Here is a 72,089-nt window from a genome sequence, read left to right as displayed (position 1 = left end):
CTTGATCCAAAAAGCCATGGCGAGGGTAGAAAGACCACGTGGTGATTTGTATGCATGAAACTGTTTCAGAAGAGTGTTATTGGTGTCCCAGTTATTCCCCCAGGACTGGATAGGGAAATCACCCTGTGTGGTCTGGCCAATATGCTATCCTAATATAAATGCTACCTTATTCCACAAAAATTTACTGAGTGCATCTATTATGTTGCCTGAATTTTGCTAGCTCCTGGGAATATGGTGATAAATAGGTCAAAGTTCTTTCCTTATAAGAGTTCTCACTTTTGAGGTGGGAGATACACAAATTAAAATAAAAAAAATGATTCATCTTGAAATATTAGTGAACACTAGTGATAAGGTGCCCTGGAGACCCACAGGTCAGAATGCTTAAGGGAAGTGTTACTGAAATCATCACAGAGGGCAACAAAATAATTGGCCTTTAAGAAATAAATAGTCTTCACCAGGTGGAGAAGAGCATTTCAGGAGAAGGGAACAGAATGAGCATTAAGTTACACATGCAAAAGCATATGGTTGTTGGGGAACAAAGAGTATATCAGGGGAATACCTGTATACCAGTACAACAGGGATATAAAGTCATGGAGAGTGATGAAGAAAAGACCGTAATATAGTTCAGACTCCAAAAAATCTAGATTTTGTCTTGTAGCTGCAATCTTTTCCACTGGAAATAAATTATTTCTCTGAATCCCTTTGCAGATCATATGGTACTGGCTATATTGGAGGTATGAAGTCATTTACTGGTCTTATCTATTCTAAAGAATAAAAGGAAGAATCTATTGATTATTTTCTGTATCTTTATTGTATTTAGCACAGTGCTATAAATATAACAGATAGTAAAGAATTAGGTATGTCAAATAATTGTTTTTCTTGCTTTTGTATTATAGCGATAGTGTCTTGATAATTCCCCTAGATTACCTGTGACCGCAGCTGTTTATTCTAAGGAAAATAAGAAAGTTCCAACTTATTAGTTCAAGATGGCACTGCAGACAAAGGCCAAAGAGGAATGGAGCCATGTCTCAAAAATGCTGACCCATGGTTAGAGTTATCAAGCATTCTCCCCTTTTAATGAATCCTGTAAGAAATCTGAAGTTTCTAGCAGTTACAAATATCCATCTTACTGAGAGAAATATTTTTTTTTTTGCCTTAAAAGGTTACTGAGAAGAATAAGGTTAAATATAACCATAACGAAACCTAAATGTGGTTTGGCAATACACATGCAAAAATAGCACTAAGTCAACAATAGAATAATACCACCGCTGACTCTTACGTAATGCTGACAAACGCAGCAGCTGACATTGAATGTTAGAACTGATGGCAGCAGAAGATGCTGAACTTGTAAGCCCTACCACATCACAGGGGAAATGACTGTATGCTGGAGGTGTGCTCTTTTAGAGGAAGTATTTTCAAGTTTCAGTTCACCTAGGCCATTTGAGGTAATCAAGGTCTTGCCAATAAAGTGAAAAACATAGCCAAATTCAGAACAATGAGGAGTAAGTCATGAGGTGCTTCCTGGGTGACTGGATAACTCACCCCCAAGCTATTTTTTAATAAAAGGCAGATAAACCTTCAAATCTTTGTCTCCATGGTTCATTGAGATGCTTTTGGACATGCTCAATGACATGCTTTTGGAGCCTTCCTTCATCATCTACTTTTGGTATGTTTTTCCAGTTCTTGGCCAGTCATTCTAATGACAAGGAAAAAAGAAAGCATCTGAGTTTTTAATTAAGATTTTTCCATTTCTAGCTCAACACTTATGGCCATTATTTTAATCCAATTATGTTATCCTGGTAACGAAAAATTGACTTTACTCTGTTTTTCTTTACATATTTCCTTCCTTCCTTCCTTCCTTCCTTCCTTCCTTCCTTCCTTCCTTCCTTCCTTCCTTCCATCCTTCCTTCTTTCCCTTTCTTCCTTCCCTCCTTCCTTCCTTCTTTCTTTTCTTTCTTGTAACTTTTTCATTAACAGGTGTTCCAGCTGACCTTAAAACGACAACAACATCTGAAGATAAAACAAGAAACAAAAAAATAACATTCTTTGCCTTTATTATCATTTAATATTTAATTTGTGCCAGTAACAAATAAGGTTTGAGCACTGGTCTCACAAAGCAAAGCTATGCTGTGTATGACATCCTCTTATAATGGGCATGCTATCTTCTTGAAATATCAGATCAGCCCCCATGAACTAGTTTTACCTTTTAAACATCAGTGACCAGCATCTTACTTTACTTCCATGGCACCAAAAATGAGATCTGTTCCTTTTTCAAAATACTTTCTTCTTTTGACTTTTATTCTGTTCTTGGCTAAATCTACCTTTGGGGACTTGTCTTCTTCCATCAAACTCTAAATGCTGAAGTTCTCAGAAAGTGCTCTTTGACACTCTTTGAGTAAAATAGAGGATCTCACCTTACTCCTAAGATTTCGAATTATCATCATGTAATGTATACTTCTAAATTTTTATATCTAGATTAAGCCTTTCTTTTAGATATGTAAATGTAACTTTTATGTTTCTTGTTTCCTCATAGCTGTCTCACATATATTCCGATTTAACCTATCTGAGTCTAAATGTTCTGGACTTTTGTCTTCAGATCTGCTTCAGTTCCACCGGTTTCCTGTGTCCTTTTTTTTTTTTTTTTAATTTTTATTTACTTATGATAGTCACAGAGAGAGAGAGAGAGAGAGAGAGAGAGGCAGAGACACAGGCAGAGGGAGAAGCAGGCTCCATGCACCGGGAGCCCGACATGGGATTCGATCCCAGGTCTCCAGGATCGCGCCCTGGGCCAAAGGCAGGCGCCAAACCGCTGCACCACCCAGGGATCCCGGTTTTCTGTGTCCTTTAACAATACCTTCTGCCCTGCTGCTCCTGACGGATGTCAAGGTGTGACACCCACTCCACTCGGCCCAATATGATCAAGTACCAGGTTCCCAATTTACAAAGATTTCGAAAATGATCAGAGGTTATTTTTCTCACTTAAAACATCTGGTGATAGGCACTGTTGGCATCAATAGCTTGACAATATCAGAACCACTTTTTTGTTTTTTGTTACTTCTTTGTTGCAAGATAGTTATCCATAGGGTGAGCAGGAATAAGAGGGAAATACAAAATTTATAATATACAGTGTATAAAATATATTTGTTAAAAGCCAGAATAAAAGAGAATGACATCACTACCCTATCTGTAATTTTTATCAGGAAAGTGAAACCTTTCCCAGAACTTTCACCATAGCCTTCTGCTAACATTCTCCCAGCCAGAACTTATCACATCCCTCCTTCCTTGCAGTTGTAAGGGTGCCACAGATAAGCAGTAAAGGAAAAAGTATGGTCATCCAAACCTGATGCACAGATGAGGAAGCAATGGAGCAGATGTCAGGTTTGCACAATGAGGTAACAATTTGCAAATAATGTGTTTAATTTTCTTGGTTTTAGATATCTTTCAGCTGTGCAGGATATTCTCCATTTGCCTTCCAGATCCACTCTCCACCCTCCTCTGTTCTCAGCCCCCAGAGTCTGACCTTGGGGTTTTACAGGACAGGGAGATGGGAACCAGTAAGATTTCTTGGAGCAGCAGAAACAAGGGATTTAGCTTGATGTGGGAAGCCACAAGCCAGAAAGTGTGGCTGACCTGTTATTCCTTTCTAAAGAGCAAATAAACATCTTGAATGTGTGTGCATGGAGTGAGTATTCCTTTGGGAGCACACACTTTCAATATTTCCAAAGTCTTTATGACATTCCTTTTGACTCCTCCCTGTCCTGTCTCTACTAATGGGTTGTCTCCAAAATTTGGTTCCTTTCTTCTTCATACCTCCTGGGGGGACAAGGAGGGTGGAGGGTTGATTCTTGGAGTTCAGATATGAATGTGCTAGAAATAGGGGAGACTAGGAATACTGATCTATCTGCATAATATTATTTTTTTCTACACAGACTACTCTTGCCAGCTATTAATTATATCTAGATTTTCTGTTTTCTTTTTTTCCCCTCATGTTTGTATGTTATTGTTAATGCCTGCATTTAACAGGAATAAATAACAAGTACTTTTCTGGAACTTCAATGCCTCATCCTCTGGCTACTATAAACCAGCCCCTCCCATTTCTTATATGTTCCTCTTTCTCAGCCGCAGTTTTAGACTCTAGTGTAAAAGTCTGTGTCTCTGGATTATCCCCGATATAGTTGTAGATAAGGAGTTTTTGGAGAGAAAGAAAGGATAAAATAAATTCCTTGGGAATAATAGAAATGCTATGATGAGAATTTAAAAAGAAAACAAATATCATGAAAAATTTTCATAGTTTTCTCTGCCAATGAGTAAATAAATCATATTTCTTTAAGGCATTTATTAGTATGCTGATGAAAATTTTAGGGAACAATCCTGACAATCACAATAATGAAATACATGAGATCAATTATATTGTAACATGCTTCCAGTATCTGAGATTTAATTTAAATGACTTATAAAGTAGAAAAATTAATATACTGGTATGATAAGGCACAGTTTTTAAAAATGGAGGCACTTTAGTGGGGTAGTTTAACCTTTACTGGTGAATAAAGCAGGGCTATCTTTTAATTACTATAGTCCATGATCAGGGAAGAGTTGACTTTTCTGACCTATAACTTTCCCCATGATTTATTTGTCAGTGAGTATGACAGATAAGGAAGGCAAGAACTCTGTGGAAATGGAAGAAATAGTCAGGTACACCTAACCAACCCTCTCATTTATGATGAAGAAAGTAGGACTGGGGAGGTCAATGGCTTGACTCAGGTCACACATTTTGCTGGGACCAAAACCTGGGACAGTTTTGTTCAAAGTCTAGTCCAAAGCTTATTTATGTTAGGCAAGCTTTGTGTATTGGATAAAATGCAGATTCCTAGGACCTACGGCAGACCTACCTAATAATAAGAGCTTCTAGGATAGCATCCAGAAATCTGCAGTTTTTAAAAACTTCCCTAGGGTGAGTCTAATTTACATTGATGTTTCAGAATCAACTTCTTCAGTCAGGGGTTCTTCTCTTCCAGTTGTATTTCCCATGTACCTTAGGGATTAGGGTGGCGGTAGAGAGAAGTCACCCATGGGGTTAAGGGGTATGAGTCAAGGGGACAAAAGCCATAAAATGAACCAGGACCTCAACCCACAAGATCCGTATTTCTTGAATATTTGAGAGAAATTTTACTTTTATATTAAACGTTACAAAAGTGAAAGAAAAATCTACAGAAACTTTAAACCAAGACTTCCAAGAAATTTGGAGTTAAATTCATAGCTTCACCTTCCAGCCAGAACACAATGTTTTATCTGCCTCTGGCTTAGAAGTGTTTCAGTGTCATTTTTTTACATTGAATTTCTCAATCAGCTATTTCTCAGTCATTGTCATAATGTGATGTTTGTAGAGTATTTCCTGCATTAAAATTGACTTAATGAGGCAGCCCTGGTGGCTTAGCAGTTTAGCATCGCCTTCAGCCCGGGGTGTGATCCTGGAGACCCAGGATCAAGTCCCACATTGGGCTCCCTGCATGGAGCCTGCTTCTCCCTCTGCCTCTCTCTCTCTTTCTCTCTCTGTCTGTCTCTAATAAATATATAAAAAATCTTTTAAAAAATTGACTTAATGTTTTTCTTTAAAGTAAGTTACTCTTTCTATATAACCTGATACTAATAATCTTCTAATGTATATGCTCTGACACCAGTTCTCTGACACCAGCTGAGTGTCCTATGATTCATTTAAATTCTAACACTAATTACCCAAATTTAGTGCAGACCCTACAAATAAAGGAGCTAAATTCCACAAAACTTCAATGTCAGACAGAAGTCCTGGGTGTCCTTAAGCATCTGCATTTCTGCTCAACCAGCTAAAATTCAAGGCTTCTCACAAACCCCTCTAGTTTGATAATTGACTAAAACAGCTCAGACAACTCAGAAAAGTATAATACTTATGATTACAGTTTTATTATAAAGGATGTAGCTCAGGAATAGACACATGGAAGTAGATATATAGGGCAAGGTCTTGAGCGGGTGAGGTGCAAGAGCTCTGTCCCTATGGAATTGGGATGTGCTGTCTGCCCAGTACATCTACATGTTCACCAACAAGGAAACTTCCAAGCCTCATTCAAGGTATTTTTACTTAGGCATAATTGATGAAATTATTGGCTAGGAGATAAATTCAATCTTTAGCCCCTTCCCCCTTTTTAAAAGTTGGTGGAATGAGAGTTGAGAATCCCAACCTTCTAATCATGTGGTCGGTTTTTGTCATGACCAGGCTTCAACCTCAAACATTAGCATACTCGGGTATAGGGGTTCCTAATGAATGACAAAAGACACTCCTATTATTCAGGAAATTCCAAGGGTTTTTGAAACTCTGTGCCAGGGACCAAGGACAAAGAATAAATATATATATTTATTGCATAATATATACTTATATATCATATATGTTAATATTATATATTTGTTGTTATATTAAATATAATCATTATGTCACAATGTGGTAATTATATAGTTTTTCTTCTAATGAATCTTTAAGTATGAAAATATTGAAAATAGCACTGTGCCTCTGTCTGTGTCCTTTTTGGCTGAACAGTGGTAGATAAATCCACTACACATGGGCAAATCCTGCTTCATCAAATTGCCATAAATACTTGAAAGTAAAATTTGAAGTTTAATGAAATTGTTTTAAGGTTTTACAACCTAAATTTCTATGTCCTACCAGTATGGGGTCCAACCTCTATTGAAATGTTGATTGGGCTTAAGAATTGTATTAGTCAGAGTTCTCCAGAGAAACAGAGACTGAGGAGTCCCATGATGTATATAAGCTTGACTGTGTATACTCATTTATCTATCTATCTATCTATCTATCTATCTATCTATCTATCTATCTATCTAGACTATATATCTATAAACAGGACACCAAAGAAAGCCAATGGCATAGTTCAAAAGACTGAGAGCCAGAGAATAAATGTAAATTCCAGTCCAAGTCTGAAGGATGGAAAACCAGGGTGCTAAGGACAGAAGATAGATGTCAGCTCAAGTAGTCAGGCAGAGAGAGAATCCTACCTTCCACCTCCTTTTTGTTTGTGCCCAGTTAATTAGATGATGACCACCCACATTAGGAAGGACAATCCACTTTCCTCAGTCTACCCATTCAAATGCTAATCTCTTCCAGGAACTCCCTCACAGACACACCAGAATTCCAGCTAAATTGACACATAAAATTAATTAACACAAGAATCAAGGATCATTTTTTTATAAGTTAGGATATCAGTATTTCTTGAGCATGGACAATAACTAATCACTAAGATTTACACTTACAATTCTGAAATTAAATGTCCAGCACACCCACTAGCCTATGTGATATTTGAAAGTAAGGGCTATATTTTATTCTTAATTCTTCAGAATCTGAGTGAATGCCTGGCACATATTGAATGTATAATTACTATATTTTCTGAAAATATATATCAGTCTATTAATTTAGAAACTCAATATAAACAATTACTTTACTTGGGTACTTGGATATGTAGCTAAATCAAAACTACTAAAACAAAATGATAATTGGTCCTCACACGTACAGCACTTAGCTCTTCAAAGGTTAATTGAATTAAACTGGAATAACTAAGTGTTGAACTTTAGATTTTGAATAATAATAATTATTGTTATTACATCCACATTTGACAACAAATTAACAGGTGTTATGACATCTTAAATGATAATCACATTTTCAAATCTACCATTCAATAACTTGAACTTCTACTAGCGACCTGAACTATTAGGAAGATTTTTCTCTACCTTGGTTTCATTTATTATATAATATTATCTTGTTTTGGATATGTAAAATTATCGACCACACAGTTTAAATATTTTACAATAAATTTGAAAACACCTTGTTGACCATGCAAGGGAATGCCCATATTTCAATTTACTTAATGATTTGATTTTTCCAAGTATCTCTCTTCTAAAATAATTTTTGAAGAAGCTATGTGACATAAGCCAATTTGTTACAGTACTAAAAGGTCTCAAAGTATATCTTAAATTGATTTATTGTTTGAGATGGAAACTTGAATGGGACAGCAAACAACACAATTTTATTTATTTATTTATTTATTTATTTATTTATTTATATTTTTTTATTAAGATTTTTAAAATTTATTCATGAGAGGCACACAGAGAGAAAGACAGAGACACAGATAGAGGGAGAAGCAGGCTCCCCACAGGGAGCCTGATGTGGAACTGGATCCCACTATCCCACGATCATGCCCTAAGCGGAAGGTGGACACTCAACTGCTGAGAGCCACCCAGGCATTCCAAACAACACAATTTTAAATGAGAATGTTATCTGTTTTCCCACTTGAATGACATGATATATAACCAAAAAGTATGTAGTTAATATAAAATAATAACAACAGTAAAAACAAAATCATTGAATTTTAGTTACTATTTATTGAATGGTTACTATATGTCAGGCAATGGTGTAAGAGCTGTATGTGCATTATCTCATTCTGACAACTGAATTATATGAATTAGGGTACCAAGTTACCCTTATTTTGGCTGAGTCTTGAGAAGCCTAACAGCCCATCCAAGGTCATTCAGCCTTTAAATGATATAATCAGAAATATTAAATGGAATTTACAGGTTAAATAACCTCAGACAGAAGCACAGGGCTGCAGAAAGGAATGAAAAACATTTAAAATGGTAATTAGGCAGGTTCATCTAAGTGAATCTTGACTATAAAATAATAGCATTAGTTAAGTTTTATATACACAATATTAAAATGAGCAATAATAATGCTCAATAGAAAAAGGAGATAAATGGAGTTAAAGTGTTTTCAGAGCCTTGTATTGTCCAGGAAAATGTAAAATTATACATCTATGTGAAGTTTTAAATACCAAGCTTGGAGAGCCTTGGTGGTGGGATCAGTTCCAACTGTTGGTTTTGGCTCAGGTTATGATCATAGGTTGTTGGATTGAGCCTCGTGTTGGTCTCTGTGCTCAGAGTCGGCTTGGGGCTCTTTCTCCCTTTTCTTCTGCCCCTCCCCCCCAAAATATTTAAATAAATAAATCTTAAAACAAAGAAAAACAAAACCAAGCATGCATATTTTAATCTCATTGCAAGTAAAAAAAGAATAGATTGTGTAACTAGAACACTAACAGAGTAGTGAAATTACCTTATTAAGGAAAAAACAACATGTGAAACAAAAATAAAAGATAAGTGTTATATTTAATGCCCATATAGAAGTAATTACATTAAATATAAACTGACTAGTTTTTTTAGTTGATGATTGTCAGATGGAATTGAAAACAAAACAAAACTTTTATATTGCTTACAAGACATATCTTAACTATTAGAGCAGATAAAGGATGCAGGAGCACTGCATTCAGTGTGAGTCTGCTTGGAGAAGAACAAATAAAGTTATGTCATGCAAAAATGAATCAAATGAATCCTGCTATAGCTATACTAATACAAAAAAAAAAAAAACCAGACTTCTGGTCAATAAGTAGAAAATATAATAAAGTATGCAAATTTTTAATAATGAAAGGAAATTGTAAACAAAGAAAAAGAGGAAATTGTAATACTTTAAAATGTATATGCTATTATTTACATAATTCCAGAATATACTATAAAATTGTTGGCAGAATATAGAGGAAAAGACAAATTGAAAATTACAGTGGGCAATTTTGATAAATTTCTTTCCATAATTAAAAAGAACAAAGAAAATATTACTAAGGATGGAGAAGATTTAGACCATAATTGTCAAGTCTAATCTCAATTTATTTTTTATTTTTTTATTTTTTTTAAATTTTTATTTATTTATGATAGTCACAGAGAGAGAGAGAGAGAGAGAGAGGCAGAGACACAGGCAGAGGGAGAAGCAGGCTCCATGCACCGAGAGCCCGACGTGGGATTCGATCCCGGGTCTCCAGGATCGCGCCCTGGGCCAAAGGCAGGCGCCAAACCGCTGCGCCACCCAGGGATCCCTAATCTCAATTTATTTTGCATTCCCCACCTACAGATTTCATATTCATTTGGAGTACACGTCTAGTATTTAAAGAAATAAACCATAAGTTGGGCCCAAATCTCAAAACTTAAGTACTGAAATCATACAAAAAATCTTCTCTGAACCCACTGGAATTAAGTCAGAAACCAATTTATAAAGAGATTCTAAGTGGAAAACTAGTAAATGTTTCAAAATTAAGCAATTCATTTCTGAATGACTCATTCAGGTTCAAAGGAAAAAAAAATACTTTGACCTAAGTAGTACTGAAGATGCAGTGTAACAAAATTAGTGGGCTACATCTAAAGCCATACTTAGAGGAAATCTTATAGCCTCAAGTGTATCTATTAGAAAAGAAGACAAGTTGAAAATTCATGACCTAAGTGTCTACCATAAGATGTGAGAAAAAAGATGACAAATTAACTCAAAGAAAGTTGAGCAGTGAAATGAAGATAATGGCAACCATTAACAAATTAGAAGGAGGGCAGCCCCGGTGGCGTAGCGGTTTGGTGCCGCCTGCAGCCTGGGGCGTGATCCTGGAGACCGAGGATCGAGTCCCACATCGGGCTCCCTGCATGAAGCCTGCTTCTCCCTCTGCCTGTGTCTCTGCCTCTCTCTCTCTGTGTCTATGAATACATAAATAAAATCTTTAAAAAAATAAAATAAAAAAATAAAAAAACAAATTAGAAGGAAAATACAATAGTAATATTAATAACAATAATAAACAATGAAGCCAAGTCAATTTTTTAAAAAAAAATTAATAAAATAGGTTAATTTCTAGCAAGATTGAACAGGAAAAATAAAAAGAGGGCAAAATTTATCAATAATATGAATGAAAAGAGGTATATCAATAGAGATTGTGTATTCTTTGACAGAATAATAAAAGGGTACTATACAGAATTTTATGTCAACAAACTTGAAAATTTAAATGAAATAGACAAATTAATTGAAAAATACAATTAAGTAACCTGAATCAAGAAAAAAATTAAAATTTGAATAATTCTCTATTTGTCAAATAAATTGAATACTTAATTTAAAATCTTTACCTCCATCCCACCAAAACAAAATTTTTTAAGCTCTAGGCTTAGATAGTTTTACTGAGGAATTTTGCCAAATATTTAATGAAAAACAGTTCAAAATAACACAAATTTCTCCAAAGAATAAGGGGAAAGGAATATTTTTCAATCCATTATGCCAGCATAACCTTGATATCAAACTCATCAAAAAAATGTTCAAACTCATATCACTCATGAACAAAATTGCAAAAAATCTTGAATGAGCTAGATAACAGCAAATCAAATTCAATTTTATGTAAAAAGGAGGGGCACCTGGGTGCCCCTTGATTAAGTATCTGACTTGATTAAGTATCTGACTCTTGGTTTCAGCTCAGCCCCTCATCTCATGGGTCATGGGATTGAGCCCCAAGTCAGGTTCTGCATTCAATGTGAGTCTGCTTGGATATTCTCTTCCTGTGTCCCTTCCCCTACTTCCTTTCTCTATATCCCTCTCAAATAAATAAAATATATTTTTAGAAAGGATAATACATCATAATCTAGTAAGATTTATTCTAATAATGCAGTTGGCTTAATATTATAAAATAAATCAATATAATTCATTATATGATTGTACCAAATGAGAAAAATAAAATCATCTCAAATTATGGAGGTAAGTCGTTTGATAAAATTTAGTCCCTTTTCAATACAAAATCTTCCATCAAAGAACAGAGGATGAATTTCTTAATTTGATCAATGATATCTTAAAAAACCCTACATCTAACTTCAGTATAGGGATGAAGTATTGACTGCTTCTTCCCTGAAATCAGCAACAAAATAATTACATCAACATTGTACTTGAGTATCTAGCCAGTGCAGAAAGTAAGAAAAAGAAATCAACATTATAGAGATTGGAAAGGTGAGGAAAAGTCATTATTCTCTGAAGACATGATGTATGTAAAGAAAATTTCATGTATGTAAAAAAAATTCAAAAGATTCTATAAACTATAAAAAATAATAAGCAAATTAACAAAAATCTCAGGACACATCAAATACAAAATCAACCATATTCTACAAAAGTCATTATGTGATTGGGGGCAAGAAGCAACAAATAGATGAATAAAACAGAAAAAGACCTACATATATAGAGTCTCTTGATATATAACAATGTTCTGCTACAATTCAATAAAGAATGACCTTTTCAATAAATGGTACTGGGTCACTTGGACATCTATGTGGAAAAAAACAAACCATAAATCCTACCTCACGTTATACACAAAAATTAGTTTGAGGTAGATAATAGACCTAAAAGAAAAACAGTAAAATTTCTAGAAGAAAATGAGAGAGCATATTCAAGACTTCACGATAGGCAAAAATTTCTGACATAAGGCACAAAAATAGTAACAAAAAGAAAAAAATTTATAGGATGGACTTCATTAAAATTAAGAACTTTTGTTCATTGAGAAAGAAACATTAAAATAGTAAAAAGGCAGATCACAGAATGGGAAACGTTATTTATAATAAATATATCCAACGAAGGACTCCTATCTAGAATATATAAAGATCTCCAAAAAAGAATGAACCAACTTTTTTTAATGTGCAGGAGAGGTATCAGTCGCTTCATAAAAGAAGATATCAAATGATTCATAAATATGTGAAAAGATGTTCAATATCATTAGTCTTCAGGAAAATGCAAATTAAAACGAGTTACCAATATACATTACCAGAATGGCTAACATTAATAACATATTTTGAGGAAGTTGGGGAGCATCAGGCACTTTATACATTGCTTTTGGGAGTGTACATGGGTACTTTGGAAAACACTTTGCTAATAGCTACTAAAGCTAAACATTAATATGTCTTATGATCCAGCAATTCTACTCTTTGGTATTTACCCAAGAAAATTAGAGCTGATGGTTACAAAAATGACATATGTATCAATTTTCATAGCTGTGTAAATATTCTCACTTCAGGTCATTTCTCCTTCCATACAAAGGATATGACCAGATGCATTGCTCACCTTTCAGTCCATTGGGAAGAGTTTCCCTCCCTTTTGCCTTTCTGGAACCATCTATTTTGGGCTTGCATCTATGCATAAGCCAAGCTTGAGATTTTTCCTCCTCTTCTGTTAGTTATATAGGATTTGTCATTTAGCTATAGATGCAAGGCTGAGATACGTGCATGTGTGCAACCATGGTGAATAACATGCAGCCTTACTCATGCCTTCTGGTCCTTCTCAGGCTCACCCAAATGTGTCTTTTCCATATCATGATGGAATGAAAGTTAGCCCACAACTTTATGACATGATAGATAATTTGGTAAACTCCACCTCAGGCCAAAATGTTTAATCCTGATTCAGAATGAATCAAAGTGCGACCCTTTACACCATTGTTGAACATACCACCCCTAACAGGGCCCAGGAATACACCAGGAGCTGTTTCTAGAAAGACTTAGGATGCCTGCAGTGGGCTGCTCATGGCATGGCCTTGCTGATTATGTGACTGAGAACTGCAATGAGATAAACTCCATAATTCATCTTTTCCCACTATGGACTCCTCCATAGTGTCTGTTGGATCATAAGACACAACCTGCTACATAGTATTTTTCTGCTCTGAACCCAAAGTTGACAGCCTGGAGGAATCAACAGATATATAGGCTTGATCAATATTTCTTAGAGTGACACGTGTTGTTACAAGAACCTGAGCAGTCCCATCAGATATCCTATTTTGTAGTAGAGGACTCAAGATGCAGCCATTTGACCTTTACTTTGGATCCCTACAAACTTTACGAAAATGGTACGTCCCTGAATCTTTCTAGGATTTATTTTCCACCTTCTGAACTCACATGTCCTACTATAACTTCAAGCCATCTCTTGCTGGTTCTGCCAGATTAACATGATGTCATTAATCTAATGACCATATGATTATATTCAGGATGCTCACATGGTTTAGATCTCTTCAGATTGCATTATGATATAGGGAGACTTAAAATAGCTCTAGAGCTAAACTCCAAATGAATGTCTAATCCAAGAAGGTAAACACTGTTTCTAAAGGAGAAGGTGTTCTAGTCTGTGCACATTCACTAATGCACATATTCACTAAACAACACATTCATTCACTAAATCAATGGCTCCTTATCATGTACTATTACTATTAATCTAACTTAACAGCAGTACCATCTAGCATGGCATCCATGATCAGTGCCTGCTAGTTGGTTGAACTTGCAGTTCTCCAAGATCCATCTTTTTCTGCAGTGGGTAGATGGCATGAATTAAATGAAGATGGTAATGACCCTTATATCCTTTAGACTTTATTGGGAAGGCTCATCACCATCATTCACACTGGGATGCCATATTGACTTTTATTTGCCATCTTGACTAGGATTTGGGAAAGTTTCAGAGGCTCCAATTTTGTTTTCACCGATATGACAGTACCTAACCCACAAAACAAAGAGCTACCCAATATCAGGGTATATACAGCCCAGGGTATATACTGTCAAGTATATCAATCACAATTATTACTTGGGGATTGAGGAAATTATAGTTAGTGGATTTGTGGACCTAATAGTCCCATCATAAGTCAAACATCAGCTGGGATTCCACTTTTTACCTGGCCACTATATGCTTTCATTTTTTTCAAGGGGCCACAATGACACATCACATCTCCGGGTATCAATGTCAATTCATACCCTTTGTCCACTAGTCCCTGAAATATCTGGGTATCCCCCTCTCCCAGTGTATAATCACCCAAGTAAATGGGCACAGTTACCTTTGGGAGAGAACTGCAGGCATCATCACAATATATATTTACTATGCAATGGCAGTGTCCTTCCTCCTGGGGACCTGAGCATCCCTTAAGTCAATGGGTTCCAGACCTTCTTCCCCTCCAGTATTTCTTCTGATTATAGATGTGAAGCAGATTTCTCAATAGCTTCCCATTTCCTTTGCCTCTAGAAACACAATTATTTTAACCATTGCCATAACTCCCTACAGTTAGTGCTTCATAGGTAGTGCCTCCAATCTTGCCAGTCATTGCAGTCATTATGGCTCTCTGGGTTCTGGTTTTTCTATTGCTTCGGGGTCCAATCATCCCTATGGATGGTGCTAAGCCCAGCTCTGTGATTGCCTGTCTTATTGCCTACAGAGGGAAATCTCCACTGAACATTTTAGAGATGCTGGTGTCCCTCTCATTCATGCATTCGTGATGGCCTTGGTGAATAGTATGTCCTCTGGGTCTTTTCATAGAAGGAGTCCTCTGGTCTTTCAGCCTTATGTATCCCCTTAATGTATTCTAGTGTGCCAACAGCCCTGAGCTTTTTATCCCTTTTGATGTCATCTGCCATGGCACTCAGGCATTTCATCTACATCAGCAAAGGCCAGTACTCCCTCCTATGCTTCTTAGACCCACTCTAGCATTAAATCTTTCCTATCCTCTCAGGTCCTTGCCAGAATGTTAAATCCTGTATCTCAAAAGAGTGCCCCTGAGTCAAAGAATTTTTGCTTATCAGATCTTATTCTTCAGTACTCTTGGTCAAGCACCCTCAAAATATAGGCCCAAGAGTACTCTCCCTGGTTTCTGCTCCTCCCATCCTAGCTAACTCTTTCTCCTCCTTTGGGATATAATATCCTTCTTCCCTTTTCATGTCTAGCACATCCCAGCAGGTTACCCTGGGATTTAACCCTGCTTTTTGTCTGACATCCAGCCAGGACAGATGGTGGGACAATTTCTGAGGTGGAGTGGGGAGCCATCCTGTTGTCTTATTGAGAGGCCTCTGCAGTGCCTTCCCACACTAAGAGAGTGCCCAAACTATATTTCAGAGTCTCAAGTTTTATAGCCAATGACCTGGCCTTCATGTGACACAACTCTAATTAGGTCCTATGCTTGCTTCTTAGCTATGTTTACTCTTCTACTTTAGGACATGAGGGCCTCTTCATAAACTATCAAGTTCTCACATATCCTTCAATTTTTCATAAACTCCTTCAGCTCATTATCCCTCTATAAGCCATCAATACAACTTAGTAATAACCAGCCAAATCTACTGTCCTATTGCATTTTCCCCTCAACATCTTACAAATGTTGGAATCACTGCAGTAGTAAGGGTATTCCCTTCCACCAGGGTGTTTCCCCAGATTTCCACCAGTGAAAGCCTTAAGAGTTGGCTTACCACCTTGCATCAGGAACTCTTTCTGTCCCACATAACAGTCACAATGGGGCCTCCACTGAGCCTCTTCCTCGCAAGCCAGATGATTAGTGATCTGGTCCTCAAACTCTATCTTTCTATCTCCTTTCCTGGTACCAACCTGTCTTCATTAGAGTCTTCTGGGAAGGAGACACCATGATAGAATTAGAAGTGTGAGAGATTTATTAGAGAAATTCCTATGAAGGTAAAGGAGAGAGGGAGCAAAAGTAGGTGGAAGAGCCTCACAACCTGTGAAGAGAGAGAGGCACAGATGACAATTTCATTGGAAGAGCCTCAGACTACAGTTCAGCTCTGAGAAGATCTTGGCCTAACCTGTGGGGGGTTGGGGGGGTCCCAGAGTACGGACTGGCCATGGGAGGAGTCCTGGACTGTGCAGGAATGGACTGGTCTAGGGTTTGGGCCTTGTGTGATCATTGGCTGGGGACAGCAGAAGGAGAGATTTTCCTTGGCATGGATGCTGTGGTAGATTGTTAGAAAGTATGGCAGCTGGAGACTGTTGACAGCTCCACTCCTAATGAGTGCTCCTGAAGGGGATCTGAGTGAATAGAGCATATGGGTGCTTAGAATAGTCTATATTCTGGCCTAGGAGATGGTGACATAGGTGTGTGTACTTTGTGATAATTAGTCATGTACATAGAACTTGAGTACCTTTCTAGGTGCATTTTATACAAGTATGTATGTTATACAAATAAATTTACTGTAAAGATGTCATGTAAAGAATTGGAGCTACCAATTCTACCTTGATATTCTGAATAATTCTACCTTGATATTCTAGAAACAACCTTGCCCCTAGAAACAACCAGCTATTGAATTATGAGTAGTTTTGTTTTTATGTGTGTTATTTAGAGAATTGCCTCATTTCTATCATAACACTGTACAATCTCAAAATAATGAGCTATCTCTGCATGTTTTATAGTAACTGGAGACAAGGGCTTCCTTTTTGAACTACAATATTCTTAGAACATCTAAACTTCTGAAATATCAATTTTCTTCATGCAAGATTTTAGTTTATATTGAAGTACCAGATTTAATGCATTTTTTTAGAGTTTCTGCCCAGGCCTAGGTCTGTTTGCTGCTGGGATGGAAAGAGAGTAGCTGAAATTTGAAATCCTGTTGTGCAAAATCTATAGCTGTTCAAATGCCATAGACAGAATCTGGATCAGTATCCTGGAATATTGGCCTAGGTAATGTTCCTAGTCCTCTGACATAGTCTCATTCTCTGCCTGCTCTGACAGCCACAACACTGTCACTGTTTTTTTCTTTTCTTTTTTTTTTTTTTTTTGAGAGCCTTTATCTCAAAAAAAAAATCATAGTAATAAATGGAAACATGAATAGCATAGTGTAAATTCAGTACCAGTGGGAAAGCAGTTACTATATTTGGAAGTAGGATCCTTTAGTTTTACCACTTTGGCATTAGGACCTCTATTTTAGGTCTCAGAAGACACTCTATTGTTCTGGTCACCACCACCTCTCCAAAAGCAAAATCAAGACATACTCTCAAAAGCAAGAATGTTTTTCCCTTTTCAAAAAAAAGAAGGTGAATGTTTTAGAAGAATAAAATGTAGAAAACCTAGGTAGAACCAGAATAAATGTCTTTTTTAGTCCTATTGGATATTCCATCATTTTATTTTTCAAATTTCACAAATGCCTTTTAATTAATGAGTATCTTGTTATTACAGAGTCAAAAGTAAGGCAGAATTAAACTTGTTCAATCTGAAAAATGACCCTGAAATCTTATAAAATGAAATTATAAGTAAAGAATCACCCCCTCTAAAGTGTGTTTTGATGGAACTATTTTTCAAAATGCAATTAGAAAGTTATAGCTAACTTAATAGTTATGACATAAATTCAACACAAGATTTTTAGTAGGATATTTTTTCTTTCTAACAAAGCCACATTATTTAAGATTAATATGACAAAAATGTGCTCTATTTCTGTCCTGCCTCTGTCAGCAAGAAGTTTTAAAGCTGGCTGCAATGGGTTTCTAAGATAGATGTCAGATGCATGTTTTGAGGCATTTGTTAAATAAAGCTGCGTGTCATGATCTAGCCCCAGTAGAAAGTGATGTAAGGGGACTTTTTGCAGTTGACAAGAGAAGAAAAATTTGGAAGAAAATTTGTAATATCCTAAGAGAAATTTCATACATCACTGGAAACAAAGGAGAGTAAAGCTAAAATAGATTGGGCTTGAGCTCTTTTTTTAATCATGTCAATCCAAAGCGTTCCAGCCAGTGGTCTGAACACACCAAAGATGAGGGCAGATTTAACACTTGACTTCACTGAATAACAATCTCGAAGCTTAAAGGAATCTTTGTAAAAGGGAAATAGTGAAGCTTAATGCATTCTGATTTTTTTTCTAAAGGCAGTATGTTGCTTAAACATGAATTCTCAGAATGTAAAATGTAAAGATAAAGACTATCTTGAATATACAATGCATTTGGAAACAGGAAAAAAAATCTGAAATAATACCTGAAAAAGCCATAGAGTCTTTCTACAACAAGAACGCAGAATGAAAGAAATGCCTGGGGCTTTGGCCTGAAGCTATGTCTATATAACAAGACTGATTCAATTATTCTGTGGCTGTTTTCTTTTTTGTTTAAAATAATCCAATAGCTGCAAAATCAATCAGAGAACTTCATGGTTTATGTGATCCAGTTTTCAATATAGAAAAAGAAATAACCAAACTGCATTTGCTGATAAACCATATTCCACAACCAAAATTTCTATGATTAAGGTAAGTGGGGAAATATTTGTTGTTGTTCTTGTTTAAACTCTTTTTCTATCAAATATACCTAGAGTACGTGTGAACCAAGTTAATAAACAAATGATATCCACTTCTGTTTTAAGGCACTGTTCTAGGGAAACTGTCATCTTTGATGGACAGCTCTAAAGCTAACTATTTCCTGGGCCTGGTGCCTCATTTTCCATGAACACTTGTAGCATAATCTATATAGAAGAAGAATTAAATAAGTAAGTTGTATTTCTTCCTTTTAACGGAGAATATCAGTTTCATATAATCTGGGAGGGTGGAGGAGAAGGGTGTTTGTAGGACAGAGAATCAACCATAGATGAAAGGGCTTCTGAAAATAGAGTAGGTATTTCCAGCTAACATATAACCTGGCTGTTCATCTTTCCCCAGTCAAGAATAGGGAAGGGAAGGCTAGGAGAATCTTCCTCCAGCAGACATGAGAAATACAGATATTTTAGCTGAAAGCACCAGCCCAGCTATTATACAATGAAGAAGGCCCACTCTCCCCAGTGTTTCTGCCATGTATTCAATCATGGAGATTATCAATTAAACATAGGAGCAATGCAAATGAAAGGTAGTTATGAGATTTGCATGATACGTGGCAAGACAGGAAGTTCTTATATGGAGGAATTAAGTTTAAGCAATCATAGAAAGAAGTCTTTGTATTAGTATATGAGCTCCAAGCCTTGAAATTGGTCAACACATCAAGGATCATCACGTCATGTAGATTAATGTGGAAGCAAAGAAGTATCAAACAGAACCTGGGACTACCAAGGAACAAGGAATCAGATGAGAGTTGCTAATCAAGTCACTGGGAACATAGAGTTTTATCAATACCCAACTGAGAAGAGGCTATTGCATTTACACTCACAGGGTATTTACAGTTCCTGTGAAAATGTATAAACTTGAGTGTCCATATGCCACCCTCTTTTGCTGCTCAAATTACAGTCTCAGCAACAACTGTAATAAAATGCAACCAGCTCAAAGTCCCCACCAACATAATTATGCCGCTCCTGTCACTCGTGTCCCCAGTTGATTTTAGGAATTCCCAAGCATGCTCACTGTCTTACCTTCTGGTCTCATCATTCAAGCTGCTGAATGCAGGTTTTGTGAGTTAGTCACCTCTCCTCCACTGCTGTTGCTATATTCCTATAAAAATGAATTCCAGCAGATATGACTGGCACCTCAACCTTTGAAGACCTTCCAGATTGTGGTCACAGTTATGCATTCTACACAGAAATGGAAGGAACATTTTTTTCCTAAACTCTGTGTAAGACTGTGTTACCTGGGTCTAAATATAGTTTTGTGTGCCAGAAGTTATTCCAGGTTTCTTGTCAAATCATCCCTGTAGCCTTTCAGGAGTCACGTTTCATTTTGTGAGCCAGATGAGGAATGGAATTAGCCTTGCCTTCATCTTCTCATTCAGCATCTCTTTCTGCTCCCTCACCTTTGCCCTGTCTCCCCACCTTCAAATACTTTTTTCAGCCAAAATGAAAAAAAGAAACAAAAACAAAAACAAAGCACCAGCCAAAGCCATCATACATGGCAAGGGCAATTCATGAGGAGGGATGAGAGACACCAGTGGCCTGCCACATACAAACCCTACATGGTTGTTTATGCTGTGATGTGCTATAAGAAATTGCCCTGAAAAAGATGATTCCTGCTGGGAATTAGTCTCAGAAAGGCAAAGTACCCATCCACGACAAGGAACACACCCATTGCATGTTTACAGACACTTCTATGGGCTTTTCCCTCAGGAATAAGGGCCTTCAAAGAGGAAGAAGTTGGCATTGCTGCTTCTTTTCAGAGAGATGAGCAGGCTTAACATGAACCCTGATGAATTTACCTGAAGTCACCTGATTCAGAGATGTCTGGAAGATACCCAACTGGAAATCTCCAGGAAGCTGACTTCTTTAATTGTTATATTTAAACACATATTAGTTAATAAGACACATATCTGATAAAACCTTGAGATTATGATGTGAAATAAGCAGACCAGGGGAGAGCAAGAGCTCTGGAGACACACAACCCTGGTTGTGAACCCTGGCACCACCATTTAGTAACTATGATCTTGGATAATTTGCTTAACTGGCCTATCCAAGCCTCAGTTTCCTTGTCTATGAAATGGAGATAAAAATAATAGAGTTGTCAGTGAGGGCTAAGTGAAAATATGCTTTTGAGGGGTTTTCCTTAAGTACAGTAAGCGGTTAATAACTGGTTGGCTACTGTTACTCATACCATAGACATAAACTGAGTCAAGTGTGGAGCTGACACACACAAGTGTTAATGTCTCCTTTAGAGAATTTGTTCCCTAAATGTTGCCTTCAAATGAAAGTAGAAGCAGACAATAAATACTGACCTACAAATACAAAGAGGGAAAGATAATGCCACAGGCATACCCAAGAGCTGAGGATTATGATAGGAGGAACCTGTAAGAGCTGGACCTCAACCGTAGCTAGAGTAGTTGATGTGGAAGACACTAGAATTTGATGAAGGCACTCTTCCAAACAGTCTTTTATGAAATTTGGCTTAATGGGAAAGCAGTAAGAAGGCATCTAGTTACACCTATAAGGCATAAACAGGTTTGATTTTTTTTTGTAATTTATTTACTTATGAGACACACAGAGAGAGAGAAAGAGACAGAGAAGCAGAGACACAGGCAGAGGGAGAAGCAGGCTCCATGCAGGGGGCCCAATGTGGGACTAGATCCCCGGTCTCCAGGATCACGCCCCAGGCTGAAGGAGGCGCTAAACCGCTGAGCCAGCAGGTTTGATTTTACGTCAAGAAATATAATAGAGGGCAGCCCCGGTGGCTCAGCAGTTTAGCGCCGCCTTCAGCCAGGGGCGTGATCCTGGAGACCGGGGATCTAGTCCCACATTGGGCCCCCTGCATGGAGCCTGCTTCTCCCTCTGCCTGTGTCTCTGCCTCTCTCTCTCTCTCTCTCTGTCTCTAATAAATAAATAAAATCTTAAAAAAAAAAAAAAGAAATATAATAGAGTGATACAAAACACAAGGGGAGATACTAGTGGTGGGTAGTTCTGTGCTGATGTGCCTGAAGGGAGAAAACAATTCATTGATGATAAAGGACTCTTTGATATATAACTTCTTGGCTCAGCTGGACACACTTCATGTCCAAAGATGATTAGGAGGGAATGAACAGGAATGTGGAACAAACACAGAGACAGTTCCACAGTTTCACTGAGTATCCTGAGGGAGCTCCCTGATGAAGCACTACCTGCCTTCCTAGGGGCAATCCAGCATTGGATGAGCACTCTGGCAGCCCAAGGACGCCAAAGTCAGTTTGGTTGCTCATAAGGTCCACTGAACTTTATAAACCAACACTCTAGTATCTCTAGAAATTTTGATTCCTTGTGTAAGTAGAAAGTGGATGGTGAGGGACACAAGAAGTTGATACCCAGAGCCTTTTCCAAAACAGAGGGCAAATGGAATAAAATTGAATGGAAATCAAGTGTCAGATTTAGAGTTTTCATTTTCTTTGGGTAAATACCCAGTATGGAATTACTGGATCATATGGCACTTCTCTTTTTAGTGTTTGTGAGTATAATGTATAATAGACTTGTCAAATCACTATGTTGTACATCTGAAACTAATGTAACATTGTGTGTCAACTATACTCAAATTTTTTATAATAAGTGTCACTGTCTCCATTTTGTAAATTATAAGCAATGAATGGGTTACCAATAATGAAAAATAATAATACAGACAGAAATAATGGGGTCATATTTCGAAAATAAGTAATGAGAATATTTCTTTTGCCTTTCTGAGTTCATATTCTTCACCTAGGTTGGCCCAAGACAATCATCTGGATGGGAAATTAAAATTTGTTCCAGAAATAATGAACAGGGAAAGACTAAGATTATACTTGCCTCCTGACACTCAAGATACGAACTTTCAGCAACAGAGTGCCTTACTGATACTCTAAATCCCTTTGTTCTTTATACTGGAGGACTGTACTCATTTTCTTCTTCAGTAGTATAAAGAAAATAATCCTTTTAGCTAAGTCCTGATCAGGTAGCAAGTCAACAAGGCTTACAATTCTATGGCAGACTAAAGACATTACACAGGAAATGAGAGATAGGAGCCCAGAGGATAAAAGTGACCAGAGAAGAAGAAAATGAGAAAGGGAAGGCCCTTACATGGTTTGACTATTACATTGTGTGATACACATTGTCTATCCTTTCATGGCTTCAGCCTGGATTGGGTGTGTATTTCAGATATCACATGACTGACTGGATGTTCAGGCTGAGGGCAGATGGTAGCTACTGGGACTGCAGAAGCATGTTTCTTATAGCTGTCCTCTACCAGCCTTGTTTGCAGCCACATCAAAATCATCTTGGTTGTTTGGTAGAGTTAGGCAGAGGCAAGCCTAAGGTTTAGCTTTCCTGGACCACCCTGGCTTCCAAGTGACATGGACAGGACCTAGGTATACCTGAGAATCTGGACATGACAGAGAGCAACACCCTCCTCAGGACCAAGCAGCTTTGTAGCAAGGACCATGGAGGATGTGGCCCAGACAGGAGCCAAGCTGGAGCTCTCCTCAGAACTCACAAGGCTTCATAGCACCCATGGGAGAGGGTTTGGGGGCTTGGTCATGTATAGAATACAACAGACACCAACCAGGAAGAGAGAAGAAACAGCTGGTAGAATGCAACCACAAAGGTACACAGGACAAGAAACATCACTCCAAAAGTCAGGGAGCCAAGGGACATCACATCCAAGGACTCTGATTTTGCCTCCATCATGAGATTTTGTAAGTCCCATTCCCACCATTCCCACCACATACCCAGGTGACTTCTTGAAATGAAGCTAGGTGCTAAGCAGATGACTGATGAAAAGTTAATGAGAAATAATTTGTATGTTTCTTTTCCCCCTAAAAGATTGAGTTCAAAGTTCATTCTAAGTTTGTAAATCAGATTATGTTTGAACCAAAGTACTAGTATCAGTTGTCAATTGTTTCAGTTTGTTTGTTCCCAGGTGATCAATGGCAGGAAAGCCAGACTGGCTTTTTTTTTATTTTTCTACAGAAAAAATAAAAGAGCTATATGTTCTCTGTACATCTAGCTGAAATGTGAGTGAGATTTGCAGTCCTATTCTGTAGCCAGATGGATTGTAAGAGAACTGGGACAGGATGGACAAACACTCAGAAAGACTGGGCATTTTTTTGCCTCACCAAGATGAACCCCTGAATGGAGTGATTCATGACAATGATGACAAATGACAATGTTGAATCTGTTCCAATGTGCATTTTTTGAAAGAATACATGAAAATGGAATGAATGTCACTAATTAGCTCACTCTAAAGAGGCAAAGCCAATAGCACTAATAAATTGCTCATGCTGAAGTCCTAGTTGGTGACTAAGCAGTAAATATATTTACTTCCTGAATCATGGGCTCAAATCAGGAAGTGACATTTATTAGGGTTTCTCAGTATTTAGTCATAACTAGGCTCCTGCATCAGCTCTCTTATAGCTGCGTAACTAAGATTGGCAGGTTAAAATAAAAAGCAATTTTTATCTTACAGTTTCTGAGGGTCAGGAATCCCAGAATAGCTTAGTTGAGTAGCTGAGAGGTCTAGCTCAGAGTCTCCATGACATGGCAATTTAAGCATTTGGGCGTGGTCTCCAGTCATCTAAAGGCTGGGGCTGGAGGATCTACCTTCAAGATGGTGCACTCCATGGCTTCCATCAGAAGGCCTTAGTTCCTTATCATGGAAGTCTCTCCATAGGACAGACCGCCAGAGGGTCTTCCTGACATGACAGTTGGCTTCCCCAGAGTGAGTGATCTGAGAGAGAGAGAAAGAAAGAGAGAGAGAGACAGAGAAAGAGAGACAGAGACAGAGAGAGAGAAGCAGAAGCCAACGGTGTATTTTATGGCTTGACCTCAGAATTGATCTACCATCAATTCTGCAATGTTCTATTAGTCCCACAGACCAACAGTAACACAATTAGGGAGTTGATCACACAGGATGTGAGTACTAGAGGCTGGGATCATTGGGACCACCTTGGAGGCTGCATACCGTGACTCCCTTAAAAGGAAAAATAAATTCAACAGACATCCAGTGTTGTATAAATTATTTGTGTTACTTGAACTTGCAAAAACATGAAACTAAGTAGAGGCCACTTTGATGTAAATAAGTTGTACAAACACAAGCTATAACTTTTTAAAGTTTTCTCTCTTTTTTAGTTCAGAATAATTAGGCCTCATAAAGTCCCAAACTTTGTCAATCCTGGGATACAAATTTTTAATAAGTTGTCCCTTGATAACTCTACAATGATCTTATTTATTCGCTTGAAGATAAGTTTCACATTGCAGTGTCATTGAAACCTGCATTAAGTGGATATCTAATCCACTTACTGCTAGAATCGACAGAAAATTCTGCATGGCTTTTTTTTACTGCTATGCTTTTTGCTGATGAATGGCTGCAAGTTTGCCTGCGCAAAAATGCAATCTGCATAATACATCTGCTCTCAACATAAATATGGTACTGGCTGCTACAGCACAAATTCTTTGAATTTTCAAGTGCCTATATTCTATAGGTCCCAAAATGATTCATTTTTTCTACCCCCTTGCTGATTTGAACCACTGTATAATCTTCCTTTTCAGGATGCTATGATATCATTTGCCTTCACTCAGCAAATGAGAGAGATCATAAATGAAAGTGCAAAGTAGTCACTGAAATCATGGGCCAATAATCAGTTTCCCGGGCAAACCTCAAGATGGTACACGACATGCTTATGGCAATTATTTATAATCACAGAAATAAAAAAGTGACCACAACTTGTGACAACTCTTGACACATAGCTGCATCTTACAGTCTCAGTTTTTGCTGAGATGGCCAGTCAAATGAAAAAGTACCAGTGTTCATGTATGGACACAAGAGGTATGTTACCCTGAGAGAGAGGCACAAAAGGTTCTCACTGGAGAGCATTGCTGTGTCTCCACCTCCAGTACACGTCTCCATTATTCCTGCAGGTGGGAGGACCTTGCCTAGACCCAGAGGCCTTCTGTTCTCATGTTTGAGGTGAGAACATTCTCATTCATGAGGCATGAGGCATTTTCATGTTTGTCCTGCTGTCTAGACTGAGGCTCCCGGTTCCAGCCAGATGGCAAGTCAGCATATCAAAGACATAACTGAAGGGGCACAACAACAGTAGATATTAGGAATCTGCTGCCACCATAAAGTTGGCTGGCATTGGAAAACAGTATCCATATGTTTGAGGAGATTTTTGAACCACTTGGCATTTCATTTCTTTCCACCACCCAGAAAATATACCCTCTGGGCCTGAGGGCATCTTAACAAAGGATTCCCTGGCTTTGACACTCAGTGTGGCTTTTAAGGATGATGCAGAGCCTCTGACCCAGACATCTGGACTGTCAGCCCCAGTCTGTTCTGTTCTCACAGCCTATCAGAACTCTTTGCCCACCTGGGCAGATAGACGAATCATCACAAAACGGCTTCCTCTGGGTGCAGAAGGCTCCTTGGCTCTGACCTCACATAAACCCAGGAGAAGGAGTCCTGGCATTCACTCCTCCAGCTCTCTCTGCTGAGTTTATTGCAATTGACACTAATGCCAGACCGGAGAGACACGGAGCATGGGGCCCTCCTGCTCGTCCCCTCTCCTATCTGCTGTTAGGAGGTGAATGGCCACTTATTCATTGAAAGGGACAAATAAATAAAATCTCTCACACACACTGCTGAATGTACATCCACTTTTGGCATCTGTCAAAATGCTGCAGTAGATGGAGAGAGCCCCTCCCTGCTCTGCTCTCTGGCTAATCAGGATGTGGCCTGGGGGTACTTTTCAAAATGATGAGTGGTGTGGAGCAGCGTCTGCAACCTGTGGGTGTTGACTTAGCTCCGGTGCCTCTGCTTTTTAAAAACATACTTTCAAAACCCTAAAGACATTTAGGGCATAAATGACTGGAGACAAAGAGAAACTGCTTTGTTAAGAAATCCCTTGGGATAATTTTCTGACATACTCAGGGTTCAGTTTGGGTGCAGAAGTTCCCAGAAATCTATCTGACTGAGGGTCATGTTCATTCTGTGCTGTGGAAATGCTGCAGGGAATCTGCACTAAAGCATAGCAAGGAGATTGAGGAAAGCCTCCCAGCAGCTGAGCCACACTGAGGGCGCCCACAGCAAAAGCCGATCTGCCAGCAATAACCTTGGGTCCCCTGGGCAAAAATCCCATGCAGCTCAGTGACAGACTCCCCTCTCATTGCTAATGCAAATACATCCTATGGGTATCACTGGAAGGGATCATTAAAAGTGAGCCGTAGCACTCACTTCAGCGGCTTGCCGCCCGGGCTGGGAGGAGCTGGCGGTGTCTAGAATCTCATTAGACTTGCAGCCAGGAAGTAGTTTAGAGGATTACATCATAAGGTTGTCAAGGTAACTGGCCAGGCTGCCTCTCTGGCATCCTGTGGTCCATGATGACATGTTCTCTAGACCAAGTGAGGAGTAGAGGAGTGGCCTGCAGCCTGAAGCACGACAGCTAGCAGCCCACGCTCAGAAAGGTGACCTTTATACTAGGATGTTGCTTTTAGGCTGGATCACAAGACAGGGCTCAGCAGTCTTGCAGCTCTTCCTATCCACTGTGTGACAGGAAGGACTCTCCTTGGTGTTCCCTACTGCCCAGAGCTCCAGAAGAGTGCTTCCTGACCATCATCAGCCTAACATCTGAAGGAGGCTACAAAGCTCAGTAAGGACACCATGAAGGGCATTCTCAGGGAGCTCAGGCCCCGGCTTCCTGTTGCCTCTAGAACAGGACCCTGCATTAGTTCTACTGGTTCCCTAGGCCTTAGAGCAAAATGCCACACCTGAGTGTCCTTAAACAACAAAAATGTATTCTCTCCTAGATCTGGAGGCTTGAAGTTTGAGATTAAGTTTATTGGCAGTGCCATGCTTCCTCTGGAGCCTCCAGGGCAGGATCCTCCCTTGCTGCTTGCAGCTTCCCAGGGCGCTAGCAGCAGCCTCCACCCTCACTGGGCTGCCTTCCCACTGCGTATCTGTGTCTACACGATGTTCTCTCCTCCTTGTGTCTGTCTCATTTCCCTTTTATAAGGACACCAGTCATATTGAATTGATCTTGGATAGATGGCATATTCAAAGACCCTATTTCTAAATAAGGTCACATTCAAAAGTACTAGGGGTGAAGTCTTCAACATGTCTTTTTGAAGAATACAATTCAATCCATGACAGGCCCACTCTACTTTGCACAAAGACAGGTGCACACAGCACATTCCCAGGCCTGTGGTAGGCCAGGCCCACATCTGGCTGCCTAAAAAAACTCACTAAACTCCAGGTAGAAAGTCAAGCTGTTAAAATGGAACCATTGAGGGGCACCTGGGTGGCTCAGTGGGTTAAGTGTCTGCCTTCAGCTCAGGTCATCTTCCCAAGGTCCTGGGATCCAACCCCTCCATCCTCCCTACTTAGCAGGGAGCCTGTTTCTCCCTTTCTGTCTGCCACTCGGCCTATCTGCGCGCTCTCTCTCTCTGTTGAATAAATAAATAAATAATTTAAAAAAAAAAAAACCCTAGAACCATTGAAGAAATGAAGAACACTGTGGCCTTGAAAATCAAGGTCATTTCATGATTCTGAACTTGCTAACAGCTTCCATACATAGTTGCTCCTATCTTCCCTTCCTGTGGCTTGAAGGGAAAGTGTTTAGGACAAGGAGCTCTCAAAATCAGCTGGAAAAGCTTCCCTTCTTGTAATCACCAGAAAAGCATACAGGATGTTATCTTGGCTTTCTGTTCAGTAAGTAATACTTTCCAAGACCTCTAGACTGGGCAAAGTTTCCTCAACCCTATGAATCACTCATCCTTAGCAATCCAGAGAAAGCATTTCTGGGGACACATGGCTGTCTCTTCTCTCTTGATAGAGGCCATTCTTTTAAGATCAGCAAAGTGCTTTTGCATTGTCTTAATGTCAGAAGCCTGCCAGAACTCTTCAGAAAGGTGGGTTTCTCCTGAACGGAAGCAACAGGGTAGAGAATTCCATTCCCAGAAGCATAAAAGACCTGGAGACTATGTCACTCAGCTCATGTGCTTTTTCCAAGGCATACAGGGAGGGAGGCTCCCAAGATTTTCAGCAGAAGCTAATATTGTGTTGTTTGAAACAGCATCCTTAACAATTGGATTAAGGCCACAGATGGAAAGAGCAATTTTCTTTCCACAAATTAAGGATGTGGTTAACTTCAGGTGAGCAAAGGATAATGGGCAAATGTAGCAGAGTTAGAACATCCTTCTCACAGCCAAGGGAAGGACAAAGATATGCAGAGAGATTTAGTGTTCATCCCAAAGTTCTTTCCCATATTTTGGGATTATTTTCCCCACATCCTAAAGTCAGCTTGTTCCTAGAAAAATTGTGATTATCATTTCATCACTTGCTGGGCACTTTACATATGTTATCTCACAGACCCTTAAGGAGGTAGTATAGCATAATGGCAAATAACTCAGGCCCCAGAGTCCAATGGTTAGACTCAAGTTCATACCCCCGCCTTTCACTTCCCCCTCGATGACCATAGGCAAGTCAGTGAGTCTCTTTGTGCTAAGAAATGGGAGGTCCAAATTCTGACATCAGAGAGTGGTTGTAAAGATTAAAAGAGATAACCTATAGAAGCATTCAATAAAGGTTGGTTTCTATTATGGTTAGTATAATTATTCCCACTTTATATATTATATCTCATTTACAAAAGAAACTTGGGATTCAGAAGAGCTAAATAACACATTCTGGTCACATAACTAATTGGGGAGGAATAGGTTTCAGTCTAAGCTTTGGCCAACTGAAGCCTCCCCCCCCCCCCCCCCCCCCCCCCATAGCACTGACTGTTATGCACAATTGCCTAACAATTTGGAGCAAACTTGTTTTGGGGGTGCCTGACTACTTTCATTCTCAGTTCAGACTTCTGCCTTTCAGTTTCCTTCTGGGAATGTAGTACCCTCCTAAGTTTCCCTTCTGCCCAGAGCCTCAGAGCTCACCTTTAAAACTCATCTTCTCCAGAGAGCAAAACATAGTTCAGACCAAATCCCTTCCCTCAGCTCCACCCCTGGCTGTCTAATGCAATGGTGGCCACCCATCCGCTCAAATATCAACTGCTGATGGTGGCTTAATTCCTTGTCTTTCATTTATTCAACAATAACATAAAAGATAAGCTTTTAAGCCCTGTGGCCCAGGCACTGTGTTGGCACTGCTGATACAACTCAAGCTTATGGCCCCAGTCCTCACAAAGTCTCTGATCTGGAAACAAAGGAAGATATGTAGATAATTAACTCTTACACTCCAGGGAAAGTGGTCATGAAGTGGGCTACTGTTGATTAGCCATGACATGTAGGAGTGCCAAGGTTGAGCTGCTTTAGCTGGTTCTGAAAGATTGAATCTGATTTCGCCAAAAGGACATCCTGGCAAAGAAGAAAGAACCGACAATGATGGAATTAGTATAAACCTAAGTAACCATAAGGCGTTGGGCAAGGGCGGCTGGAGTTTGCTGAGCCTGAGAGAAAATGATAGGATGTGGCTGGAAATGGAGGTAGAGCCCAGATGGGGTGGTTTTTGAATGCCTACTAACCTAGTGCTTTGGTTTTTCTCCTGCATGCTACAGATTCTCAAACTTTACCCTCTATAAAAATCACCAGAGTGCTTGATAAATGCAGATTTCTGCCCACCCTACAAAACGTTTAGATTCAGTACATTTGGGATGGGACCTGCACATTTACATTTCTAGCATTCGCAGGTAACACTGAGTCTGCCACTTCTAAGACCATGCTTTGAAAGTTATTGCAGCAGACAGTAGGCTAATGGAGAACTATCTGGAAATACTTGCATTTTAAGTGGAGGCACCTTGGTTTTTCCTAGGGAAAGCTATTCAGGAACCAGTGGGCATGCCTAGCTCCTCCTTCCTGTCTACAGTCAGTATTCTCTTCCTCTGCCTAGGGCTGGGATGCAATAGACATTAGGCTCTGCTCTGGATTGGGGTGCCAGCACAGCACCCCACGTTGCCCAGCAGCAATGCATTGAGAAAGCCAGAGTCATTTCTGGTGTTTTTTTTTCCCTGAGAAATTATGCTCCAGCCCATGCCCAATGCCACTTGCTGGCTGAGGGTCACTGGCTCCCCCTGCTGTCCCACTCATACCCCAAAGTGGTTACTAAAGGTGTCTGCAGGTTTTCTGTTGTGGCTGCTGCATGTGAATCAGAATGCCTCAGTTCAGCCTTTCCTTATATAGCTACCGGGATCAAAATCAACTATGCTGCCTCTTTCCAACGGAAAATAACACACGTCCCACTTAGGGTGTAAAAATTCCCTTGCAAATGCAAACAAAATGTCATCTTGAAAAAGATATGTCATTGAGGAATTGGAAATCAAACTTTAATGACCTCTGCATACCTTTCTGAGCTCATGTCTTTCCCTCCTCTCATTCTTCCCAAACTAGCCCCCATGCTATTCATCTAACATACCGGGCAAGCCTTGGGGCTCTGTACTGGCTATTCCTTCTGGAATGTTCTTCCCCCTATAGCCATATGGCTCACTCTCTTGAGTCTTTCAAATCTTTCCTCATTGAAATTTTTTTCTGGCAACCTGATTAAACATCAAACCCCCTCCCCAACACACACAAACATACACTGACAGAGATGCATATTGTCCCCCTAGTTCTACTTCATTTTTCTCCATAGCATATATCATTGCCTCCCATACTATATATCTTACTTATCTATTTGTTCATAGTCTGCGTCTTACCCATTAAAATATAAGCTTCTGAATATAGGTCTTCTAGTCTAGTTTGTTCACAATGGGGTACCTCCTACCTAGAACGATACTTGGAACACACAGTAATAGAAACACAATATTTTTTGCATGACGCATACTGGTTTTCCTGTACCGTGGTTTTAACACCAGGGCTTTGTCAGTAACTGTCTTGCTCAGAATGGTCAATCAAGCTATCTATCCTATGTCTCTTATTTATGAAATGAGAATAGCATCTGCCTTACCCAGATTTCCAAGTTTTGGAAGATAAGCTAATATCTAAATTATGAAAAGGCTGTGACACATGAACTGTAATACAAATGCAAGTTATTTTTAATCATTTTCCAATTTCCCCCAAAGAATATAACAAATATATTCAAAGAGGCCATTACTATGACTAGTGTTTTTTTTTTTTTCAGGCATATTTGAATAGGCACTTTCTTTGTTTTACTGTGTTCATAAATAACTCTTTGTATGTGCTAGAAAAATAGAAATGTGAAAGCTTCTAACAGTGAAAGAATAAATAGAAATAAATCAAGTGTAAGATTATTCAATTGAGTATGTTTGGTTATGTATAAACAATAATGAGTGGCATTAAGTTACAAGGCAATTCAGGGGTTGTTCGCTCAATATCATCTGAGTAAAATAATGGAGAAAAGTAAATGTTCATCAGTTTTATTAATATATGTAGCTCAAATGTCCCCAGGCCACCCAAACTACAAGTTTAATTGCAATCACATTGATATGAATTCACAGAGTCTGCTGGCCTACATGATTAGAGGCTTGCCTATATAACTACAGGCCATCTGCAAAGACTTCCCCAATTATTCTGAGAATGTCTGGAGTGTTTCACATTTGCTCATGACTATTTCTTGCAGGGTGTTCTGCTTGCTGCATGCTATTTGCTAATGTCCACCATTTTCAGCCCCTAAAACAGATGCTGTAGGAGCAGTGCTTTAGGACCTGGAGAACCAGATCTCAGGGCTCCAGAGTTTTCATAACCCCCAGAGAGCCTGTGGTCCTACTTGAACTGGAGTCAGATTTCAGATTTGGAGGGTTGGTCCCTCTACCTCTTATACCTAAACTCTGGGGCTGTGCTAGGAAGTGACAACTGAAAAGCCAATAGCCTTTGCCTTTGCTTCATGTCATTCAGTTTGAGGTCTATCTTATAAAATAGCCATTATCAGAAAGCATGCCTTCATAAGAGCTCAGAGAAATCCTTACTATTTTACAAGCCATAAATACTCTTGATCTCAGATTTCTTGAAAGCTTTATTGTACTTTTAGTGACTCTGGTGAATTAACGTCTCTAAGAAGCAGACACACTGTTGAAAACCAGAAAACAGGTAAAACACATTCCCCGGCTTCATCAAAACCAGCCACAATTACATTTGGATTGTGATTAGTGGTGCTACACATGTGGCTGTTTTCCAGTGTTCCTGGTCTCCCCATAGCCCACTTTGCACTCCGGGCAAATGTGGCCAAGCTGTGCTTATTTTCTGCTTGCTTTTCTCTGGCAAAGAAACATTTGTGCAATTCTCCATTCAAGCAGCAAAGAATGACCCTCAATCTTTTCACTTTTGATGGGAAATAAAAGATCAGGATGCCCTGTCTTCTAGAGACACAATGGAAGGAACATCTCAGGTAACAATCTTTGTGACTATTGTTCCCAAGAAGAATGCTCCCCCCACCCAGTTTCTCACCATACAGGCCACAATGCCTCCACTCCATGCCCAAGGACAGAGTCTATGGGCTTTGTGTATACGCTCGTGGGGTAGTCTCCCCTCCAATAAATGCATATTCTCTTCTCGACCAACACATTGGAGGGATCCTCAAATTCAAATACTGAAGAACTTCTTTGAAAATGTAATAACCTTTTATTTCATTTTTCTTGGTTTTCACATATACATACACACATACCCCATAAATTTACCTATAAGCAATGACTTGTACAATACCTATTAACTGAATTCAGTGGTGAAAGACCAAGTGTTATCACTCCAGACTGGAAATAAGCATGAGAGTCAGCCATATGCTACAGTCACATGAGTTGGTAGAGTTAAGAGAGCCATTTTGAATCAATGGGGATTTTCTCTTTCTACCACACATTTAAGGAGAACACATAATGCCACGAGCATTATTTAACTCCCAGCTTAAATTCAAATTCTCCTTGTTGTTTCTTGTGAATAATTTAACAACTTTACATCTTATAAATTTTTAAAAAATGGTAAAACAAGTGAGGAAATGACTGAAAACTGAATTCAAGTCACCTTCTTTGATTTCTGTTTTGTCTGGTATTTTTTTGTTAATGATTTTATTTTTACTTGAGAGAGAGAGAGAGAGAGAGAGAGAGCAAGAGCGGGGGAGGGGCTTAGGGAAAAGCGGACTCACCACTGAGCAGGGAGTTGGATGTGGGGCTTGATCCAGGAACGCTGAAATCATGACCTGAGCCACCCAGAAGCCCTTATTGTGTCTGGTATTTAAAAGCAAACTGACTGGACTTGAAGGAGATGTTCAATCTGGGATTAAAAATGACAAAATGGAGAAGACCCGAGTGGGGAAATAACACGTGTAAGGAACCTTTCTCATTCACAGCTTTGTCTTTTCCTAGGTACTAGCTAGTAACCTACTTGTTTGTTCAAAGGTCTAGCACCTTGTCTGGAGTCCAAGAATGATTGGAGGAAAACCCTAAGCCATATTCCTGCTCAACTACAGTCTGAAGTTAGAGGTTTTAAGAAAGAACAAGGCACATATAATGGGATCCAACTTTTGCAAGATATCAAAAAGGAAATTTTCGAATCATTTTTGTACAACCTATTTGTTCAAGTTAGCATACTATCCTTTCAGCTTTCCTGCATAAAAGCTTTTTTAACCTTCAGAATAAACAAAAAATAGGTTCATGGATAACTTAGAACTTTTTGTGAAAGTATAATGTTTGTGTGTATTTTTTTATTTAGTTCTTTAAAACTCATGCAAGTTAATGTTTATTTAATTTCTTTTATATCCTGAAAATTTCCTTTTTTTTTGAAAATTTCCTTTTAATATAAAATTATTTAATCGCAAAGTAACAGTTATTCTTTAAATCCTTCCATCTATCTTAATTCTATCAAAAGTAAAAACAAACCCTGTTAATGTTTAATTTTTGATCTTTTTATTTAAATAATTTCTTTGTTTATGATAAAAGAACATTCACCAGAAGTAATCACAAAGTCAATATAAGTTGAAAGGCATTCCTAAAATGAGGATGAAACAGTTGAAAATTTGGCAAAAATGAACATAACATCTGTCTCTTTCCCTTTTTTTTAATATATATTTTTTAATTTTTATTCATTTATGATAGTCACAGAGAGAGAAAGAGAGGCAGAGACACAGGCAGAGAGAGAAGCAGGCTCCATGCACCAGGAGCCCGACGTGGGAATCGATCCTGGGTCTCCAGGATCGCGCCCTAGGCCAAAGGCAGGCGCCAAACCACTGCACCACCCAGGGATCCCTCTCTTTCCCTTTTTTAAAAAAGATTTTATTTATTCATGAGAGACACAGAGAGGGAAGCAGAGACATAGGCAGAGGGAAAAGTAGGCTCCCTGCAGGGAGCCTGATGTGGGACTCAATCCCAGGACCCCAGGATCACGCCCTGAGCCAAAGGCAGATGCTCAATCACTGAGCCATGTAGGCGTCCCAACATCTAAGTTTCTAAAAAATAATACAAGTTGCCAAGTATTCTTTTTGTATTAGAGTTCTCCAGAGAAACAGAATCAATATGATCTACAGTTGACTCTTGAACAACACAGGTCCACTTATATGTGCATTTTGTATAGTACTAGAAATGTGTTTTCTCTTCTTTCTGATTTTCTTAATAACATTTTCTTTTTTATAGCTTTCTTTGTTGTAAGAACACACTATATAATAATATGACATACAAAATATATGTAAATAAACTACTTATGTTATCAGTAAGGCTTCTGGTCAACAGCAGCCTATGAGTAGTTAAGTTTTGGGGGAGTCAAAAGTTATACACAAATTTTTGACTGTGCAACAGGTTGCCACTCCCAGCCCTCAAGTTGCTCAGGGGTCAACTGTATATATATAGAGAGATTTTAAGGAACTGGCTCATAAGATTGTGAAGGCTAATAAGTCTAAGCTGGTTAAATCAGGCTAGCAAGCTGCAGATTCATTTTAAAGTTGATGTTGCAGCCTTGAGTTTGAAATCTGTAGGGCAAGCCGTCAGGCTGAAAATGCAGGTAGGGTTTCTATGTTGTAGTCTTAATATAAAATTCCTTTTCCTTGAGGCACCTGAGTGACTCAGTTGGTTAAGTGTCTGACTCTTGAACTCAGCTCAGGTCTTGATATCAGGGTTTTGATCTCAGGTTTGTGAATTTGAGCCCCGCATTGGGCTCTACATTGGGCATGGAGCCTACTTTAAAAAATAATTCCACTTTCTTCCCAAAACCTCAGACTTGCTTGTAAGGCCTTCAACTGATTGGGTGAGTTCCACCCCCATTATGGAAAGTAATCTGCTTTACTTAAAATTTAGAAAACATCTTTATAGCAATATCTATATTGGTATTTGACCAAAGAACTAGACATCATAGCCTAGCTGAGTTGAAATACAAAATTAACTATAACAGTCCTAGAAACAGCTTGTGTGCTAGAAATAAAAGTAAAAGCTGGAATTCCTATAACAATTACTTTCCCACAAAAAGCATTATCCATTATTAGTTATGCAATATAGATTCATAGAAATAGATTTTTGTCTTCAATAATAAGAATGTGTGTGTGTGTGTGTGTGTGTAAAAGGGAGTTAGCAAAATGACTTTAAGCTACAATTTCCATTTAATTATAAATTTTAAAGGAAGTATCTTTTATTCACTTATTCTTCTTATTCTATGGGATTTATGTATAAATAAATTTATATTACTGTTAAAACTAAAAAATAATAATTGTTAAAAACTGTAAAAAAAGTTTTTAAATTAAATGGCAATCTGATAATGGTTGCTTATTTGGTAATGAACTAACCTCCATACAGATAATTATTACAAATTCTGTTAAAAAAATGATTTCAGGCACAGAGAGCCCCTAAAGCAGACACAGACTATAGGTGGGGAAGAGGTGTCACATGAAGAAAGATACTGCACTGAGTGAGAACCACATAACTTTTCTATCAGGAACACTCCTTTCCCTGTGAAGCACAGATGGTTAGAACTTGAGCAGAAAGTAGCATTCTTATGAAGTGCTTCAATTCTTAATGAATTTCCACTGGAAATTAAGAGAGGAAATCCTGGAAAGATGACAGAGAGATGGGAGGCAGACAACCCAAAATCTGCTTACAAACTACTGGCAGGGGTACTTCAGTGGCGTCAGTCAGTTAGGCATCTGACTCTTGGTTTCAGCTCAGGTCATGATCTCAGGGTCATGAGATTGAGCCCCACATGGAGATCCATGTTCAGCATGGAGTCTGTGTGAGATTCTCTCTCCTTCTCTCTATGCCCCTCATACCTGTGCTCTCTCTAAATAAATAAAACTTAAAAAATAATAATAAAATTTAAAAAGTAAACTACTGGCAAATAGTTGGCTGACCCCTGAACTCTACATGCCCAAAGTAGACTGCAGAAGATTCAGCAGAAAGCAACAGCTGGAAGACTAAAAAAACTGAGTGGATGTTCCCACTACTACCTAGCCCAGAAAAGAAAAAATTTAGAGCTTAAATCTTACCAATAACTTTGTAGACCAGAAGGAAAAACCTGAAATATTAAAAGATTGCAAACTACTACAGCCAATATGACTCTGCTGTGGCTTTTTGTTTTGTCTCAGAAGATCAGATCAGTAATAAAGTGGGTAAATGTGGTCTAGACCACTTAAGTGTGGGATTGATGTATTACCATTTGGTGAACTATGAAGAAGAATGATTGTCAGTGGATTCCCAGCCATGATCGATCTGTGTCAAGGGTAATAAGATATTTTCATCAAGATGCTATCCAGTTAAAATAGGGAGCGGCTCTTTTATTTTATGGAGCGGCCAAATGGGAGAAAGAAATAGTGAGTCTCTTAGCATAAAGATCCAGATTCAAATGGCCTTGATAAATTGAAGAAGTATTTAGAAATTAATAAAATATGATTCCATGGATAAATGCTTAGGAAAGTGGACCAGAAAGTATAGAAACATACAATAAAGCAAGTGATAGACTATGAGAGTGGTTCTTAAAATTTTGGTCTTAGTACCTTCATTCCCTAAAAAAACTATTGTGAACTTCAGAGTCTTATTTATATGAATTATATACATTAAAATTGAGAAAATTTGAAATATATTTAATTCACTTCAAAATAACAGTGATTTCATTGTATATTAACACAAATAACTTCTTTCAAACACAACATTTTTAAGCAAAATAATATAGTGGCAGGCAAGCATGGCATTATTTTACATTTGTGCAAGTCTTTTTAATACCTGACCTACTAGAAGACATCTGGAGTCTCATGTTTGATTTTATGGTCAATATGTTGAAATATCATGTAGCTTCTGGAAAACTCCACTTTCCATTCATGAAAATATTGTGAGTGAAAACTATAAATGACATCTTAGTATCATATAAACATAGTTTTGAATTTGTAGACCATGTGAATTGGTCTCAAGGACTCCTGGGAATCGCTTTCACTGTTCACATGGAACATGTGAACATTCTGGGTCACTTCTGAGACTTCCTTTGACTTACCTTTTTTAAATTTCTCCGTATTACTAGTCTTTTGATCTTCTTGCTTATAATTTTCAGGCCATCCCACAGAATCATTTATAATTTTCCATAAATCTATATATCTCCACACCCCCAGCCATCTCTCTTTCTAAGCAAAATGGACAACCAGATAGTTGTATCACTTGAAATTCTGACCATTGGGAGAATTTCCCTTCTTAGTCACCTCTTAGTCACAGATATAAAACTGCAGTATTCCACTTTGGACTGATTTCAACATATTTCATAGAAATCCCTCTAAAATAGACTTGAATATTCTCTTCAGTTCTCACCAGGACCAGGTCATAGCTTCAGGATGAGAGAGAAGTAGGTAATGCAGTAAAAATAGATACACCAACATTATAAGCCACCAGATCTTGCAAAATACTGGTGCCCTCACCACTTACTCAAACTTAATTTTATAATTGATGATGATCAACTATCCAAATTTATGGCTCAATGCGTCATATAACATTCTACTTATGACAGAAACCTCATTTGTGGGCCATTTGGTATCTCTAGGGACCAATAACAAATCAAGGGTATTTTCTTTAAAAAATAATAAATATTTTATGAAAAAAATACAGTTCTTATCCAAAACTCAAGGGATTTGCACAGTGATTCTCCTAATGGATCTTTTCACAATATCCCTAGAGTATCTGGATCCATCACAGTGAATTTTGAACAACGTTAGATTCACTATGATATAAGGTCTAAGTATTAGAGTTGCTTACCATGCAGCCTTGTTTAGTTGCTCCCAAATGTGATAAATGGTTGCCTTCAAAATCTCCAAAGCTCCTTTCTTTAGTGGTAGGAGTTTTGAAAACTTGTTTTTCACTTTGGATGTAATATCATAACATGTTCTGTACTACAGAAGTAACCAGAAATTTCTCTGAGATGGCAGGTACATAAATTTTCATTGGGCTTATATTCCTAGACAGGAATATATCTTACCAGGTATTGGAGCCTATTGTTCTATAACAAATCTCTCCAAAACTTTGTGACTTAAAACAACAACAACCATTTTATTCTTTCAAGCTTTTGGTGAGTCACAAATGTGGGAAAAGTTTCGCTGGTCACCTCCAGCTCAGGATCTCTCATGTAGTTGCAGTCAGACTATGGCTAGAATTGGACTAGATGAGGGGATGAAGCAGCTGGGAGAAGGCCAGCATCTCTCTCTTCATGCAGTCTCAGGTCTATCTGGATTATCTTTCCATTTCCTCATAGCACAGAGTTGGTTTGCTTATACTGCAGGTGAAGGCTTCAGGGCACAAATATTCTACTAAATAAAATGGAAATCATTTCATATTTTGTGATCTAGCCTAATAGGATACACAGTACCACATCTGGATGAAAAATTAGAAAATCCTATCCAGCTTCAAGGAAGGGAACATAGACTCTATCTCTAAGTGGGAAGAATGCCAAAATTCCATCATAAGAAAGGTAGGTGGGGCTGGAGATATTGCTACAGCCATTTTTGAAAAATATGATCTGTTAAACCAAGTATCAAGGGCATGTACTCATTCCTGATGAAAAGGTTTTGTAACATGATATTAATACAGGAGATGAGAGTGAGGTGGACTGACGAGATGATGAGAGTTACATTGTTCTGAGGTAAAATGGCAAAAGTGTACTGCTGTGCCTTTCAGAAGTAGATCGCTTCTGTTATCCTGTTTATTAGAATAGTTTCAGAAAAGCATTTTCCAGAAAAAAATAACTGCATAGCAGATGTTGGGAAGTGATTATTTGTTTTAGAAGAAAGACTTCACCTGGAACAATAAGTATAATTGCAATCATCACCAGATTGGTTTGTAATAGTCTCTGGTCATTCTCCTAGACCCCTTTCATATTCTTCATGGAGACATAGGTGGCTTGTTTGGGAATAAAAGAGACGTCTCTGAATATTTTACATCTTTGGATATGGTGCTAATGTCTGTTGAAGTTCACCTGGGGTACAGTACTGCTAATATAAGACTTTTTTTAAAATTTTTGATTTATTTTTTTAGGGGTGGGGGATGAGCAGAAGGAGAGAATCTTAAGCAGGCTTCATGCCAAGCACCAAGCCCAACACAGGGTTTGATCTCACAAACCTGAGATCACAACCTGATCCTAAATCAAGAGTTGGCCACTTAATTACCCAGGTGCCCCTATATTAGACTTTTTTAGAAGTGCAGTTCTGAAGTCTTATATTTGGCCCCCATCATAATAGCCTTCACTCCTTTTTTTTTTTTTTAAGATTTTATTTATTTATTCATGAGAGACACAGATAAAGAGGCAGAGACAGAGGCAGAAGGAGAAGCAGGCTCCCTGCAGGAAGCCTGATATGGGACTTGATCCCAGGACCCCAGGATCACAACCTGAGCTGAAGGCAGATGCTCAACCACTGAGTAATGCAGGTGTCCCAGCCTTCACACCTTTTATCAGAGAGTTACTGTGGGGAATCTTCCAGCAGCCAACTCTTCCTTTAGTAACCAAAGAAATAACTATGGGATAGAAATGTACACGGATGTTGGAATCCACTGTGATACAGACTTTGGCCCAATCTCCACTTAATCCCTAACTTCCAAAAACTTTCACAATGACTTTCTGAATCTTAAAGGAATCACATAATTCAAAGCCTGTGGTCAATAACCCCCACAGTTCTTGGTATTTATTTTCCAATTCAGTTTTTTTCTGGCAAGTAGCTATAAATCTCTTTGAGTATGCAGAGAAGAAAATTTATACAATATATAATTTCCATGTCTTGGGGTCTTTCTGCAAGGATTTGTGAATTGGTTCATATCTGGGAATTGAGTGACCCTGATTCTCACTCATGTGCCTCTAATCACACCTTCATTTCTAGATTTACATTTGTTTGTTTGTTTTGGGTTTTATAAATTAAGCAAGACTTTACAAGTCTGCCCAAATTCTAGAGTCCTAGGGATCCCAAGACCAATTAGCCACCAACAAATATCTTTATAGATCAAACAATCATGATTACTGCACTGAGATACTATTTATTTCAGTAATAGATAATTGTTTTTTCATGATTTATTACTGTTTCTGGTACTCTGCCAACTAGAGATTCTATCAAACTTCAAGTCAGAGAACCTGTTTCAAAGCCAGGATCTTTCAAAGCTTTCACTTGGGCCTACCAGAAATGTTTGTTCCCAAGCATTTTTCAATAATATTTGTTTTTACATAGCTAATACAGATTTTAATCCTTAGTTAAGGAAGTGTCCTTGGGGCCCTTCCTTTCTAAAAGGAAAGATGAAAATTCAAACTCATTTGAACTCAATTAAAAATTGAGTAAAACTCAATTAAAAATTCTTGTCTCCCTAAGCCTTTGGATTTCTCCTCTTCATTATCTCAGGAATTTCTGATATCTCAATCTCATTTTGTATAGACATCACTGTAACTAGCTCAAAACAAAAATAGGTAGAGCTTTGGCCCAACACTGTCTCACAGTGGGCTGCCCGTGTCCAATAATTCCATGATTATTTCTCAAGTGTATTGTATTGTCCTGAAAAACCCAGGAAATTAAGAATTACTTTTTCCATATTACTTTGAGCTTAAGGTTTGGAATACTAATCAAATACATTTGTGCTGACTAGAGCACCTAAGGAAGATATGAAGGAAGAGAGAATAAAAATAGATCACTAACAATATACAATATAAAACCCATTGAAGGCAAGTATCAAAATAACTTGAGTTGAAACCTAGACCTTTGAAATATTTTAAGTATAAAACTGAGATTTTTCTAAATTTTCAAATCACACAGAGCAAAAAGTGAGTTTTCTGAGATGTTAATAAATTGAAATAAACTTTAAGTTTTTATTCTTCTGTATACTTGATAGTGCACATATTAGTATGGTAGTACAGATAATTTACAAAATAAATGTGAAGGGAAACAGTATTTGCTTTAAAAAATTTTGTTGATGGAGTGTATTTTCAAAAAATGTGAATACTACTGATCTGATCTAGAATACAGAGCACAAAACCAAAAATCATCATGTATAGTATTTCAGTATAAAAACAAGCAAAATTCATATATATTTATGAATTCATATATGCATTCACGTGAATATTTCTACAAGTGTTATCATTGTTAGACAATTCTGTGCCAACTGTAAAGTTCTCATCAAAAATGAACATATAGCTGCTTACTTATATACTTTAAAAGTCATTTATTTTCATTCACAGAATTTATGATTTTGGCAACCACTGCTATGGACAATGATATAAGTTAAGAAAAAATTTATCAATCTGATAGGCTTTACCATAAAGACCAGGTACAGACTATCAGACACACTTCAAATCCTGTGTTGGGTTTTCAGCAACATTCCTAAGTATGCAAAACCCTTCTTATTAAGCAAAAGGGCTTAATCTCAAAGACGAATGCTTCTAACTTTCATTCCTCATCATATGATCTTGTGATGGATAGAACAATAGCAGTTCTGAAGATTATTTCTGTGAGAATAATTTTGGAAAACACACAAGAAAAAAATGCAGATATTTGATATTAAATCAATTACGTTAATGAATATTAGGCAAAATCAGATAGTTTTCCTAAGAAATATAAATCATCTAATAGTAATGCATTAAGACAGTGCACATAATACAAAAATATAATACCATGTATAGTACTTTTCAATATTTTTATTTTGTTAAAAATGAAATTGAAATTGCTGAACAGCAAGAGCAAATCTATTTTTGCCTGAGCCATACTTTTTAAAATCACAATTTAATAAAGATACTTTACCCTAAATCCCCCTGTTCCTCAAAAGTTTTATAGTTTTTCTTTGACATTTTTATCATCCTACCAGGGTAGAGATGATGAAACTTGGGACATAAAATCATTAGCTAAAATGACCTCATGTAGAGATGCTCAAATCATAATAGAATATGAATATTGAATGGTTAGGTTTTATGAATACCTAAATTATTTTTAACGGATTCTTTCCAATATTTTCCCAACTAGTCTGGTTCTTTAAAATGCAATAAAAAAACTAAAATAAATGATGCACTGCATCTGCTAATCTAAAATAAATCAGATACGTTGAAAATTTAGAATAAAAAAAAAAGAAAATTTAGAATAGAGGAAGACCTCCTAAGTGGTAAAGGTGTCCCTTTGAGATAATTCACTTTATAGAAACCTACAGAAACAAGTTTAAGACATTTGTTGTTCAGAAGCCAATAACCACCTCCATGCGTCTGAATATTGCTCATTCTGAGATATGTTACTTTGAATGATGTGGAAAATTTTCAAACTGTATATTTCAGTTAGGTTGGCTAGCCTCTAGACTTATTTTTATTGCTCCAGTACTGTCTTTTATACCATGCAGTATGAATTACATAAATAGCATATATTTGAATAGCAAGGGGCTTTACTAAGAGTAAAGTAACTTGATAGTACTTTGAGTACTGTGATTCATAACAAATATTAAACTGCTCTTCTCTGCCAGTGATCACAGTTTTCTAGTCCTAGAAGGGTAAGGAGTCTGTTTTCTCCTGTGTTTTCCTATGGTTTCGCCTATATTCTTCTGTGGAAAATAATGATAACAAAGCAACAGCAATCCAGTACTCTTACTCAGTTCTTGCTAGGGGGTGCCAGAATTTTAGCAATGTCATGTAGTACTTACTCTCAGAACAACTCTAGGAGGTAGTTATTATTCCAGGGCTCTAGTACAGGTCAGGAAATGAAGGCTAAAGGAAGGTTAAGCAGATTACGCAAAGTCCAACAGCTGTCAGTGTTGGACATGCACTTTGAGCTATCTGATCCCAAAGTTCATGCTCTTAAACACTATACTGTGTTGCGTATCCTGGAAATGAAATGCTGCATCTGATACCAAGGGGAGAATATCTTTTACAGAATCTGATGTTCACCTTTGACTCATTTTCTCTTTTATACAATTCTAATAAGGACATGAACTGTCCAGGAGTGAGTTCTTTCCAGACCTCTCATGTTGCTTGCAGAGATCATGGCTCACTTTTCCTCTGTCATTCTGCAAATAGGGAGTGTGTAATGCAGCAACACCCAGAATCCAGACCCTCTCTCCAAGGCTCAGGATGGAAGAAATTCTGGGGATAGTTAGAGAATATGATTGAGGAGAATAGAAATTTATACAGTATGTTTTCCACTAAGTAACAGTGGACAGAATTATAGTCTTTAATACTTTATAAAACATACATTAGTTATGTAAATTTTATCTGTAAAAATAAAGTGATATTTATTAAAAGAAAGCTTCATTAAAATTTCCCTTTGAACATCTAAAACAGTATGTGGCTATTATTCAATGAACAGATACTTCTAATATTTCTTGAGACACAGCATATTATTTGTTTACCCACATCAAGAACACATTTATTTCATAAATATATATTTACTAAATCAACTCAAGTAGATTTTTTTTTATTACCAGCTTAAGATACTTGCATATTTAACCATTAAAAGATGAGAGAGGGATCCCTGGGTGGCGCAGCGGTTTGGCGCCTGCCTTTGGCTCAGGGCGCGATCCTGGAGACCCGGGATCGAATCCCACGTCGGGCTCCCGGTGCATGGAGCCTGCTTCTCCCTCTGCCTGTGTCTCTGCCTCTCTCTCTCTCTCTCTCTGTGTGACTACCATAAATAAAAAAAAATAAAAAAAATTTTTTTTAAAAAAGATGAGAGAATGTTTTAAATTGCTTTTTTCTTAGTGATTTGCAAGGAATTCAGGTAGGGATAGCTGTGAAAAATTATTCCATCTTCCTAGTTTTCAGGGCACTGTATATAAATAAAATTAAACAAGGAATAATGGGGCTCAATTGGTAGTGTCTGATTTCAGCTCAGGTCATGATCTCAGGGTCCTGGGCTGGAGCCTTAGTGTTGGCTTCCCTGCTCTCTCTCTCAAATAAATAAATAATAAATAAATAAATAAATAAATAAATAAATAAAATCTTAAAAAAATAATATTAAACTTGTCATCAGATAAGACTTGTCACTGTATAACCTTTGTTAAATGGAAAAGAAATATTAAGTCCTTTTTGCATCAAAATAATGCCATTTGTCAAATGATGTTAATTAAAAATAAATGTTTAGTTTTATAAATTTCTTGAATTTCTCAAATGCATATACCATATCTAACAACATCTTTTCACACAAGTCTTTTCTGCTACATTTTCTTCCTTTTCAAACTTCACATAAGCAGCAAATTAATGTATTTGATAGTCTAGCATAACAACTTGATTTTTTCTCAACACAAAACAGGACCAGGATGAAGTCCTCACTCTAATATACATATTTTTAAAATTCTACATATTTGATTTTATTCTTCTTTTTCAGTACAATATAATCCTGAAATAGCAATCCTGGTCAAGATCTCGACATAATACAAGTATATGACTGACAATGTGCCGTAAAAGCAAGGGTTCAGTTGAACTTTCATAGTTCCAAATATATACGTTTTTCAGGAAAAGTGACAGTAGGGCTTAGCAAATTCAATCCCATTTAAAATTATTCTCTAAGGCACACAGTAAAAATGCAATGATGTGAAAACTTGTGTAGAATGGACAGAAATGCAAAATAATACAGTGGGCTATAGAATACAAGGTTGGTTAGATTCAAGGCAAGTAAAATATGGTTAGATCCCTGTCTCTTTGGTTCATGTATCATGCACATTTTCATTGCATCATTTAATGTTGTACTGGTGCCATCTTGTTAGTTTCCTTATTACTGATCTCATCATCACTAAGAAAGGCAATAATAGCAAGGTTGTGGGTGTGGATTTTAGCAGAAAATTTATTTGGAACAGAAAAATTTAAAACTTGCAAGTATGAAAGTATTTTTAACTATATAAAATTCAAATGGAAAGCCATTTTTCAACTGAATTTTCCTAGAATATTACCAAATATTTCAAAACGATGCCATAATCTTAAGAAGTTCAAACAGTTGGGGTCTAATGTGTAACTGGTGTTGTCAATGAGATGGTGGCGTGGGCATTTATCACAACAGAGAACATTTTTCAAGATAAGAGCTGAGCCCATATTTCTTCCCACTACGGTTTCCTATCTCTTGAATTTCTTTAAAGTTACATCAGCAGCTCATCTACATTATTAAGAATGTCGCTAAAAGAAGACATCTTTTAAATCTTTCTCATCCATCACTGCCAAAGTGATTGTCTCATTTTGGCTGCCATGCCAAAGAAATTTGAGCAGATTACTTTCCATTTTCTGCAAAACATGCTACATCTCATGACCCACTTTGAGTTCTCACCGTTAGTCCACGGTTGGTATACTCTTCTCCATAGTACTAAATGAAAAGGATAAGCTTTGAGACTGAAAAACAAAATATTCTCTACATTAACCAGGGTACATGATACATACCAGAAATGTGGCAGAGGGCTGATGATGACATTTTCAGTCTTTCACAGTTCTTAAAGTTTTGTTGAAATCCTCTACTGGACAGGGCCTTGAATTTTGGTTCTGTGACTGGTTGTGTATTTAAATCTTGCTGAGTCTTTGTTTCCACACATAGATAGGGGTAAGTAATAATAGAATAATCCATGGTTATTTAGAAGAGCAAGTAATATGTGTAAAAATTGTAGTAAATTGTGAAATCCTTTTTTTAGACAGTGAAGTGGCTATGTGGTACACATTTAGAAGAACACAAATTCTTTTTTTTTTTTTTGAGATTTTATTTATTCATTTGAGAGAGAGAGCACACACACATGCATGGGGGAGGGGCAGAGGAAAAGGGAGAAGCAGACTCCCCACCAAGCAGGGAGCCTGACTTGGGGCTCAATCCTAGGACTTGGAGATGACCTGAGCTGAAGGCTGATGCTTAACTGACTGAGCCACCCAGGTGCCTCAAGAACACTAATTCTTATTGCATAGTTAAGTTTGAAAGTCTAAAATCATCCCTGGGTATTTATAAAATGACACTCATCTAGTTTTAGATTCTCATGAGTATAAAAACTCCCTACTGACTTTGATTCCATTCAAACAATGGGTCTTTAACACGCGGTACAGAATGGGCACTGAGCTGAATGCTAAGGGCATCCACAGGAACTAATGCTTGGGCCAGTTCCTCCTACTGCCCACATTCTACCTAAAGAGCTTACAAGTTTCTACCTCTCCCTTTAGATATAGTGTCAGCAACACTCTGAAAGCCAGAGGACGCTGAAAAACAAAACCAAAATAAGCATTAATCTGGCAGAAATGCGGCGTGTGAAGAGAACGTTAATGCAAACCAAAGCCTATACTTTGGTTAGATTTAAGCAGGTCGTGAAGTTTGTCTCCACAGAGAAAGGAACAAAGTCTGAGGGAGTACTATCTGCAAAGTTACTGAAATTCATGCACTGTGTATGGCTTAGGAGGGCTTCAGACTATTAAAAAATGCTTTCCAGGGGCGCCTGGCTGTCTCAGTCTAGTAGAGTATGCAACTCTTGATCTTGGGGTTGTAAGCTCAAGCCTCACATTGGGTGTAGAGATTACTTAAAAATAAAATCTTAAAAATGCCTTTCATAATGTATCAGTTTTCTAGGGCTGCCACAACAACTTACCACAAAAGGGTGGCTCAACACAACAAAAATTTATTCCTTCAGAGTTCTGGGGGCTAGAAGTCAAAACTAAGGCAGTGGTTGGATCGTATTGCCACTGAAGTGTTTAAGGAAGAATGCTTCCTCCTTCTATCTAGTTTCTGGTGCCTTCTGGCAATCCCTGGTTTATAGGTGCCTCGTTTCAATCTCTGCCTCCACCTCCACATGGCCTTCTTCCCTTGTGTCTTTTCTGTGTTTCTGCATCTAAACCCCTCTCCCTTTTCTCTTATAAACTATCAGTCCTCAATCTTAGGCCCCATTCTAATCCAGGATGAGCTTCACTTGATTACATCTTGTTGGGTCAAAACCTCCTCAGAAGCTTTTCAGGCATAATCTGAAGTCAGGTCCAGATCCCAAGGTCAGAGAGAGAGAGAGAGAGAGACCAAAGAAAAAGGCAGACCTCTCCAGACTGGTCAGTGATGTGTTTAATAAGCAAGGGAACTTATAAACTTATATACAAAACTTGCCTTGAGGGGCAGCCCAGGTGGCTCAGTGGTTTGGTGCCACCTTCGGCCCAGGGCATGATCCTGGGGACCCGGGATCGAGTCCCGTATCGGGCTCCCTGCATGGAGCCTGCTTCTCCCTCTGCCTGTGTTTCTGCCTCTGTGTGTGTGTGTGTGTGTGTGTGTGTGTGTGTGTGTCTCATGAATAAATAAATAAAATCTTAAAAAAAAAAAAAAAACTTGCCTTTGGCAGCTGCAAAATGAAATCTCTGCATCCACCCTCCAAACCTTGAAAGTTTCTAACATAAACTGTCCACATGATCTCAATGCCACATTACAATCTCGAGGCTGTGTCCCTGATAGGCTTCCGGCAGTGGGAAGGTCCAGCAGAATGTACATTCCAAGGACAGGGGACAGGGTAAAGAGCCTCTGATTGCAAGATTCCAGGTTCACAGACCAACTGGAAGTCACATTCTTGGGATGCCCTCCTCAAACACATTTGTAAAGACTCCATTTCCAAACGAGGCCACATTCACAGGGACTGGGGGCTAACACTTGAATGTATCTTTTGAGGGTACATTATTCAAACCACCGCATCTGGTAAAAGAAGGGTTTCACTCAAGCCTGAAATATTAGAAGAATAATAGAGAAAACAAAGTGAATTAAAGATTCGTGATTAAAGTACTAAATCAAACCTATGAATTTCTTGAAAACCGGCTTTAAGTATGCAATCCTTTAGAAAAGTAGTATATTTCGGGCACCTGCTCTCTCTCTCTCTGTCTCAAATAAATAAGTAAATCTTAAAAAAAGAAGAGTAGTATATATTATTCACCTTTATAGCCACAGAAAATATTAAAAAGTTGAGAGAAAACACTAAACATGAGCAAAATAAACAGTTGATATAAAAAATACAATAGACGAGTTCAGTAGTCACATAAATTCCACAAAAGAAAAGAATATTTCAATCAGCAGGTACAGTACTATCCCAGAGATCACCAGGAAATGATAAAGAGATAAAATATGAAGGGAAAGCTAGGGGATGCAGAATATAGAAATAAAAATGTCAATATCCAGGAGATAGAATTCTTTAAAGGAAAGAAAAAATTAAAAAGTTCAGGAAATATCCAACAAAAAATGAAAGTAAATTTCCTGGAGTCGAAGGAAGATGAAAAACGTCAGGCTGAAAGAGGCTTAGAGATGCCAGCCAGGAAAAACAACATGTGGACACATTATGGTAAAGTTTAAGAATATCAAAGACAAAGAGAAAACTCAAATATATTTCAGGGAAAAATAGAGGACCAACAAGGAAATGAGAATTCTATGGACATCAAACTTGCACTCCTGTATTAGATTATCTTCTGTCTTAAATATTGGAATTTAACTGAGAAAATAAGAGAGCCACAAATGTTGAGGCATCTGAAAAGCTCAGAGCAAATTCTACTGTTAGAAGATATTCTCAATTTTTTTTTTAATCTTGAAGCATGTAAACAGTGTCGCCCAAGTATTTTCACACATTGTATCTTTTCGTCCCATCCCAAAGGCTTTTCTTTGATAAATATTTTCATAAAACAAAATTTTATTCTTTTGAATGTTTTGTGAGACATAAATGCTACAAAACCATACACATCTCCAATTTCGTTCCATTGTGGCCTAGAATATAAATTTATCCAATTAAAAAATAGGAATGCCAACAAAAAATTCTTCCCATAAGTCAAGAAATTCAAAATGGCCATTGTTTAATTTGAAATTGTTTGCATTGCAAGTCAAAACTTTTAACTTTTTGATCTTTTATGATTTGATTTATGAAGTTCTTCCCCTGCTACTATGGTAATAATTTTAGCTTTTCTCTTGTTTATGATCTATGTTTTCAACAATTACAATTAACTAAAAGTCTTGAAAGACTACATTTTGCCCTCTTCTGTATGTTGAATACTATGATCAAAAGTTTCCAAGTGATTTTGAACAAAACACAATCAAAATTTGGTAAACTCATTTACAAAATAAAACTTCATTTTTTTTATGGCACTCTGAGGTTATAAGAAGTTGATAAAGTAGATCTTCAAAGTCAGTATTTTTACAATTGAACTAGATGATGGGCCATAAAGAGAAAAAGCATGTACTATCATGTTAAAGTGTTTCTTCTAATTTCAGCATTAGCTTCTTCATAAAAATATTTGTAAATTGTGACAAGTCTTGACTTGACATCAATTGGTAGACTATCAAAAATTGTACTTCCATCTGAATTGTGTGCATGAGAACCAATTCCACATATGATTGAACCCAATCAGTTTCTTAATTTAGTCTGCTTTGTTTTTCTTTATATCATGACACTGCACTTCACCAAAATTTATATTCAAATAATTCTATCTTTGATGTCATAAGTTTTAACTAAATTTATAATAAAATTTACAATAACTGTAGGTATTTTATCTTCTTTTTAATGAACATTTGAAGCTTTATTTTGATTGCATAAATTGAAAATATTATGCTATGATTGGAATTAATGTGATGGATTTTTCTATTTGAATCATTTGATGACACTGATATAAAATTCATATCTTTCATTGTTTGCCAAATTCCTCTAATAACAGGCTCAACTTACTAAACAGCTGTCTTTCATTTCTCATTCATGCATAGGAAACCAGAGTCTAAAATAAGTAAAATAAATTTAGATGAACAATCATTTGATCTAAATGAATAATCATGTAATAAAAATTAAACACACTTCTTGCTACTATCCATATTAAATTATCATCCTTGGACATTTCTTTAATAAGTACCAATTTTTGATATACATAGCTGCTTCTATAGCAAATTTGTATCTTCTGATTCTCTTGTCATTAGTGGTATCATTATGATACCTATAATGGATGGTAAATGTTCATAAATATTTTCTGCAAGTCACATAGTTATTATTACTTTCTTGGGACATAGAAAATCAGTACTTAATTTTAACTAAACATGCACTTTCATTTTTCTTTTAGCTTGTTGCTGTCAAAAAGGTTTACTGGGGAAAAATGTATTATGAAATAAAAAGAAACAGTTATAAAATTATACCTTGAAATTATTGACAAAACCACCGAAGCAAGGGTGTTCAGATTGTTATTGATATAACCTACTGCAGAACTTATCAGCCTTTATTTCCCAGATGTATTTCATGAACACCTAAATCGTAATTTCCCATGTTTCCTACTGACTCCAACTGACTGCCAACTGCCTGTCTCATGTCTCCATGCATCTCAGAGGCCACTGCAGAACTTGCTTCTGCCACCTTCATCCAAGTAATTAACCAACGTCCAAGAACACTTAATTTTAGAGGAATTTGGCAAACGATGAGCCCCACTCATGGTTTGCAAAATAACGGGGTTAACTGAGTGCATCTGGAAAGGATTGAGAAAGAACATGGATCATGTTCCCAATTTAATCGTGTGTTTTTTTTAAAGATTTTATTTATTTATGAGACACACACAGAGAGAAGCAGAGACATAGGCAGAGGAAGAAGCAGGATCCTCAAGGAAAGCCCAATGCAGGTCTCGATCCCAGGACCCCAGGATCACTCCTGAGCTGAAGGCAGATGCTCAACCACTGAGCCACCCAAGAATCCCACCAATTTAACCATGTATTACAGAGAGAATTCTGTTCATTGCATATACATCTCACATGCTACAGGAAGACACCAGCTGAAAAGACAAAGTGAGAGTTTATCAAAACATCCAGCTTTATTCTAATACACTTATAAATAATAATACCATATTTGAAAATAATAAATTCATAATGAATACCAGACAGAATAAAGGACATCATATTCCAACCTGCAGTTACAGAAGGTCTAGTTCCTCTATGTTTAAGGTTTATATAATAATTTAATACTAAAGATGCCAAAAAGGCTTCAATATTTAACATATAATTAAACAATAAAGCTATCTATATCATCAACTTTTCTGGTTGGAAGAGGAGAGGAGTCCCAACTGCCCCCTGGGTACATTTTATTTCATTGCAGGAAAAGTTTGTAAAAAGAAGTAGCAGTTACTTCAAACTACAAACTCAAAAATGGCAAATCTCAGAGTGCCAAGAACTAATTTAAAAATAATCTTTTGAAATAAAGGAACCCTTATTTTAGGATAGCAGGTTGAGAACAGAAGTATTAACCATCTAGTAGTTTTAAGTTATCCAAAATTAGACATGTTTCAGATTGGCTATAGGTTTTGTTAAAAATGGGTTGGGAGATTTTCTGCATAACTCAGAGTTCACATGGGGAGATCTGCAGTATAAAGTTCCTTTCTGCCAATTCCTCTCCAAAATGTTACAATTGCAGTTATCTGGCAGTTTTTATGATCCAAAACATCACAATTCTTCACTTTTCTAATTCAATCAAGTTTTCTAATTCAATATTGTGGACATGCAGGATAGAACATGTGCCATTATTACCACAATAAATTTTTTTACTAACTGCAGGTAAAAGAGAACAAAAGTGAATTTACTACAATGAATAGCTGACCAATTTTTAAACCCAGACCATTTTGAGGTCATCAGATTTGTTTCTATATGTCTGTTGTTACACGAGTTTCAGGGAACAGAGCATATCCATAAATGCCTGAGGTGCTTTGAGACTCAAAAGTAGCCTTTTGCTGGACAAGTCTGGAGAGAAGATAATTAAGCCATGTAAAGCTGAGACCATAGTAGTTTCTCCTGGATCTTTAAATTTTTTATTTCTTTTTGAGCAATCCTTAATTTCTTGGTTTCATTATTAAAAGGGTCTTCTTTAGATTAAGGTGATCTAGCTCCCCAAAACTAAGTAGCATCATCTAAAGAAGATGAACTTGAGTCAAGAAATAATGGGTTTCTCCTGTTGAAGTTAAGGATTACTCAGAAGATCCTATTTTCTTACTCAGAAGCCATTCTTCACAAAATTATCACATGTTTTTGCTATGTATTTTAAATACCACAAATTTTGCAAAGTGCTACTATAGGGATTCCATCCAGTGACCCACAGCTTCATTTTGTGAGCTCACAGTCAAAACCATGGAGAGAAGCCGTGGGGTTGAATGCATGACCTCATACTCCCAAGTTCTAAACTTGACCCCAACCAGATATATGCAAAATGATGTCAAAAATGAAGTTTGTACCTGAGGCCTAAATACACTCTTTTCTTTCCTTTTCTTTTCTTTTCTCTTCTCTTCTCTTCTCTTCTCTTCTCTTCTCTTCTCTTCTCTTCTCTTCTCTTCTCTTCTTTCTCTTCTTCTTCTTTCTCTTCTCTTCTTTCCCCACTCAGCCATTTAAATGCTTTTTCCGGAAAAGTCTGTGAAGTCTTCTACAGTGAGGGCTTGCTTATGCCCAGAGAGCAATATATCAAACTCTTGCTGACACCTTATGGAAGTGACATATTTGTAAGAAACTCTTTTACTCTTTATTCATGCTGAATCACATCTCAGAGACTATGGGTGGGATAGTTTCTTTCTCATTCAAGGGAAAAGATGCTGACTTTGGGTTGGTTACTAGTCTCCTTTAATGGCCTAGAAGAGGAAAAACAGGTACTCACTGGCTGCTCCTTTCTTCTGTGTAATGAATCTCTCTATGGCTGAGGTGGGCCATCAGAAGGAGCTCACACAAAGTTTTAGGCCTTTTGCAGAGCAACCAAATCTGTGCAAAGAACCAGAGAAGCAATAGCCCTCAATATGTGACCAGGAAAATATGCTGAGAAATAGAGTTTTCTGACTAAGCCATACCAAGTTCTCTAATATGATTCACTTGAGTGGTAGAACAAAACTTTATCTTTTCTAAGTACCTAGACAAATGATAGGCAGTTGTATGTGGCTCTTAATATTTCTTTCCCTTTGTCCAGACATAAACATATTGGAGAAGTTTCCTTGGAAAAATGGAAGGGGCATTTAGGAGTATGTGTAGCCCCTACCCTGCTGAGCCAAAGAATGAAAAATTAGACTCCTCAGAAATAGGAAGCACACTGCCTACCTTACATTGGCTTTCTTTTGTTCTACCAACATGGAAGCTGCCTTCTAAAGCAAAATAATTGGCAAACAGAGTGCACAACTTCTCCCCAATATAATCTTTGATACCCAACTCATGGGTGGATACTTTATCCTATTTGATTTTTTGAAAACTGTATTGTCAAACATGATAGAACATCAAAAGCACCCTATAAATACCCCATAGGCCTAGATTAGAATCATGTGGAACTCCAAATACCATTAAACTTTAAAGAGCAACCTTCCCAGTTATTTGTTCTGGAAGCCTGACATTAGTGCTTCACCAGTTCAGCCTGAACAGAAAGTTGTGCCTTGCCAAAGCCATGGATATCAAGCTTGAATAAGATGGCCCTGGAGCATGGGGAAAGAAGACCATCCATAACTTTGAGAGAGACTGATGCGCTTAAAACAATGGAGTAGGAGGCAGAAAGGAATTGAAATTTTATATTACAGTCTTGAGTATCTAATTATTTATTATTATTATTACTATTATTATTATTAATTATTTGAAGCATCTAATTACTGAGTTGACTTGCTTGCAGAGGGATTGTCATTCTTCAAGGCACTGTGCTCTGGAGGCTTTTGAAGGAAAAGAAGGAAACCAGCTTCTAGTGAGTATAGCCATTTGACAAGCCTTCAACATCAACTTTTCCTGTAATCCCCATGATAATTTTATGAAGTTCATTAGAAGCACTCTTAACATATCTTCACTTACCAGACACTGAAATGACTGATGTTCTTCCTTCTCTCCATATGCCAACGAATGTCTGTAGCCAGCTGGGAGGCTGTTCTGTATGCTCACTGGCTTCTGCTCTCACCGTGTGAGTTGTTTGCTTGCCAAACACCAGTTGCATCAGTTTACAAACCAGTTACAACTATAATTAGGTAATCTAATGAAATAGTTAACATATCAATGAAAAAGAGTGAAAATGAAAGAAAGCTGCTGTTTCTATGAAAACTAAGTTGAGTAATCTAAAACGACTCAGTTTAAAGGCAAGCCAACTAAAACAAAACAAAACAAAAATTGTAATTAGATTTGTCACAGGCCAGACAACTGTAAAAAACTAAAAAATAAATAGAGTGGAGATAATGTGAGTGGGAATAAGGATCTGGAATGATTGTGCACTTAAACTAAACTGTAAGATTTCAGTCCATTTAAAAACAAAGATACAAGATAGTTGACAATTCATCATATATGTTGCTTTTGCAAGAAAGGAAGGACTCTAACTTTAATCAGAAAAATGCCTTAATCCTGCACCAAAATATTGGGTAATAAATGCACTTTTCTGTGTTTTAAAAAATATTGCAGGTAAATACCTATTCCTCCTTAAAACTCCACTCTTGAGCTGAGGTTTTTTGTTTGTTTTTTGTTTTTTTGTTTTTTTGTTTTGTTTGTTTTTAATTAACCAACCACGTACTGGCCCTAATTGTGTCAGACATGAGGGCTTCCACTAAATTCTGAGCCCCATTTTATAAATGAGGAAACTAAGGATCAGAAAAAATAAGTCAATTTCTCAAAAAGCCATAGCTGGTTAATGGCAGAGCCAGACTTGGCTTTTTGCTGTGTCTAAAATGGAATTAGTTAATTCTGTGGTTACAACTTTCAAATCCCATTTATTCTGTCCTTGTCATTGCAGTCCTTGTCTGAAGCAGCTCAGAGGCTTGCAGGCTTCTTACAGCCCAGGACTGAGGTCACAGGGACTTCACTCAAGTGCCTGAGGGAGTTCAGCACAGATCTCCCTCAGGGGTTCTCCTGATCCCAGAGTCCTGGAATCTGCCTTTCTCCCCAGCCTAACCAGGCTACCTTCTTTGGGCAGAATTGCTGAGCTCTTGTTGGATCTCTGCTTCCTCATGCCCTGTAGCTGGTAGATTAATCTCACCTCCCCTCGAAATGTGACCTGGAATCCTTGCCTGGATCTGGTGCTTCCAACTTCCACTTGTCTTAGAGGGCAGTTTAGGTACCCATCATTTCATCTCATCCGGATGGTTCCTTGTGACCAATTTGCTCTAGTTTCAAGGAGATCATGTTTTCCTATATCCTTTTTTTTTTTTTTCATGGTTTCCTATATCCTGATAAGAAACCAAAGTAGAAATTTTAAAGTTTCTTTTAATTTCAAAGTTATGCTTTTAATCTGAATCTTTCGAATATTAGTCCCATCTCTAAATATTTTTATAGCCTTCATCTTAATCTTGTCTGTTACTGGGCTCTTCAGAGAGCTTTCCATACCCTGTGAAGATGCAAAGTGATCAGCCACTAACTCTTTTTTACTCTCCTGTTGACTCTATTCTCACTGTTTTGGAATTAGGACAATTTTGTCAAAATCTAAAAGGAAGCCTTAAGCAGACCTAACTGACCTGTATTTCAGGCTATTTGATTAATCTGAATTCATAGGAAAGATGAGTGAGTGTTCTCTAGAAGTCTACATGTACCACACTGAACTCTTTTCCACCAATTCACCATTCTTAGGGGAAAAATAATTGTAACTGAGCAGAACTGAGCAGCATTTTTACTTTCTTTAAAGAATAATTTTGAGTATGTTATCAAACAATGGAATGTCAGAGGTTTATTCATTTATTTTAGGGATGGCATCAATAAGCAGCTGAAACAGGAATTCATAATGGATGGCCCAGCTTAACCCTAATATTTCACTGCACCCACATTGTCATGACACAGCTGTACAGAACAGTGTGAAATCATCAGAACTAATGAGTTGTCTGTGAAAATGTTGCAGGCTAAAATCCTAATGAACTATTTAAGCTGAAAAACTTAAATATTTTCATTCCTATAGTGAGAGCTTATACAAATGAATTTATGGATATAAATATAATGAAAAAACTGGAAAATGGTAAAAGGAATCTTAAATAAAGCTTCCTCTTTCATGTTAGCTTTTGTATTTGAGTTCTTTCCAGTTTTTGAATGGATGCTTGTATTGCGATGTATTTCCCCCTTAGGACTGCTTTTGCTGCATCCCAAAGATTTTGAACGGTTGTATCTTCATTCTCAGTAGTTTCCATGAATCTTTTTAATTCTTCCGTAATTTCCTGGTTGACCCTTTCATCTTTTAGCAGGATGGTCCTTAACCTCCACGTGTTTGAGGTCCTTCCAAACTTCTTGTTGTGATTTAGTTCTAATTTCAAGGCATTATGGTCTGAGAATATGCAGGGGACGATCCCAATCTTTTGGTATCGGTTCAGACCCGATTTGTGACCCAGTATGTGGTCTATTCTGGAGAAAGTTCCATGTGCACTTGAGAAGAATGTGTATTCAGTTGAGTTTGGATGTAAAGTTCTGTAGATATCTGTGAAATCCATCTGGTCCAGTGTATCATTTAAAGCTCTCGTTTCTTTGGAGATGTTGTGCTTAGAAGACCTATCGAGGGTAGGAAGAGCTAGATTGAAGTCACCAACTATAAGTGTATTATTATCTAAGTATTTCTTCACTTTGGTTATAATTGATTTATATATTTGGCAGCTCCCACATTCGGGGCATACATATTGAAGGATTGTTAAGTCCTCTTGTTGAATAGATCCTTTAAAGTATGATATAGTGTCCCTCTTCATCTCTCACTACAGTCTTCGGGGTAAATTTTAGTTTATCTGATATAAGGATGGCTACCCCTGCTTTCTTTTGAGGACCATTCGAATGGTAAATGGTTCTCCAACCTTTTATTTTCAGGCTGTAGGTGTCCTTCTGTCTCAAATGAGTCTCTTGTAGACAGCAAATAGATGGGTCCTGCTTTTTTATCCAGTCTGAAACCCTGCGCCTTTTGATGGGGTCATTAAGCCCGTTCACATTCAGAGTTACTATTGAGAGATATGAGTTTAGTGTCATCATGATATCTATTCAGTCCTTGTTTTTGTGGATGTTCCACTGAACTTCTTCTTAAAGGGGAATTTTAAGAGTCCCCCTTAAAATTTCTTGCAGAGCTGGTTTGGAGGTCACATATTCTTTCAGTTCCTGCCTGTCTTGGAAGCTCTTTATCTCTCCTTCTATTTTGAATGAGAGCCTTGCTGGATAAAGTATTCTTGGTTGCATGTTCTTCTCATTTAGGACCCTGGATATATCCTGCCAGCCCTTTCTGGCCTGCCAGGTCTTTGTGGAGAGGTCTGCTGTTACCCTAATACCCCTCCCCATAAAAGTCAGGGATTTCTTGTCTCTTGCTGCTTTAAGGATCTTCTCTTTATCTTTGGAATTTGCAAGCTTCACTATTAAATGTCGAGGTGTTGAACGGCTTTTATTGATTGTGGGGGGGGGGGGGTGATCTCTCTATTTCCTGGATCTGAATGCCTGTTTCCCTTCCCAGGTTAGGAAAGTTTTCAGCTAGAATTTGTTCAAATACATATTCTGGCCCTCTGTCCCCTTCGGCGCCCTCGGGAACACCAATTAAACGTAGGTTTTTCTTCCTCAGGCTGTCGTTTATTTCCCTTAATCTATCTTCATGGTCTTTTAATTGTTTGTCTCTTTTTCCTCAGTTTCCCTCTTTGCCATCAACTTGTCTTCTATGTCACTCACTCGTTCTTCAACCTTGTTAACCCTCGTCGTTAGGACTTCCAGTTTGGATTGCATCTCATTCAATTGATTTTTAATTTCTGCCTGATTAGCTCTAAATTCTGCAGTCATGAAGTCTCTTGAGTCCTTTATACTTTTTTCTAGAGCCACCAGTAGCTGTATAATAGTGCTTCTGAATTGGCTTTCTGACATTGAATTGTAATCCAGATTTTGTAACTCTGTGGGAGAGAGGACTGTTTCTGATTCTTTCTTTTGAGGTGAGGTTTTCCTTCTAGTCATTTTGCTCAGTGCAGAGTGGCCAAAAGCAAGTTGTATTGGGAAAAGGAGAAAAAGAGAGGAGAGAAAGAAGGAAAGAAAAGAGAAAGAGAAAAAAAAAGTTAGAAAAAAAGAAAAAGAGAAAGAAAAAGAACGGGAAAAAAGGGGTGGGGGAAGCAAACAAATCAAAAAGCAAAGCAAAACAAAACAAAACAAAAAAACAAAAAACCCACAGGGGAGTATCCTCTGATTCTGTGTACTTTAAGTCCCTTGGCTTCCCCTGGAACTTGTCCGTCTAGCTGGTCTTCTGGGGGAGGGGCCTGCTGTGCTGATTCTCAGGTGTGAGCACTTGGGGGAGCTGCTGTGCCCCTGCCTGGTGCAGGGCTCAGTGGGGTTGTTTACCCCGTGAGGCCCCAGGAGGAACAGCCCCAGTGGCGGGGCCAGCTCTGGAGCCCTGGAGTCAGCCCCCGCAGTAGCTCCAGAGCTCTCGGTCTGCAGGGCCTGGAGGCTCCGGGTGGGGCCGCTGATCTGCTCAGCTCGGGGCAGGAGCGTCCTCGCTGTCCTGGGCCCTCCCGGCCTCTGCCTGTCCCGGGGGTAGGCCGGATCCTGGGCTGTGTCCCGGCGCCCTGTGCTCGGGGCCTGCGCTGGTGGATTCGTGCTCCGGCCCTGCAGCCCCCTCCGCGGAGCCGCCCCCGAGCCCCCCCCAAGCTGCTCCCGCCCCGCAGCCCCCTCCGCGGAGCCGCCCCCGAGCCCCCCGAGCTGCTCCCGCCCCGCAGCCCCCTCCGCGGAGCCGCCCCCGAGCCCCCATAGCCGCTCCGGGTCCCGCCGTGTGCGCTGCAGCCCTTAGGGAGCTCGGCGCACTCTCCCGGGGCGCAGGTGCCTGTTAGTGTCCCCGGGAGCCCGAGGCCATCCCCGCCCTCCTGGGTCCTGCTCCACCTCCCTGGAGCCCCTTTCCGCCCGGGAAGGTCGGTGCAGCTCCTGCTCCTCCGGGACGGGGCTCTCCTGTCCTGGGGACACTCGCCCCGGCCTCGGCCCGGCTCCTCCTGGGCCCCTCCCCCTTGGAGGCCTTTTGTGTCTTTATTTCTTTTTCCCCGTCTTCCTACCTTGAGAGAAGCGCGAACTCTTCTCACTGTAGCATTCCAGGTGTTCTCTCTTTAATTCTCAGGCCGAATTCATAGATTTTCAGGATAATTTGAAGGTTTTCTAAGTAATTTGGTGGAGACAGGTGATTTGGGGACCCTCCTCTTCCGCCATCCTGCCCCTCCTCCTCCTCTTTCATGTATAGGCTGATTTGAGCTGTTATGCCTAAACTCAAACCTTTGTCTGATATCCCTCAACAAAGAAATAACTTAAGCCCATTGCCAAGAGCATTTGCTTCTACTAATTTCATATCCATGATAAATGATCTCTAGGTTCCCATGAAAATATTCTAGAACACAGAACATATTTTCATTTAGGATGAATCTGGGCTTGTAAGAGAGAAATAGAGCGAAAAAAAACTTCTCTTATATTGAGCTGTTGCACTTTGAGTCTGTTTTTCCGTTAGCCTACCCTACCTAACATGGGATGATAATAGTATAGGTTGGGACAGAAAGGCATGGGATGGTAAGCTGGATGAGGTGCGGCAGCCTAGGCAACGCTTCTGCCATTGAATGCTGTCTCCTGTTCCTCCTGGAAGTTTCATACTTCATTCCCTCCCAGCTCCAGCCAAGCTTGGGGAATCAAATTGGAAAGGCCAAAGGAGCAACAAGTTACTCTAGCTCTGGGTGACCTACCAGAAGGTTTGGATACTAAAACCATTTGGTGACCCTTTCCAAATGTTTGACTCTAGCCAAATAATAACCTGAATTAGTTTGGATCAAATTGGTATTTTCCAGCACCTTAAATGTATCATAAAAGTCAGCATTTTCATAACTCATCTACTTACCTATGGAGTTTCTAGGGACTCCTGTAGCAACAGCTACCAGGTGCTTAGAGAGGGATATGTAAATAAAGGGGCTTCACCAGAGGCTTCCAGTGTTAACCTGTGCAACAAGCACTTTGTTTTATAAGAAAATGTTTTTCTTTCCTTGCTGGTGACTGTAGAAAGAACATATGTGGGACACTTGGGTGTGGTGACAAACACCTATGGTACAGATGAGGATATTTGTATCCTAAATGCATCATAAATACAAACCCAGAGTTAGAAAGGGGAAGGCAAAAGAAATGGACAACGATCTAAAGATTTTAGATACGTACTGTATGTCATATAGAGCACTAAAACTATAATGGTAAATCAAGATCATTAAGCACACTTAACATTTATCATAAACATATTTAGGAATCATGACCTGAAAACAACACTCTAATCAGCCTTTTCAAAAGCTTTTAAGTCCATCTATTAAATCATGTCAGAGTTCAGATTTTCTGGTATAGCATAATAGTCTCTTAAATTACTGTCTGAGGGCAGCCTGGGTGGCTCAGTGGTTTAGCACTGCCTTCAGCCCAGAGCATGATCCTGGAGACCCAGGATCGAGTCCCATGTCAGGCTCCCTGTATGGAGCCTGCTTCTCCCTCTGCCTGTGTCTCTGTGCCCTCTCTCTCTCTTTCATGAATAAATAAATCTTTTAAAAAATAAAAATAAATAAATTACAGTCTGAGACACCTTGGGAGATAATTAGAGAATTTAGTAATATTAAGTTTTTGCAAATCTTTGGGATTCTCAAATGTCATAATGAGTACAGAAGTGTAGACAATGTTTTCCTTTTTCTAAGTTAAGAACATAAAAGATGGATGTTTACTTAACCATAAACAGAAATGTCAGTCAAAATTTAATACCAACTTCCTAGGCTCATCAGATTATGCCTACAAAGGCTAGAGAGGATCAGAGATCTAAATCTAAGAACTAAGACTATAAAACTCTTTGGAAAAGAAAATAGAAGAAAGGCTTCATGACATTAGATTTGGTAATAATCTCTTCTACATGACACCAAAAGCACAGGCAACAAAAGAAAAATAAACTGGACTATCTCAAAATTTAAAATGGAGACTATCAACAGAGTGAAAAGACAACACACAGAATGGGAGAAAATGTTTTCAAGTCATACATCTAATAAAGGGTTAATATCCAGACTATATAAAGAACACTTACAACTCAACAACAACAACAACAACAAAACAGACAAATTAAAATGGACAAAGGGCTTGAATAGATATTTCTCCAAAGATATACAAATGGCAAAATATCATGAAAAGAAGCTCAACATCATTAATCATTAAAGAAATGTGTATCAAAACCACAATGAGATACCCCCTTTCATCTTCTAGGATGGTTATTATTAAAACAAAAACAAAAACCAGAAAATAAGCATTGGTAAGGATATAGAGAAATCAGAATCTTTGTGCTCATCTGGTGGGAGTATAAAATGGCACAGCTTCAATGGGAGACATGATGGCAATTCCTCAAGAAGTTAAAAATAGAATTACTATGATTCAGTAATTTCACTTCTGAGCATATACCCCAAGGAACTGAAAGCAGGGACTCAAACAGATATTTGTATACCAGTGTTCTTAGTAGTATTATTCACAATAGCCAAAAGGTGGACCAACCCAAGTGTCTGCCCATCAGTGAATGAATGGATGAAGAAAATGTGGAATACAGATACAGTGGAAGATTATTAAGCCATAAAAAGGAAGAAAATTCTGAGACATGCTACCAAATGGATGAATCTTTGGTAAGGGCATTATGCTAAATAAAAGAAGCCAGTCACAAGAAGACAAATACTCTGTGATTCCACTCATTTGAGTTTCCTAGAGCAATCAGAATCAGAGACAGAACATAGAATAGTGATTGCTGCAGGCGAAGGGGAAAGGGAAATGTGAGATTAATAAGTTTAATGGGTATCAAGTTTCAGTTTTGGAAGATGAAAAAAGTTCTTGAGATGGATGGTGGCAAGGGTCGTACAACATTGAGAGTGTACCTAACACCACTGAACTATATGGCTAAGAATGGTGAAAGTAGTAAATTGTATGTTATATATATTTTATCAAAATTCAATGAATAAAAACAAATTTTAAAAAAGGATAATGGCACATATTGTGAATCATTTAAAAAGCACATTAGCCTTAGTTACATAATAATTTAGGATTAAGGGCTTCAAGAATCTGAATTATTCAGAAAATCTGTATGTACAGAACTTTAGTCCTTTGGGAGATGAATAATCTGCTAGGAAAGTTTTTATTTCCATTAAGAAAGAATGGTTAAGAAAGTTGGTGGTAGTGATATTTTGGAGTATTTTACTCAGGTTCAAACCCTTTAACTGTCTTCCTTTTCCATAATGGTCCCTCCTCTGTCTTGCAATACTACTGCCTCCACCATGTGTACCACATATACCATGGGTCTACACTCTTTCTACAGCTAGCTGAGACAACTACAGGCATCGGACGCAAGTTAGGTCAGTGAAAGGCCTTTGCCAATGGATTTGGAATTAGGAGACAAAGACAGAGAGGATGTGATAGGCATCCTCTATAAAGGCCCTCTGCGTTCCCTGTATACTAGAATTTATGCCCTCTTTTCTTGAGTGTGGACTAAACCTAGTATCTCACTTCTACCAAATATAATAGGAAAAAGTGATGGAATGTCACCTCTGAAGTTAGGTTATAAAAAGACAGCAACTACTATCTTGGCTCTCCTCTTCTCGCTCCTTCTGATAGAAACCAGCTGACATACTGTGAGTCACTCTAAGGCAAGGCCCGTGTTGCAAGGAATTATAAGAAGTCAATAGCCAGTGTGGCCAACAATCTCTAAGGAACTGAATTTAGGAGCAAATCTCCTTCAGTGAAACCTTTCCATAAGACTGCTGCCCTAATCAACATTTCAATTGCAGCCTTGTGTGGGATTTTGAGGAGAAGGCACTCAGCTGAGCCACACCTTGTTTCCTCCCCCACAAAAACTATAGGATAATAAATGCAATAAATAAATAAATGAAGTAAGCAAGGTAATAAAAGTCACTAACTTTAAGGTAATTGGTTATACAGCAATAGATAACTGAGATAGAGGAACAGATGTCATCACTTTTGGGGAAGCAAAAATTAAAACATATAAACATGGCAGTTGAGAATGGCCACATTATGCCATGTAAATAAAGGAGCAGAAAAATAGGTTTTAAGAGAAAGACAACGATTAGGGATAGACATGAAGAGAAGCAGAGATCAGAATCTGAATGAGACCATGTGTAGGTTCCCAGTGGCCTGCCAGTTGCCCCATTCCTTCTGAGGTGTGGCTGCATGCTTGTCTTTCTTTCTGTTCTGTGAAGGTCTCTGGTTATGTATAATAAGTTGCCCATATCTATTTTCTGTGGGCTGATTTTTATAAGTTGCAATCAGAATCCTAAAATCCTAGGATGTATCAAATTGTACAGTTGTATAGGATGTAGCAAGTCTCACACAAGACTGACTTTTTTTAAAGATCTTCAAGTACCTGACAATGAGTTTGGCTGTTTAAGGAGGCTCTTGGCCTGAGAGGCACCTGGATATTCTAAGCCACTTGACTTTGGGTCAGAAGAAATTGAGTCAACTTCAAGAGTAACTAGCTCTCAACCTACTGCTCTAATCAATGACCAACCATGGCAACATTTATGGTATTAGGTGGTTTGGATAATATTTGTGCAGAATTTAGAGATCCCAGCTGAAAGCTGTTTGAAATAGACAATGTTGCTGTTGATACAGAACAAATTGTTGCCCTTTCTTGCAAAGAACACAGTGATATTTTTGGAGCTCTCTTATTATGTTACATGATGCAAATACATATCCAGAGGAGGCATATTTTAATTCTTAGTAACAGAGTAACTACATAAAATGTACTATCCTTTTCTCCTAATCCAGTTAAATCTTTTTGTTTTCTGTTTTATTTATTTTTTTTTTTAAACATTTTTTTTTTTTTTTTTTTATTTATGATAGTCATACAGAGAGAGAGAGAGAGAGAGGCAGAGACACAACAGGCAGAGGGAGAAGCAGGCTCCATGCACCGGGAGCCTGATGTGGGATTCGATCCCGGGTCTCCAGGATCGCGCCCTGGGCCAAAGGCAGGCGCCAAACCGCTGCGCCACCCAGGGATTCCCTGTTTTCTGTTTTAAAGTCACGTCACTGTCTAATCACTATCCTAACAAAATTCAAAGCAGTTTATGTATTACAAACTTGACAATAAAATAGAGACTTAAAAGCAATAAACATCTTTGAAACAATTCATCAAGTCCCAAAAAGGTGCCAGAATGAGTTTTGGAATGATAAGTTTGAATTTAAAAATCAAAATTTGTTCTCAGCCTGGGACTTAAAATGTCAAAAATACACTTTTATAGCCCAGTTGTAAACCTTGAAAAATAGCCCAGACCTCCAAGAAAATACAGATGTAGTGCAGTGGTTCTTCTACACTGCTCATACCCCATTTTGGTTCTGTGCATGTGTGTGAATTATCTGGATTTCTGCCTTATGACTTATTTTCACATGTTGAGCATTCTTTCTTTCTTGGAAAGATGTAGGTTTGGCATGATTTGAAACGTCATGCTGGTATACCCTGCATCTGCAGCCTCACTACAGCTGACTGCAAAAACAGTACACACATGACCTGAAGGCATCTTGACTCAATTTTAAAAAAAACATTCAACAGTTTATCAACTGTTATTAACCTTAGGCCAAACAAAGCATCCTCAAAACAGGTCCTCAGGCTCAGAGCTGTCAACCACAGGTAGAACTTTTCTTTCTTCCTGATTCAACTTTGCACTCTGCTGGTCTGGTGACCTGTCCCTTCAGGACCCATCTGCCATGTACACTTAGCTGGGTGTCACATTTGTCCGTGAGCAAGTTCTTCCTACCTTCCCAGATGATTCTATATGCATCATTAGTGTTACTGAGTTCTGGATGCCAGGATCATGACTGCAATTGTCAATTGGTTTTCCCATTTTTGGGTAACTCTTTTGAATGATAGGATATTCTGACATTTACGATGTCAGTAAAATTGAGAATATCTGATGAGAATACTGAATAAACTATATGCAGTTTACCATGTTGTTTACTTGGAAAAATATGTATTCATCAGGTAGATGTATATTCCTCAACAACACCTGCTGGCCTCTCCTGGCTTTTGCATTCTGTCCTCTCTCTTCAGGGATGGCTCTTCCTCCAGATACCCAGCTCACTCCTTTCTCTTCTTCAGGTCTCTGCTCAGATGTTGCCTCTCACAGAGGTTTTCCTTGACTGTCCTGTACCAAATAGCACTCCTGCCACTCTGCCACACACACCCCCTCTCCCTTGTCCTGCTTTATCATTCTCCATGGCATTCACCACCCTCTGACATGCTACCATCTGTCTTCCTCCACTGGAGTCTGAATGTCAACACGGCAGAAACTGCAGTATAGAATAGAACCTGACCTGCAGTTGCTTCTCAGTAAATATCTGTTGCATGAATAAATTATATATAAATAACAAAAAATCAACACAATGTTTCAATTAATTGGGGCTATAAGGCCTGATGAAGCTTGATTCATCTTATCTTACTCTTTGGGATTTTTGTTTCTACATCACTGGTTCATCTTTCCTGCATACTTCTTCCTGTCACACTGCTTTGTATCAAGTTCTTTCCCTCCTATCATGTCTGAAACACTGCTTTGCAGAAAAAGCTTACTCTCTCTGTGGCAGCTACTCAAAGTGGTCATTAGAGGTCAAGTTTTGATCAACTCTATACCTCTAATTATTTCCATTACTGTTGGTTTCTATACAACTCTCTGCAGTGTAAGAACCAGAAATGTCCTCCCTTCTCAAAACTGCACTTAGCAAAAGTGGCAGCAGAGATTATCTAAAGTGGCTTTCTTCTATGCTCTGTTTTATTATGTATGGTTTGGGCTTCACCCCAGACCCATACACTTCCTTGGTGTTTCTTGGAGTCATGGAGCTTGGTTGCTGCTGCTCTTTCTTCTATGGATCCAGGACCCTGAGACACATCCTTAGTGCTGTGTGGGTGACTCATCGTACACCCAGGCCACGTAAGCACCCGAGTACTCCTCTGTTGCTACAAAGTGCATATGGGTGTGGATCCAAAAACTAAAGGGTATTATAGTATTAATATACTACAGAAGGCAAGTTTCAACCAACTGGACTTAGAAACCCCTGGAGAAATTGGTGAGACAGGGAGCAGTGTCATGTATTCTTTCCAGAGCTTGCTATGGCACTAAACAATCAATTCATCATGAGGCCAAGCATCTCAGAAACACGGTCCCTTCTTCTTGCTCACACTCCTTCCTTCCTCACTCCACTTCTTCCTAACTCTTGTTTTCCTAGGATTAACTCTTCAATAAAGTGTGATCACATAAGTTTTGGTTTAGGCTTTATTTTCCAGAAAATTCAGGCAACTGGTATACACACATATATATATACATATATGCATATATATGCAAACACATATAATATATATATACACATACACATATATATATGCCTGCCTCTAGCTTTTAAAGGACAGAAAGTAACTTTTAGGTTGAAAGCTACAAAAAAAAAAAAAAAAAAAAAGAGTAAAGCAAAAAAAAGCAAAGACAAAACAATAACCAAAACTGTTTTGTTGCCTGGAAGTTATTATCACTGTTATTTCCTATGTCATAAAATAAGAAATTTTCCCTACAAAGAGTGGCTTGATTTTGCTATTTAATTATTTGCTCTCCAAAGATGTGTGGGCTTTAAAAACACTTGAAAACATACAAGGTTCATGCATATACATCATTTGATTTCCTCCTGAGTTGGGAGGACAGGCACTGTTGGTTATGTTACATAGGGTAAATTTACCTCCTCCCATACCACCTAAGAATCCTTTGGCAATAAAGCACCCCTAAACTAATAATGAAAGGGTAACAATGATTTTTGTGGTGTGGGTAGAGAAGGTCAATGAGATCTGTGGGTCAGTGAAGCATGGTGGGCGCCTCAGATCAGACGACTTTTGACAATTAAGATTTTAGCTTAAGTGTATTTCTGCTTCTAGTGAAAGCCACATTGTTTGTTGGTTCTCTACTATTACGTCATTCAGATTTGTTTTGCAAAATATGGATACTTTATGATATTAGTACAGTAAAGAGCTTTTCTTAAAAATTAACTTAGAAATGTCAATATGGGAGTGCCTGAGTGGCTTAGTCAGTTAAGTACCAGCCTTCCACTCAGGTCATGATCTCAAGGTCCTGGGATCAAGTACTGCATTGGGCTCCCTGCTCAGCGGGGCGTCTGCTTCTCCCTCTGTGACTACTCTCTCTCTCAAATAAATAAATATTTTTTTCAAAAAATAAAGAAATGTCAATAAAAACAATTTATACAGAGCTTAGCACCACAAAATGAAAAGGGATCAAATATTTACTTAATGAAATCAAGAATCTAGAAGTGATCGCAACCATGACCTTTTGCAAACTGCATGTTTATATTTAGTTATGTGTTCTGCTGAAAATTAGTGCAGGGGCAAGTAACCTACTACTCTGAAGAGTGGCATCTCTGTTGGTCATTTGGAAGTTGGAACATATTTCCCATGGGAAGGACATCCTACATGGTGATTAAATTTCCAAACCTATTCCTAAATGCCTATTTAACCCATAATGAAGTTGAATACTACTTCTGAAAAGAACTTGCCTTTACACCAGAAGAGAAACAATGGGTCCCCAGTGAGTTTGGGTTAACCGTGAAATAAATAATTGGCAATTGATCTGTGGGCAGATCAATCCCCATAAAAATCATTAAATAGAAATTCTGGAGCCAGCTGACATTTGCCTTCAACCCTGCTCCTCGGGAGCATCACTGTTCAAGGTGCTATGTCAAAAGTGCTGCTCTGCTGTTTATGCTGCATTTCCTCTTTCAGTGGTTTTACTGCAGGTACATGGACTTAAGGACCCACCTAGAGACATGAGGGAAGCTGCCCTTCTGATCTGGTCATTTCCATGGCCTCACTGAGCAGTGCAGATTGATGTAGGCAAAGCTGTCAGGATCAATTGCAATGATTGGCCCTTCCATTGCCTGGCTTATTCACTCACTCTGTCTAGACTCCAATTCCTGGAGTCTTTAGTGACTCATTTTTCAACAAAATGCAAGTAATTTCACTTTGTTTTGCCTTAAGCACTATATAACCTAATATTTAATGTGCACTGAGTAATACTATGTGTACCCCAGCAAAAAGCAGTCTGCAGATACCCCAGAATAGCATATCACTTGGACTTTGATCATAATTACACATTAACCCTTTTATTGAAATCTTGGTCTTGTGAAAATATGCATCCTAGCACCCTACTCAAAGCTACAGCATTGACCTGAATACCTTCAATAATGCCTTTTTTATCTCATACTTGGTCTACAATGTCTTAAAATGCCATAACCTCTCTTTAGATGAGTTTGAAGTAGAGCTGTTTGTTCCTCTCAAAACACGTCTTAAAAGACTAGAAGAGTCAAACCAGAATGGGTGATTGTTCAGGGTGCCTTGAAATGGTCAGCATGCAGAGCCAGCTGCAAAATGCTGGGGGTTGTTCTAAAAGCAGCCAACTATGAGCCTACAGACACAGCATCATGGAACTTGACTATGTCATGCTTTCAAAACAAACATATGTAGGTATAGGGCCAAAACCCTTGTTTGAGATTCCATATCTCTAGGGCTCTTGGAAGAAAAGTCTAACCTTTTTCTGCCTCTAGATTATCAGAGAGCTGGAGTCAGAGGCAGAATGCAATCTGGTGGAGTCAGTTTGCTGAGCCTAGTGCAGTGGTGGGATTACATATCCCTACAACGTTAACCATTCTCCAGCAAGAATGGTCCCTTACCTTCATTGCAGAACATTGTTCCACAGTCTAAAAAGATGTAATGTCAAAATCATTTCCTGAGATAATGCTTTCCTCCAAGACAGTTATTTCTGCTAATCCTATATGATCATTTGAGACATGTGTGCCCTGCCCTGGAGTTGACCTTTTCACATACATGTTCCCTGTTACCTAACCAGAATTTTCTTAATGTTTTTCTCATAAACCAATCTTTTCAATATATTTTTTTCTTTCAAGTTCCTCATTTCTATTCATTTATGACTCTTCTTAAACTCATTATTTCAGTGCATGTTTGTTGAGAGTCCATTATAAGATAGATATATCCTTTTATTCATCATATATATGTGTGTATATATCTATATTTACATATATTTGTATATTACATCTTTTGGGCCAAAGCATGGCAATAAAGAGGGCAAAGTCCATGTTCTCATGCAGCTTACAGACAAAGGAAATGATATTAGCTACAATCGCCAACTGCTAAAACTTTTATACCCATCACCTCCTTGAGTTCTCATGTCAGTTTTATAAGGCAGGCAGTATCCTTATTTTACAGATGAGAAGAGTGAAGCTCTGAAAGACATGCCCAACGCCCCCCAGCAAACAGAACTGAATCCTGAACTGCTTCTGCATCCAGCACACTGCTTCCAGTTACCAACATCTAAGGGGACAGCCCTGCATTACCTTCCCTCTATTATCCACACTCCTACACGCATGTGGGCCTTCTCTTCTTCTGCTAACAATCAACACATCTCAACTGCTTTTCTTTATTGTCTCTGGGTCTTCTCAGCAGGTCCCATTCATACCAAACAGCTACTGTATCTATATTCATGTTACTCTCACCGCATGATTACCAAATGGGAAAACATCTGTAACATTATGGGTTTCCTTCCTCTTTTAATTATGGGTTTAGCAATCAGTGGAACTTTAATATTTAATAGCTAAGCCAAACACTTAATGGTTACAAAGTGCTGTTACACATTTGATGTAAAATCAGAGTGAAAGTGAACTCTAAACCAATCAACTCTGTGCACCTGACACATGGGCAGGCCAGGGGCGGGAAGAAAGAATGCATTTAAACCCATTACCGATGACCTGCATAACCAACCCATACCTCTGCTCTGGTCCCTGCTTTACTTTTTGTTCGTGAATTATACAGGCAATTTAAATCATGAAGAAAAGCAAGGCCTTCCATTGTCAATACCCTTCCACACACCCATGATGCAGATAAGTTGATAAAGAGGCTGCTAATTATATTAACATTTTGTAATGTATGATTCAGTGTTGTTCACCATGAAAATCCACCTCCTTTTCTTAGAATATTTACCTTCTTTTCTGATTGTGCTTTGCCTCAGGGAAGTTTTGGAGGACGGCCAATACTGCTGTCCTGTGATAGGTGACAGATTTCAGGAATTATCAGAGTATATCACTAAGTGATCTTTTTTTACATTAAAATGAAATACCAGGACTGCCTAATAGATGACAACTTGAAACTGAGGGGGAACAATTTCTATTCATAATAAATTATCAGAAAGATCCCTGCCTATGAATATTTACAGAGGGTCACTGAGAGTAGCTTGACGTTGCCAAAGCTCTTTTAAAATGAGCCACCAAAGGCTGATTGGGTTCAGATTTTGCTGGTGCCATAACCATGGATGAGGGAGATTTCAAGATTTCTGGTTAGGCCTTGGAAGGTTACTCAAGGGTAAAGAAGATGGTAGAACCAAAATAACCCACACTTTCTCAAAAGACAATGTCAAATACAAATGATGACAAACCCTAGGTTTCATGTGAGGGAAGAAAAGAGATCAGAAGCTACAAGGTTGGAGACCCAAGGCAGCTTCAGATGAAGAGTTGAAATCAAAGATAAAAATAGTGCTTTGGGGCACTTTTTAAAAAAGATTTTATTTATTTATTTGAGAGCGAGAGAACGAGTGTAGAGAGGGACACAGGGAGAGGAAGAAGCAGACTCCTCACTGAGCGGGGATCCTGATGCAGGGCTTGATCTCAAGACCCTGGGATCATGACCTGAAGCAAAGGCAGATGCTTAATAGACTGAACCACTCACTCAGGTGACCTGGGGGGCATATTTTTACACACTGCTGGGATAATTGTGCAAAGCCCTATAGCTCCACTTTGGCAAAACA

General features: G+C 38.3%; 2 long non-coding RNA genes across 2 annotated transcripts; both read left to right on the top strand.

Moving 5' to 3' along the window:
• The first annotated feature begins 27,353 nt into the window (after window positions 1-27,353).
• LOC119865826 lies at window positions 27,354-34,585 on the top strand. The gene is made up of 2 exons (XR_005378179.1): window positions 27,354-27,631; window positions 34,316-34,585. It is a non-coding gene; the product is annotated as an uncharacterized LOC119865826 (long non-coding RNA).
• Window positions 34,586-53,499: 18,914 nt separating this feature from the next.
• On the top strand, window positions 53,500-71,148 carry LOC111092383. Its single transcript, XR_005378178.1, has 3 exons — window positions 53,500-53,777; window positions 54,917-54,985; window positions 70,499-71,148. It is a non-coding gene; the product is annotated as an uncharacterized LOC111092383 (long non-coding RNA).
• Window positions 71,149-72,089: the final 941 nt, after the last annotated feature.

Source organism: Canis lupus, chromosome 25, assembly GCF_011100685.1.
Source record: "Canis lupus familiaris isolate Mischka breed German Shepherd chromosome 25, alternate assembly UU_Cfam_GSD_1.0, whole genome shotgun sequence".
Lineage (NCBI taxonomy): Eukaryota > Metazoa > Chordata > Mammalia > Carnivora > Canidae > Canis > Canis lupus.
Note: the sequence above shows the minus strand (reverse complement) of the source record. Positions and strands in the feature narration are given on the sequence as shown.